The sequence below is a fragment of the Amborella trichopoda genome, chromosome 11, assembly GCF_054954075.1.
Source record: "Amborella trichopoda isolate Santa Cruz 75 chromosome 11, AtrichopodaSantaCruz75HAP2 v2.0, whole genome shotgun sequence".
In the NCBI taxonomy this organism is placed as follows: domain Eukaryota; kingdom Viridiplantae; phylum Streptophyta; class Magnoliopsida; order Amborellales; family Amborellaceae; genus Amborella; species Amborella trichopoda.
Genome location: NC_142346.1, coordinates 11521582 through 11593670, shown reverse-complemented (window position 1 = coordinate 11593670; position 72089 = coordinate 11521582). Strand labels below are relative to the sequence as shown.

The window sequence follows — 72089 nt, the reverse complement described above, 5'->3', positions numbered from 1 at the left end:
ATCCCGCAGGTTCCCAACAGAACGAACTCAAAAAGATGTGGAGGGGGGGGAGGGGAGGGGTGACATGAATGGAAAACCGAAGTTTCTTCGATGAACCCTGGAAGAACGTTGAGACTTCTTCAAGATGGAAGCTCGGCAAGAAACCAGAGAACTCTTCATGGACCCACGAAGCACGGGATGAAAGCTCCAAAGGTAAAAGAACAACTTTGAAATTTTTGAGTTCTCACGATCCCACAAGGAAATCCTTTTATCATATTCGGGTAAAACATAATAAAGAAAATGACCACCAAAAGGGCCACAGGTGGCAGAACTGTAAGGCCTGTCCCTTTTAAAAATGCTTTTTTAATTTGATTATTCCAACCGTCCATTTTCAAAACCTTTTTAGAAAGGACTTCCTCCATCACTATAAGAGGCTAAACTGTTAGTCGATCTGGCCTCGTTCTCAAAGCCAACTTCCTATAACTGTTATGAAGGCTTGAAACTAGTCAGACACTCCATGGTTGTATGAGTATAACTACCAACTACCATGTATCGGAGATGGGTGAACCTCGCCAATGATGATATTGGCTGGTCTGGGAGCGTTTTTCTCTCGACTGGATCCCTTGAGGCAAAATGAGGCAAGCTCATCCCTATGTGTGTGTACGATGACCCAATAGCTAAAAATTCGAGACAAAAACCCTACAATTAGCAGACTGAATGTGTAGGAATTCAGTTTGAAAAGCGTGTGCAAAGAAAATGTTCGACTATGCTTTGGTGAATAAAAGTGCACACTTACTGATGAGCAAGAACCCCCCAGCAGGGGCAAGTTGAACAAGGACCCTCCAACAGGGGCAATAAATTTTTTTTTATTTTTTTTTTTTCAAACTCCCCATAACAGGGGCAAGTTGGAAAAGACCTCCCAACAGGGGCAATTTTTTTTTTAAAAAAAAAAAAATTTTGGGCGACACGCATGACACAGGCTGTGTTGCTCACCACCAAAAAAAAAAAAACTTTTTTTTTTGGGCTACAAAAACTTTTTTTGGGTGACACTTTGCATGTTAACCAACACAAAAAAAAAACAATATTTTTTTTGAGTGACACTATGCATGTCACCCACCACCAAAAAAACAAAAACTTTTTTTGGGCAACATATCGCCCAGCCAAAAACACTTAACAACAATTTATTTTTTTTTATTTTTTTTTTATGGGCGACACGACACACCTAGTGTCACCCAGCCAAAAAAACAAATTTCTTTTTTCAGTTGGCGACACACCTGGTGTAGCCCAACAAAACACAATAAAATTTATGGGTGACACACCTTGTGTTGCCAGCCAAAACACACCTGTGAGGGCGACACCACTAATGTCGCCCAAATTTTCCTTTTGCGAAAATTCCCTTAGACAAATCCCAAGACATTTCATGATCCAAATTATGTTTTTTTATAAAATTTTCTTGTTGAGATCAACTGTTTTCAAAGGATTTTGAAATGAATTTTCTCATATGGCTTTCCAAACGCTCCTCGATGGCACAAGCCTAAACTGCCAACCAATTTTCCAAAAAAAAAGAAATTATAATAATAAAAAAGAAAATGCTCCTCGGTGGCACGAGCCTAAACAGCCAACCAAAGTCCAATCCAGAAAACATCAAACTCGTGCGACGTAAAAGAGCCGAGATAGGAAAAACGTCAAACTTGTGCGACGTAAAAGAGCCGAGACAGGGAAAGCGTCAAACTCGTGCGACGTAAAAGATCCGAATTAGGAAAAACGTCAAACTCGTGCAATGTAAAAGAGCCGAGACAAGAAAAACATCAAACTCGTGTAATATAAAAGAGCCGAAACAGGTACCGTCTAGCCCCGTATGGCATAAAAGGTGGGGTGTATCCTGTTCAATGTCAAACTCGTACGGCATAAAAGAGCCGAGGCAGGTAACATCTAGCCCCGTATGACGTAAAAGGTTTGGTGTATTCCGTCTATCCCCGTCTGACATAAAAGGTCGGGTGTATCCAGTTCAACGTCAAACTCGAGTGATGTAAAAGAGCCGAGGCAGGTAACGTCTAGCTCTATATGACGTAAAAGATCGGTGTATTCCGTCTAGCCCCGTATGACGTAAAAGGTCGGATGTATTTTGTCTAGCCCTGTATGATGTAAAAGGGTCATGTGTATTCTATCTAGCCCGTATGACGTAAACTGCTTAGAGGGCTCTATGGTTGCAGGAGTTAAAATTGCTAACCAACCTTATTTTTTGAAATATCTTTCTCTTTTTAAAATTTTCACTACATGTCTTGTGTTTTCAAAAACTTTAATTTCTTTATTAAAATCGTAACTTGTCCTTGCTCTGGGTTTTATTTTGCCCCTTGTTTTAAAAATTTCTTAAAAAGAATTTTAAAAATGAAGGAGCTTGAATACCCGTATATGATGATTACCACGTTGCTGCCTTGTCTCTCTCTTCGGAATCGGCTAGACAAGTCTCTTTCTATAGAGAACCTTTTCTTATAGACAACCTTGGGAAACCCTAAGGAAATCAAAGAAGATGCCAGGCTTAAAAAATTTAAATGTGTGAAACCCTTGAAGTTAAGTGGCATGGCCAGAAAATCCAACTCGAGTTTCAAGCTTGTGCAACTCACCGACATATCACACCGAAAACCCTAGGAGGAAAATGCTCTAGGTGGGTGAGCTTGGTGAGCGCAATAACTTGGAGGGAGTCGTTGGTGTGCCCTCTAATCACATGACGTGAGGAAGAAATTTTAAATGTCTATGTATCTTTGATGTTCACCTGCCCCTTGAAGGACAGGGAACACCAAAGTGCCTACTTCTTTGCCACTCATCTGTTCCTCGAAGGACAGGGAGTCTCAAAGAGGGGCAACTGTAGACACCCTATTTTCAATCTGGCAAATTCTATGGTTTCTTGAATCTTTAGGACCACATTATCCTAGTAAACCTCAATCCATAGTCCATACAGCCTACCTTATGACCTAGAACCATTATGCCCCCAAAACCCTGCAGATAACCTATTTTGACCCAGAATCCTCTAGATGCCCTATTTTACCAAAAAAATCATTAAAAATAGTAGAAGACTCCTTTTTAACCCAAACATTTTTCTAAGAGCTTCACAAGAGGCTGAGGAACATAGTTGAAGTGGAAATTTTCAATTTGGACTAAATTTGGTTTGGGCGACACGTGTGGTGCCGCCCAGACTTGAGCGACCTACTAATGTCGCCCAGGCGACACCACTTGTGTTGTCTAACCATTTTTGGACAACATTAGACATTTCTTTCTAGGGTCGATTTCTTGCCTTTTTTGTGATAGTTTTACCATGTTTGTTTGGGCGACACTAGGCATGTCGCTCAAATATGGATCCTAAAAATGGTATTTTCGGCTAGAGGATCTGTTGGTTATGGAAAGATGCCCTTCCCATCAGATCCTTAGCCTTTATAAACCCTTTTTTGTGGCCATTTGATGGAGGTCTTAGGAGGAAAAACTTGGAAAAACACCCTAGTTCTAAACCATCCTTAGGGCACAAAAATCATTTTCAATCAGAGATCTACTGGTCAACTTCTGAATCAGAGTGGCAAAGAGGACACTGGTCTAATACGAGTGAGCCCTCAAAGGCTCGGGACTCCTAGGTCTTCCGGCCCGATTTGGTATTGTCTTCTTCCCCTTTCTTTCTTCTTCTTCTTAATGTTTTGATTTTATTTTGATTAGTTTGCTTTGACCTCGTGTTTTAATGTCTTGGATCATGCTGGCTTTGTCACAGATCTGAGAGTGGGTCTGCTCGTTTCGGGGGAGATCTGGCCTCATATCTGAATTTGATTTGTCCCATTTTCTCTACCACATCATTTTATCAGTTTAATGTGTCAAGATCTGAGAGATCTTCGTCAGAAGATCTGTCTGATTTTCATCGTAAGAAAAGATAAATACCAATGATTATGGATAGACACCACCTGATCTTATCAAGAGATATGTATCCACATAGAAGCATATCCATACTGATATGTATCCGTATGATACATATCCTAATCTTATCAAGAGATATACTGATATGTATCTGTAACAATGTATATCCATATCCTAACAGTTTTTAATTTGTAATTTAGACGTGATGTTTTGCTTCTTCAAGAGACTAAATTACCTAGCCCCTTTATTAGTTTAATTATGGAACTGTGGGGCTCTAGATCAGTAATGTTTTGTGGGGCTAATGTTGTGGGCTCTTTTGGGGGATTATGGGCGGTTTGAGACCCTTCAGTTTTAGTTTGCTCTCAGATTTTTGTTAGATATCCTTTTTTGGGTATGGTGTTTGAAAGTCCCTTCTCGAACTATAAATGGCTCTTATTGAATGTGTATGGACCAAATGTGCTTTCCCTTAAGCCTGTTTTTCTTCTTGATTTATCTGAATGGGCGGTTGGAATTGCCGGTGAGTGGTGTGGTCTAACAATAGCCTTATGAATATGGTTATGAGTAAACTTGAATGCTTTCTGGTGTCTAATGGGTGTGCAAGCTAGTTTCCTCTTACCCATGTTTAATCGTTCTTGAAGCTCACTTCAAATTATGTCCCACTTTGCTTACAGTCTTGTAAAACTTTCCTAGGCCCTAGAACTTTTCGTCTAGAGGCTTCTTGGCTGCTTGAAATGGATGTTGTCCAGCTAATTAAGGATGTGGGCTAACATGCTTTGGGTCCTATGGATATAAAATCTATAAAATATTGGTTACGGTCAATCATAGATTGACCTCCTGGAAGAAGTCTAATAGATTTTTGTTAAAAAATAAATTAGATGAGGTTATATCCAATTTGAAGTTTCTTGAGGAGGAAATTCATGTTGAGGGTGTTATTTCATTAGAGAATCATGATTTGAAGTCTAAATTGGATAATGAGTTCCCTGAGTTGCTTAAACATGAAGAGATTTTAGAGACAGTGATCTAGAGTTAAGTGGTTGAAGGAAGGAGATTTAAATATCGCATATTTTCATGCTATTGCGAACTCTAGGAAACATCAAAATGATACCTCCGGTTTATCTTTTGGTAGGATTTGTTCAGGAGGGTGGTTTAGCCTCGGAAGAGGAATTTGTTAAACATTTTGATAGGGCTTTTTCTAGTGAATGTTTCAGGGGGATCTCTTTTCCAAGAGTGCTATTTAAGGCTCTTTCAGATGCTAGATCATTAGAATTGGAGATCCTATGTCTTTAGCTGAAGTGAAATGGTTGTTTTTGCTTTGGTTGGGGATAAGGCTCCTGGGCCTGACGGCTTTCCGTTGTTATTCTTTCACAAGTTTTGAGATGTAGTTCAAAGTGTTGTTCTCATTATGGTGCTAGAATTTTTTGAGAGAGGGCTTATTGATAAGACTATCAACTCTACTTTCATAGCCTTAATCCAAAAAAAAAGACTCAATTTTTGGAATATTGGACCTGAGGCTGATAATACTTTTAACGAGTCTGCATTTATTGAAGGAAGGATTATCACTGAGATTGGAGTGTGTTTTACCCGAGGTGATATATGAGCCTCAATTTGCATTTATTAAAGGAAGGATTATCATTGACAGTATTCTAATCACCCAGGAATGTTTACACTCCAGTGCTATTGGCTCTGTTCTAAGAGTTCTTATTAAACTTGATATGGAGAAAGAGTATGATCAGGTGGAATGGTGTATCTTGGCTGAGATTATGAAGTGCATAAATTTTGGAAGTAGATGGAGAAGGTGGATAAGGGGGTGCCTCTCTTCGGACCATTTTTCTGTCTTAGTAAATGGTAGTCCCAAAGGTTTCTTCATAGCTTCAAGGGGATTAACGCAAGGTGATATCTCCTTTTCAATTCACCTTGATGGCTGAAGGGTTTAGATTAATGTTACAAAGGGTGAACGAAGGGCACAATTCAATGGCTTTAAAGTGGCTGATGGAGGCCCAATTATCTCTCATCTATAGTTCATGGATGATACCCTGATTTTTTGTGATGCTAATTTACAATAGGTGCAAGCCTTGTCTTTGTTCCTAAGATGTTGTGAAGTCACTTTGGGTTTTAAAATGAATTTTGCAAAGACTACGTTGGTGGGTATAGGTTGTGATGAGCCTTTGGTTGATATGTTGGCGGATAAGGTAGAATGCTCTGTAGGACAATTTCCTATATCGTATCATGGGATTCCTCTATCTCTCTCTAGGCTTATTAGAGTGGTTTGGGGGGCTGTGTGACTTTAATTACGTCAACGTTATCTAATGTGCCAGTTTACCTTTTATCTCTTTTGTAGATGTCATCTATTGTGGCCAAAGAGATTGAGCCTCTTATGCAAAACTTGCTCTGGGGCTCTTTTGATGGTAATTATAAATATCACTTGGTTGGATGTGATAAGGTTTATGCACCTAAATCAGATGGCGAGTTTGGTATTCGTAAGATTAAGTTAGTTAATCAAGCACTACTAGCTAAATGGTGGTAGAGGTCAGTGGTGGAAGTGAATTACTTATGAAAAGAAGTGCTAGTGGCTAAATATGGGGTGGATCACTCAGGTTTTATTGGGAGAGGTAGAAGTAATATGAGTCAATCTCAACTTTAGAAATGTACTTATGCATACAAGGAAGTGGTGGTTAGAAATTTGAGATGGGAGAATGGCACAGGGTTTCAATTGATTTCTAGAATCACAAGTGGTTAGGGTCCAATATCCTTAAGGTTCAATATCAAGAACTCTATGATAATGCTATTAATCAGCCGATGAAGGTGGAGGATGCATATGCTTTATGCTCGAGGAGCATTAGTTGGGACATTCGTTTAATTTATACTAGGGTGCCCAACAGTGTTTTCTCTCAGTACTGTGCGTTAATGAGAGATTTGACCTTGGTGTATGAATCTCCTGATCATCAAGATGAGGTGGTCTGGGAGCTGATGAGTGATGGAGCTTTCTCGGTGAGATCAGCTTATCTCCTTCTATATCATGATAGAGTTAGATGGGAGCAACAAAATCTTAAGGTCATTTGGATTTGGCGCATTCCTCACAAGATCAAATTTTTCTTCTGGACGCTAACCCAAAACAAAGTGTTGATTGTTGATAATTTGAGGAAGAGGGGTAAGATTATAGTTAAATGTTGCATTCTTTGTAAAGAAGACGAACAATCTGGAGATCACCTTTTCCTTCAATGTATTTTTACACAGTCTTTTTGGAAGTGGGTGTTTGAGCTGATTGGATTTCCATTGCCCCTATCTGGACAACACACTCGTATTATAGACCACTTGTTTATTCCTTCCCTACCAAAGCTAGGTGTGCTGATTTGGGAGTTACTTAGAACCTCAATTTTATTGGAGGCTTGGCTTGAAAGGAATATAAGGATTTTTTATAGTAAGTGTTTGGAGGTCTCTCGTATTAATGAGAGGATTATGCATAATATTTGGTTGTGGTTGTCAATCACCAAAGAAGGTTGGGTATTGCTCGAACTGATCTACTTCGGAATCTTCAGATGCTGCTTAGGGAACACAGACCTGTTGTATGCATAACTTGGTTACCTCTTTGCCATGGCTGTATTAAGTTAAATTTTGTTGGTAGTTCACTTGGGAACCCAGGGCCAGCAAGATTGGGGGGTGTACTATTTGATTTTCATGGTATGGAGATTTTATTCAACTATGGACCATGTGAGGTGGATACAGCCAATATCGCTGAATTTTTAGCGGTATTACAAGGAATTCAAATATTGAAAGAGTGATATTTGAATATGGGATGGGTGGTGGAAAGGGAATCTGAGGAAGGATTGGTTGCAGGTCATGGATTGCTGCAAATATCAGATGGTTGATTTCACCCATGTTTATAGGGAGGCTCATGGGAGAGCTAATTCTTTGGTTAAGGATTGGGTGCACGCTAGTTGTTTGATTGTTTCGTTGTTATCATTGTAACTGAATTGATGTTTTTTGAATAAAAAGTTAAGTACTCTTGTCAAAAAATGGAAGAATATATCTTTGTAATTGGTTCAATGGGCTTCTTTTTATAGGTGTGGTTTGTATAAGGCGAAAAAGTTTGAGTTATCCAAGTAAGGTAATATACCTCTAAATTATACTAAAAGATGTAGTTTTGGTGGCAAAAGCTTTGTGATGGCCTGAAAAAATTTTCCATCGCTAATTATGAAATTTAAAATTCTAAAAATGCTGTAAATTGAGTAGATCTATAAGTACTTGAAAATCTTGAACATGCATGGTCTAGTTAATACATTATAAGATCCACTATTTTCAAGTCTTGAAATCAAATTTTTTCATATCCTCATATCTTGAGGCCAAGATGATTAATTGGAAGGTTTGCAGTGTTAGAACAATTTATTTGATGGGCTCTTGTGGTGTGCCATACTTCTACATTGTAAAGTTGACACCCTATAATACACTTTTTGCAATTTTTTTTTTTAATATATATTTTCCTTTCTTGTTGATAATTGTAAGGGAGTTGAAACCACAATGCCATTTACATCGTAGCGCAAAAGGGCACAGTTACTTTTAGCAAGAATCTGTCGCTAGAGGTGTATCACTAAGTCCAAGAAAATCTTTTTGGAAGCATGATCAATATTATACTTCTAATTGTCCAATTCTAACATGGGTGTGGTTTCTACAAGGTTGCAACCTTAAACAATCCATTTAAGGCACACCTCCAAATTTTATGATAACATGTAATTTTGTTGTAAAAAATTCTTAGGATTATCTGAAAATATATTTTTATATTTAATTATAAAATTTTAAACTCCAAAAATAGTTAAAATCAAGTAGATCTATGAACAAATGAAAATCTTGAAAATGGACCGTCTAGATAATGTGTTGAAGATGTGCACTATTTCTAGGACTCAAAATCTTTTTTTTTTTTCATATTCATACATCTCGATGTCAAGATGATCAATTAGAGGGTTTTTCAACATTAAAGCAACCTTTTCCAGTGAATTTTTTAGATGCATCTCTAATTCTAAATTTCAACGTTGCAACCTTATATAAACATTTTTCTTTCAACATTTAATAGGCGTAACCTTCTCCATACCTATCATAGTGCATAGTTATTGTAATCTTGTGATAAATGGGTGAGAATACAATAGTCCCATTGGCATTCAATTAATAAAGGAAAAAGTTTATGTCAGGTTGCAACCTTAAAATGTAGAATTAAAAGTCCACCTCAAAAATCCATCTAAAAGGATACAACCTTTATGTAAGGTTGCAACTTTTATATAAGGTTGCAACCTTAAAAGGATGTTTTAATGTTGAAAGACCCTCTAATTGATCATCTTGACATTGGTTATAAATGAAGTCTTGGTTGTGTCTTCTTCTGCCATGAGGATCTGGTTGTAGCCTGAGAAGCCGTCCATGAATGAAAACATCTCGTGCCCAGCAGTCTTGTCGACCAAATCATCTATGTTTGGTAATGGGAAATTGTCTTTAGGACATGCCTTAGTGAGGTCTCTATAGTCGACACACACATGGATCGTCCCATCTTTCTTGGGTACGACCACTATGTTGGTCAACCATTCTGAGTAATAGACAGGGGTAATTGATTAGGTGCCTCGATCGCCCTCCGGATCTGGATGATCTAACGACATATATCTCGAGTTTCTGGTGAACTTGGGATTTGAGATCGCTCTCTCAGAACCTTGCTTGAGAGCAAGGGCAAGTATACCAACCGATGAAAGAGGAATTGAAGGTGGGTTCGGGACTTACTCAGGCTGGCTCATGTAGACACCCTCTTAGATCATGAAGAAAGCCCCCAGCTGCTTTAGCTGGTTCGGAATCCTCTCCCTTGACCTGCAATCCACAACACTTCTATGGTTAATTTGTAATACAAGTGGGTCAAAGAGACCCACCCTTGTCTTAGGGCAACGTACGTTCATTCGAGAGGGTGATGAAGCGTAAGGTTAAATAAATATAGAAAAGAGAAGAAAACCTAAAGAAGATGGGAGACTAGCATGACAGCAGGGAAGTTATCGACTCGGAGTGGTAGCAAGACGGGCATGGTTCTCAAGACCAGGGCGACGACAATACTACTTGAAACCGAGATTGAGAAAGCAGTGCTAGGATAAGTCTACCCTCAGTCAAGTGAAAAGATAAAAGAGAGTGAAAAGAAGACATGAGACGATAGAGAGATGAGGTCCCAACAGCGCTAGGCATCGCCACTCACGATCGTGGAGTAGCAACGTCGTGGCCTTCGGGCGGCCCTTGAAGCTACTACTCATAGCTAAAGAGTGGGTAATGAACTACAGATGGTGGTAGGTATCACCATTAGCAACATAAGAAGATAACACGCCCCCTCGTGGGCGGCGTTAGTCTTTGATGAAGTATGCAATGATGGTCATTGATGAAGCGCGATACATTAATCCTCACGAGACGCACGATGATAGGTGTGGGACGCAGGAAGGACGGCAATGAACACCGAATACAAGAAATATGCTACACGGACGGCGATAGGCGCTGCCGAGGCCTCTAGCAGGTGGCAAGGGGTATCGCCGTCTACTATAGACACGCAATAGGGAAAGACCCCTGCAGGCAGCAACGAGTTTCGCCGTCTAGATTCTTCATTGAGACATCAAAGCTACGTCTGTGAACGGCGATGGGTAGCGCCGTCTATAGGCCTCACTAAAAAAAGGGTGAAGGAGACTCACACATGGCACTGTCATTGCCATGCGCGACCTATGTGACCTCAGGGGAGGCATGCACTGCACAGTCACTGCTGTGCATGACCCCTGCGAGGAACTCAGATGGAGAAGAGAGAGAAGAGAGGAAAGAATATAGAGGGAAGAGGAAGAGGAAAAGAAAAAGAAGAGAGAGAAGATTTACCTCGAACGTAGGGGTACCGGTCAAATGTTTCTCTCACCTCACTCTCTCTATCTCAAATGTGACCCAACAATGAAAAGAAGAGAAACTTGTATTAAGTAAAAACTCTCTCTTTTGTGAAAGGTTGAGTCCTCTGATGCGTACAACGCTGAGACGTATATATAGAATTTGCCCCAAACATGGGTGGTTGATCAAAAGCAACCCTAATTGCTGAAAATTAAGATTAATTTGAATTAAAAAAAATTAGAAAATAGGGTGTAAAATGACATATTTGGTAGATTTGCCCCTTTTTAACAACTCGTGGAATTTCAGAACAGTCCCTGTGTTGCCCTAGAACTTGCGTGATCTTGCATGGTCGATCCGGGGTCGTTCTAATTCCCGGTTGATCGTAAGATGATTGTTTTCTTGTAAAGCTCGGCATGGCGATTGATTTGATACCAACTTCGAGCCATGGATCATGTTTTAGTGCACGATTATGTGACTTGAAATTTGAATGGATCTTGAAACTTCAGATCGATAGTGTACTCATTCCTTCATGTTTTTTAGTGATATCTTCACTGAATTACACTGAGCTTGTCGTTACAATCACGGGGCAACAAACGCAGCTCGATTCTGTACCCGAACGAATATGTTGCAACTTTGGAATTTTTGTCGGAATCTGAAATTCTGGCGACAGAATTTTTGGTTGGTTCATTGGCTTTCTGTGCAGAATCTGACCATTCATCAAGTACGCGGTTCGGGTTAGTGATAGCCCGAGACCTTATGCACACGATGGAAATGGTCTCAGGAGGATTGGGCTCGCAAGCAGTGTGATCTGGCCATTCGAGCGAAGTACGATGCTGCTGAATTTCCTGCACTTTCTTCACAGATCAGAAACTTGTCTCTAGCTTTTCTTCGTGCTCGAGTGTCGTCACGGGACGTGCCATATATCGAATCGCTCATCTTGACTAGACGAACATGCTCACCAAATTTGAGCATGATCTGACTTGGGACGGGTGAGATATGAGCATCAAAATTCACTGGTCGTGACTGTCCCTTCCATGGCTTAGAGTTGCAGGGTGGCCGCATGGGAATAGTGTGCAGCCTCTCTTATTTTACTCATTTGCCTATAACTTCGTCCTGGAGTGTTTGTTCGGGCTAAAATTTGACCCCTAAGGGATTTCAATCGTATCAAATTCAATGGTGGTGGTTCTGCAACAATTTGAGGCATAAAAAATGTAGCGCTAGTTATATGGGTCATTTCAGGGTGCTAGAGGTCAATTCTGTTGGAATTGCTTCTCAGTCTGCACTTCCTTAGACATGTCGGACTACGGTGAAACTTGGCAGGAGACTTTTGAGAGACCTTAAGAAGATCTTAGCCATTTCTATGGCTATTATAAGACTGGCAAAATTTCTAATGTTTGCTAAGGCTTTATTGTGCGGGGGCCTTATGTTAATGAAAAATACCTTCCAACAGTAACGAATTTTGCCTTGAGTAGTTTATCGATTTCTTCTTTGATTTTGAGCTCAAGGTGAGTCTTTTGACGTTGGAGTTTCTACCTTACATGCTTTGCTCCTTCGTTGAATAATAGGTGATATTACACTAATGTGGGATCTAGCCCTGACATATTGTCGTATCACCAGGCGAAGACATTGCGGTATTCCTTGAGAAAAGAAATTATATTTTCCCGCTCCTCAGGAGATAGGGAGGTTCCAATCTTGGTTAACCTTGGGTCCTTCTCAGTTCCTAGGTTTATGTCGATCGTCTCTTCGATGATAGCCGTTGGGTCACTATCAAACCTCTTATTGAATTCCTCAACATGGTAAGTGAGCACCTCCGGTTGAGGGATTTCTTCAGACTCTTGGCTCGCTTGATCTTCGTCTTGATTGCCCAATTTGTCGTCTTGGGTATTGTGCACCGTCATTGGGCTATCTTGAGTGTTTGCCATATTTGAAAATCCCTTTTCCTTTTTATCAGCCTTATAATTTTCAACGGTTTTTGAAATAACATAAGAAGTGTCCCTTATGGGACTCGTGAGAGAAATCAAACGCACATGATGGTTAGATGGCCACTCTGCGCCTATCTGTTTTTGGCACCGAGACTTGAAGGTGCTGCTGGTATGCTTTTAGCGATTCTCGAGATAGGGGAGTGATCGACCAATTTCGTTCCTAGGTTTGTATTGGTGGATGAGTATGCTTGGCCGTGTTAGAGCCAATTGTGCATACCTTCAAATCCATGTCAACAAAAAGGTCTTCAATCCCTAGTTCTTTTATGTGTTGAGGTGTGGAAGAGGAATTCCTGATCGTTAAGGAATCAAGGATTACCTTTGGTCGTTTTGAAGGATAGGCATCAAGATGATATAGGCTTTGAATGCCTCAAAATACAAAGCCTAAATAGCTTAAAGGCTTCATCTGGCTTTGAAATAAGGTGAAAGAACATCCAAGACCTCTTCGATCCCCATTTCAGTTTTGGCTTGGGGTGATTCAGAAATTGCCTTCGTTACACCTTGCCCTTGACTCCCCAAGCCTTGGCTTGGTTGGAAGCCTTGGGAGAAGAGCATATGCCAAGCCTCGAGGGACCCGAAACCGTATCGATGTTGACATTGGATAATGTCATCCATTGATGTGGAAGTTTTTAAGATTTGGGGAACAGGGTCGCCGACCTAGAGGCGTAAGGTGGCGCAATAGGCTTGCTAGAAGGAAGCGAGTGAGATTTCTCCATGCTCGACCCCTACGATTAGCTTCCCGTTGCCTATACTAAGATTTAAAAAGGAAGGGGGTTCAACACATACCTTCGCGACGCCATTTTTAGTTAGAAATTTGAGGCATTGATGGAGTGTAGAGGCGACCACGAGGTTTTCATGCAGCCACAGTCTTCCTAGTAGCATGTTGAATGAAGGTTTTATGTCTAAGACATAAACCTTTATCACTTAGACGATAGGGGCGATCTTGAGTGCGAGAGGCAGTATGCCTTCAGCTTGTCTCTTGGTTTCGTTGTATACAGCGATAGTTAGTTGACATGGCTTGAAGTCATCTGGGCCTTTGCCTATCTGCTTCACTATTTTCACAGGGCATATGTTTAACGATGCCCCATTTTCAACAAACACTCTCCGTATCTCATATCCTTGCATGAAAATGATGATGTGCAGAGGTTGGACATGAAAGCGGTTGAAGCTGGATCGTCCGTGAACACGATTGGTGTTGGTGCTATCAGTTGGTTGATCATTCCACACAACTCGTCCGGCTGTGTGTTGCTCGAGATGTGTGTCTTGGCGAGGACCTTTTCGATCTAGGCTCTGTATGCTGGTGAATTGACAAGCAGCTCCAAGATGGAGATTTGGGCCTGGATCTTCCCGAGATGAGATGGTAGATCGTAGGTGGTTGCGGATCCTTGAATTTCTTTGTTCGGTTCATGATCTGCGACCCCTGCTGGTTGTTTGGCTTTTGAGGTGTTTCTCATTCTTTCATCGAGAATATTGGTCATCAATTGAATGGGTTTGAACACTCGGCCTCTTTGGGTTAGGGAATCACCCTCACCAGCCTGAAGCTCGATAGGGTCAGCCAGAGTAATGGGAGATTTCGGGGTGTTGGACTTGTGTGGGAGATGATGCATTTTCATTGATTCTGACCAAATAGATTTCTAGCATATCATCTTCGCCATATTGGTCCCATTTAGGAAGGTTATCGAGCTTCGGAGATGAAGGCTTTCCTCTTAGAAGGCCCAAAAGATATTCTTCGGACTCTTGAAAGTGATGATCATAAACAAATATGAATTGAGTGAGATCATCTTCTTCGTCTCTGCCAATAGAAGAGAGAGAAACAGAGAAGAAAGACAGAGAAAGAGAGAGGGAGTTGAGAACAGCGAGAGAGAGGGAGAACTGATGAGAGGTAGAGAGATTTGATATGAGAAAGAGAGGGAGAACAAAAGAGAGGGAACCCTTACCTTGAAAGGCAGGCCGTGAGATGGAAGGCCCGCAAAGATCCTGAAAAGAGGAGATGCAGAGAGAAAGAGCAGAGGAAAAAACCCAAAATTGAAGACAGAGAGAGAATGAACCATCTAGGATCCCTACACTCTCCAATCATATTAGTTAAATCTCCTTCCATGATCACAAGTGTGTTCAATACCAATTTTGCTAACCCCTCCCTTAGTGCCCGTAATTAAGCTTCATTAATGTTTCACATATGCATCTCCCACTAAAAGTCCATAAGATATTGCCAAGCTATCTCTCAACAAAGCCAATAAATAGCGAAACTTGACAACTATTTATTGGTTTTTCTTTTGTTTATTGACCACCAGATCTCTGAATGAAAAGGATTGTTGTTCCATAAGGATGATTTAGAACTAGGATTGTTGTGCCCTTAAAAGGTTTCTCAGGCTTAGGGTTAGGGTTTTCATATTATGGTTAAGGTAAGCTCACCAAGTTTTTCCTCTCAAAAGAAGTCTCTCTTTTGGTTGCGAAAAAGGGTTTATAAAACCCTTTGATTGATCATCTCAACATCGAGAAGTATGACCATGAAAAATAAAAAGATTTTAAGGCTCAAAAATATTACATTTTACAACATATTATCTACACCGTCTATTTATTAGTTTTTCTTTTGTTTATTGGTAAGAGAACAATACCAAATCGAACCGGATGGCTCGGGACTCCCGAGCGTTTGAGGGCTCGTCCATATCAGAACCGACATCCTCTTTGTCTATCTGATTCAAATGTTGACCAGACAATCTGTAGTTAAAAAGGGTTGTTGTGCCCTAAGGATGATTGAAGAACTAGGGTTTCTAGGTTAGAGCTTCAATGATTTAGGGTTTTTAGGCTTTGGGTTCATAGTTAAGGTTTTTCTCAGCTAATTCTTTTTTCTCAAGACCTTTATCAAATGGCCAAGAAAAAGGGTTTATAAAGGCCAAAGATCTGTTGGGAAGGGCATCTTTCCATAACCAACAGATCTTCCAGCTAAAAATTCCTTTTTTGGGTATCCGGATTTGGGCGACACCAAAGAAAAAATGGTAAAAACTTCTCAAAAAGGGCAAAACATTTACCCTAGAAGGAATTTCTTATTTGGGCCAAAGAGGGCTGGGCGACACCAGTGGTGTCGCCCAAATCAGGGTGACACCAATGGTGTCGCTTGAATCTGGGCGGCACCACTCGTGTAGCCCAGTCTAGGCTGGGAGACATTCTTAGTGTCGTCCAAACCAAAATTGGTCCAAATTGAACTTTTCTACTTTAAGTGTGTTCCTCTGCCTCTTGTGAAGCTCTCAAGGAAAATTTGGGCCAAAAAAGATTTTTCTACTTTTTTTAATAATTTGTTTCGTAAAACAGGGTGTCTGTAGGATTCTATGTCAAAATAGGGTTTCTGTAGAGTTCTGGGTAGACAAAATGGTTCTGGGTCATAGGGTATGCTGTTTGGGCTATGCATTTGGGTTTACTAGGGTAGTGTGGTCCTAAGGTTCAAGAAACCACAGAATTCGCCAGACTTAAAATGGGGTGTCTACAATAAACTGTTTATGACGAAAATTAGACATATCTTCCGATGAATATCTCTCGAATTTTGACATCGTAAACTAATAAAAATAATGTGATAGAAAAAGTGGGACAAATCAAATTCAGATACAAGGCCAAATTTGCCTGGAAACGAGCAGATCCACTCTCAGATTCGTGACAGAGGCAGCATGATCTAAGACATTAAAAACACGATTTTAAAGCACACTAATTAAAATAGATCAAAATAAAATCAAAATAATAGGAAGAAAAAGAAAGAACGGGGAAGAAAGCAATACCAAACCGGACCGGATGGCCTGGGATTCTCGAGCCTTTAAGGGCTCACCCCGTATCAGAATCGACTTCCTCTTTGCCTGTCTGATTCGGATGTTGATCAACAGATCTCTGATTAAAAAGGATTGTTTAAGGTTGTAACCTTATATAAATGAAATAATTACTTTATTGATTTTTCTTTTGTTTGTTTTTTCTTTTCTTTTTTGGGTGCGGTTTATATAAAACTTAGGCTTTAAACAATCAAATTAGAGCCTACCTTCAAATAGTGTCAAGAAATGTAGTTTTAATATTGGAAACCTTTGTGATAGTCTTAAAATATATTTTCATTTTGATTTAAAAATTTTAAAGCTTCAAAAATAGTGTAGATCAACAGATCCATAAAAACTTGACAATCTTGAAAATTGACGGTCCAAAAAGGATTGTTGACAATCTTGAAAATTGATGGTCAATCTTGAAAATTGACGGTCCAAAAGTCACCATTCTCATCACCATAGTTGTCAATCTTGAAAATTGGCAATCATAAAACTGGTATATGTGTAACTCATCGACATCTCATGCCGAAAACCCTAGGAGGAAAAATGCCCTAGGTGGGTGAGCTCGGTGAGCGCAATGACTAGGAGGCATTAGTTGGTGTGTCCTCTGACCACGTGACATCAGGATGAAATTTAAAATGTTTGCATTATCTTTGACATTCACCTGTCCCTCGAAGGATAGGGAACACCAAAGTGTCTACTTCTATGCCACTAACATACTCCTCGAAGGATAAGGAGTACCAAATAGAGGCAACTATAAACACCCCATTTTAAATCTGGCGATTTCTGTGGTTTCATGAACCCCTATGACCACACTATTCTGGTAAACCCAAATCAATAGCCCACACAGCCTACCCTATGACCCAGAACCATTCTGCCTACTTAGAACCCTGCAGAAACCCTGTTTTGACCCAGAATCCTGCAGACGCCCAATTTTACCAAAACAATCATTAAAAATAGTAGAAAAATCCTTTCTAACCTAAATTTTCTCTGAAAGCTTCACACGAGGCTGAGGAACACACCTAAAGTGGAAAAATTCAATTTGGACCAATTTTGGTTTGGACGACACTAGGAGTGTAGCGCAGCAAAGACTGGGCGACACGAGTGGTGTCGCTCAAACTTCGCTCGGGTGACAAGCCCTTTTTCGCCCAAATAGGAATTTTCCTTGGGGTTATGATTTCTTTCCCATTTCGAAGTTTTTTACCATATTTGTTTAGGCATACCATCAAACCCGAAACCTCAAAAAAGTTATTTTGGGCTGGAGGATCTGTTGGTTATGGAAAGATGCCCTTCTCAACAGATCCTTGGCCTTTATAAACCCTTTTTTGCAACCAAAAGAGAGACCTCTTTTGAGAGGAAAAAGTAGAGTGTATAACTACCCAAAGCTAGAAGATTTGCTAGGTGTGGATCATAGGATAGAGACCATGGATTATGGGGGTCTATGGTTTAGGGGTCTACTAAAATAGTGCAGTCCTATGGGTTTTCTAAGGTTAGAAAAATCATGAAATTTGTCAATTTTAAAATGGGTGTCTACAGACATCTTCCTCAATCTCCCTATTTTCTTGAATTATTGACTCAAGATATCGAAAGTGCATTCCTTTTAGTATTTATTGACCGTTAATCTTAACTACTATTTCGTATCTACTCCTATTATCAATAAACTTGCAATCTACGTATTCCATCTTAGTTCGGCTAATTTTAAAACCTGTATATTCTAGAATATCCCTCCAAAGTTCTAACATTGTGCTGATGCCACTTCGGGTCTCATTGATCAAAAGTATGTTGTCCATTAACAATATACACCATAGTACTTTTAGGTGCTTAGTTAAGTTGTCCATAACTAAGAGAAACAGGTATGGAGTAGGAACTCAATGCTTACCCCTGGTGTAGACCTATTGTTATTGAAAACTCACTCGTCTCTCTATTAGTTGTTTACGCACTAGTTAGTATTCTCTAGTACTTATCTCACACCAAGTCAATACGGAATCTAGAGACTCTTTTCTTTCCTAACGCATATCAAATATAATTTTGAGATACTCTTTCATAAACTTTCTTTATGTCAATAAAGACCATGTGGAGGTATTTTCTATTCGCCCTAAACTTCTCAATCAATTGTATGGGTATTGAATAGGGTCCTAATGTATTTATTCAAAATCATACGATCAAACCACTCACACTGTCAATACAAAATAAAATCTTTTTTTTATTTGTATTCTAACCTACTTTTATTATTCTAAAATATTTTTGTTGAATAATAGCATTTCTAAATAGCGAATGCTAAATACCAAAACCTAAAGGTGTCGAAAAAGAACATGCCATTAAACACTCTATAAAATGTGTTGTATATGCTTTTAGAAGTATTGACACACGTGTCCGTGTCCATCTAGCATAGACACATAGTTAGACCCTCAAACACATGTCCTTGGATTGGAGCGAGAGAGAGAGAGAGAGAGAGAGAGAGAGAGAGAGAGAGGATAAGTGGCATTTGGAACGAATAGTAATAGGAATCTAAACGATTGGCTTAATAGCATTTAGATTAATAGTATATTTCAATGTTCATTAAAACTACATATGAACAAGCTTAGAGAAAATTACACGGAATTACAAGATGGTGTGGCAAAGCAAAGAGAGGTAAGAGAAGAAATAATCCAAAATATACATCGCTTCAATTCAAAAGTACTCGTTCCTTTCCTTAAAACCGATCTTGCTGAATATAAGGTAAAGGAACAGACCAAGGTGCCAACAAATCAACCACAGCTTGCCAAACCAATAGAACCATGCACTCATTTAACACCAAGGTCCACCTGGGCCTTGTTAGGGTTGGGCTAGGGGTGTGGGGGCGGGGGGGTGTGGGGTGTTGGGATAGGGGATGAAAAGAAAAAAAAGGGTCGTGCTGGGCCCAATTGTGGTTGGCCCATGTCTAGCCTGCTACATTTTTTGGACTGGGCCCTAGATTTTAGGACAGGCTGACTGGGCTGGGTAGGCCGCCCAGCCCATTGCCACTACTATTATGCTCCAAATTAAAAGAGGAGAGTACCTCTGCTTGTTCAAGGGTGCATCAAATTATATAAATGCACATGCTTGTTTAGGTTCAAAATTCTGAATATTAGCAATGTGGACAATTGACTAATTTTTTTTTTGGAGGTATCTATATGAAATGAAAACTAAAAAGTGAACTTTCTAATATTACTTGAGATTTTTTAACTACATATATATTTCTTTAAGAAAGATTTTCAAAACCTAGCCACTGCATCTCACATTGGACGGCGAAGGATGAGTTCGGCCTTTGTATCAAACATAAGCACTCTTATAAGGGAAAAGTACATACATCTCCTTCATATAATTAAATCCCAAATAAACCCCTAGTTTCATTAAAAGCCCATAAACCCCCTCTAAATGAAAAGAAAATGATGTTTAAGCCCTTTCGTACCTGTTTAAGTTATAATATTTATCATTTGTCTTTTCTCTTATGACCTTGTTATCCAAACTTTGGAAAAGCCACCTCTCTCTCTGTCACACGTAGACCCCTTCCACACGCTATCTCTCTCTCAACCTCCCTTGAAAACATCTCTCTCTCTCTCTCTCTCTCTCTCTCTCTTTCTCTCTCTTACATTTGGTGAACATCATGAGTTGTTTAATTGTGGCATTCCAAATTCTATTTGGATGACAGGGTCACTAGAAAAAAAAAAGAAAAAGAATAAATATTGTAATATAACTAATGAAAAAAAAGTAGAGAATGCGTTTCATATTATTATTATTTTTAAATTGAAGGGGTCCATGTTCTATAGAGACGGGGTTTATTTAGATTTACAATGATATAAAGTGAGATATAATTTTTTCGTTATAAATTAAGAAAAGTTTATTCCTATTAGTTAATAAGATCACTATCACTATAGCCATCCACTTTTACTTTTTAGCACCACATATGATAATGTGCGCTGAATGGTTCGTTTTCATTGGTTACTCCTCAAAAAACTGAAAGGGTATTGTTTGTATAAGGCTGAGGCCCTAAACAATCAAAGTAAGGTGCACCTTCAAGTGGTATTGAAAGAAGTTATTTCGGTATTGAAAATCTTTGTAATGGCCTGAAAATTTATTTTCATCTCTAACTATAAGATTTAAAACTTCAAAAATAGTATAAGATCGGGCAGATCTTTAAACACTTGTAAATTTTGAATATTGATGGCGTAAAAAATGAATTACAAGGTGCACATTTTCTAAAACTTGAAATCCATTTTTTCTCATATCCATACATCTTGAGGTCAAGATGATCCATTTGAGGATTTTTGGGCATCAAAACATTTCTAGTGATTTTTTTAAGGTGCACCTTAATTTGATTCTTTGGGCCTCACCATTATATAAACTTTTTCCAAAAACTAATGCCGACTTAAGTTATACTCTAATTTACTTTATAGAGGAAAATGAGTAATTCAACATGTTTCCAAACAATGTAAGAGATTTGCATTATTATGTATCAAATTAATCATATGGGCTTGAGAGTATTGCTTCTTAGTTGTCCGAGGTGGATTTTTGGTAGTGGAAACTCAATTTTGTCTTGGCATCATAAGTGGGTGGAAGGGAAATCTTTAAAACACCAGTTTCCTAATCTATTTGAATTGTCAATCAATAAGTACTCGACAGTAGCTGAGATGGTGGATATGCGAGGTGGGGTAGCACAGATGAATGTACAGTTGTCTAGAAATAGGGTGCCAGATACTGTGGTTCAATAGTTTGCAGAAATTACGACTATTATCCAAAGAGGCATATCTCACAAACTATAGAGGATGAAATTATATGGGAGAAAAATAATGATGGCCAATTCAGTGTGCGATATGCATATGATCTATTATTTTATGATAGATTAAGTTGGAGATGGGAGTCATTGCGTAAAATTTGGAAATGGACGGTGCCATTGAAAGTGAGATGTTTCTTATGGATTCTTTTTCAAGGCAAAAGTTTAACCGTGGACAATCTCATCAAGGGGGCAAAAGTGGTGGTAAATGTGTCTATTATGTAAAGAAGACGTCAAAAGTGGTGATCATTTATTTTTACACTGCTATTTTACTCACAATACATGGTGTTGGATTTTTCAAATGCTTGAAATCTCGATGGTTACCCTGGAGAATCATACTCTGAAATTGGAATACTGGGATTTTGTAGGTCTCATGGGTATTAGAAAAACGATTTGGCTGATTGCAAGAGCTGCAGTTTTGTAGAAGATATGGAAAGAAAGAAATAATAGGGTATTTGAATGTAGATAATCCAAAGTTGGGGTAGTTAAGATGCGAATTGTACACACTATTTGGAGCTGGTTATTACAAGAGAGGGATTTGGTGTGACTGAGGCTGATATTAGTTTAGATATGTCAAATTTGATATGCCAGAGAACCACTAAGGCTAGACTAGTTCAAGTGTGGTATCCACCTCTACATGGATCTATTAAGTTGAATTTTGATGGAAGTTCACATGAGAATCCTGGGCCAGCTGGTTTTGGAGGGGTGATTATGAATTCGAATAGGGAAGTGCTTATTTGTTATGGTGTACCATGTGGAAGAACTTCGGCCAATTTGGCGGAGGTTGAAGCTGTTCTCCAAGATGTGCGTATTTTGATTCAGCATTTTAAAAATGTTCCGCGTATTATTAAGAGTGACTCTTTGAATACAATCAATTCTAATGAACTTTGGAGAGAGACTCCCTCAAATTTTTTAGAGATAAACTATATTAAAATTAAAGTTTTAGATAGTGAAAGTATCTTAAAATTTTAGACAGAGAAATCATATCGCATTTTTGAGAGAGAAATTACCTAAAAAATTTAGAAAGCGAACCTTTCTCAAAAATTTTAAAGAGAGAAATTATATCAAATTATAAATTGTAGATGAATAAAGTATCTTAACATTTTAGAGGGATAAAATATATCAAATTCTAGAGAGAGAAACTATTTCAAGAATTTTAGAAAGCAGAACCATTTCAAATTTGAATTTTTAGAGAGAAAGTATCTTAAAACTTTAGAGAGAGCAACTAATCAAATTTTAGATAAAGAAATTACATGAAAATTTTTAGAGAGAGAAATTACTTGAAATGTTTTAGAGAGATAAACTATCTCAAAATTTTTAGGGAGGGAAAGTATCTCAAATTTTAAGTTTTAGATAGAGAAAGTGTCTCAAAATTTAAGAGAGAAACTATATCAAATTTTAGATAGAGAAACTACCCAAAATATTTAGGGAGAGAAACTATCATAAAATTTTAGAGAGAAACTATCTCAAATTTCAAGTTTTATAGAGAAAACAAATTTTAAAATTTTATAGAGAGAAACTATATCAAATTTTGGGGAGAGAAATTATATGAAATATTTTAGAGAGAAAACCTATCTCAAATTTTAAGTTTTAGATAAACAAACTATCTCAACTTTCAAGTTTTTGAGAGAAAGTATAGTAAATTTTTAGATAGTGAAACTATATCAAATTTTAGATAAAGAAACTACCTAAACATTTTAGAAAGAGAAATTTGATATAGCTTCACTATCTAAAGTTTTAGAGAGAGAAAGTATCTTAAAATTTTAGAGAGAGAAAATACATAAATTTTTAGAAAGATAAACTATATCAAAAATTTTAAAAGGAAATTATCTCAAATTTTATGCTTTAGAGAGAAAGAGAGAGAGTATCTTAAAGATTTAGAGAGAGAAATTATATCAAATTTTAGAGAGAGAAACCACCTTATTTTTCTTAGAGAGTAACTATAATAAAAAATTTAGAGAGAGAAACTATACCAATTTTAAGTTTTAGAGGGAGAAACTACATCAAAATTTAGAGAGAGAAACAACCAAAAACGTTTTAGAAAGAGAATTATCTCAAACTTTTAGAGAAAGAAATTATATCAAATTTAATGTTTTAGAGAAAAAGTATCTTAAAACTTTAGATAGTGAAACTATATCAAGTTTTGGAGAGAGAAATTACTTAAAAAAATTTAGAAAAAGAAACTATCTTAAAGTTTTTGAGAAACTTTCTCAAATTTTAAGTTTTAGAAAGGGAAAGTATTTTAAAATTTAGTGAGAGGAACTATATCAAATTTTAGAGAGAGAAACTACCTTAAATTTTTTTGAAGGTGAAACCATCTCAAAAATTTTAGAGAGAGAAATTTTGAACTATATAAAATTTCAAACTTTTAGAGAGGTAAACTATCTCAAAATATTTGGAGAGAAACTATTTTCTCTCTAAAATTATTGAGATAGTTTCTCTCTCTAAAAGTTTTTAGGTAGTTTCTCTCTCTAAAAATTAAGTATAGTTTCTCTCTCTAAAATTTTGGTAAAATCTTTTATAATGGTAAATTTTTTTTATATGTATTGTTGGATACCAAATATGTGTAATGTAATTTTCACATGAAAATATTTTGCACAAAAATATTTCGTACCTACCAAATATGTCCTAAATAGTATAGGGAAAGGTTTCTATGCTTCCCCTACAGCATTGAAGTTCTATCCTCTCCCTACCATCCATCCATCCAATTTTGATCAAGAGAGCTACTCACCGTTTGATCTTAGATCTGACATCTCAAAGTATTTTATTTTTAGTTTTTTTTTATACAAATTGTATGAATATGAAATTTGGTACGTTCATTGGGGTGTACCTATAAAAAATATTAAAAATAATTTTTTGATAAAATATAATGATCAAAATACCCCTTGAATCTTTTAGGGGTATTTTGGTCATTTTATTTTATTGAAAATATTTGTTTACATTTTTTGCTAGTGTGAGTTTAATAGAGGAATGAATATCTAAAATTTGGTATCAAAATAGTATATGGAAAAAAATTTAAAAAAATAGTATAATGACGTGCCATTGTGAGTGGGGCAATCTTAGCTCTCCATTCAGAATGGATAGTTGGATAAGGGGGAGGATATAACTTCTATGCTGTATGGGAAGTATAGAAAGCTTGCCCAATAGTGTAAACCTAAGTTATGCAAATAGACGACCCAAATGAGGAATTTTGCATAACCTTGGTATTATACCCAAATGAGAGATTTTGCATAACCTGGGTATTATCTACAAGCTATCCAAACAGTAATTTCTCAATAACCAGGTTTTGGCATAACCAGGGTTTGCATAACTATGTTATAATCTAAAACATGGTTTTGTTTATCCTACTTCTCCACGAAATTACTGTAACAACTTTTGAAAAGTTGTTTTCTTTCCCTTTTGGCATTTTTTGATAAAATCAATCGATTTTTATTATTTTCATCATTTGTTGTTAGATTTATAGAGATTACTTCACATTAGCAAAGAAGGGAAAAGATCTCGTCAGCCCATGGGCTGATGGAATAGGATAAACCCAACAGCTCAAATTGAATCTGACCCAATCTGATAGTCACGATTACATTTCATATTTAAATTTTAATTTTTTTCTACAAATCTAAATCACATGAAATTTGAAACATATAATTTTCTCATCAAGGCATACCTAAAAAAAATATTAAAAACTTACTTGTAAAAAATAAATTGATCAAAATATCCCTAAAATTTTAGAGGTAGTTTGATCTATTTACTTTTTGTGAATTATTTTTTTGATATTTTTATTAGATTCGTCTATTTTTTTAAAATAGACTCTCCAAATTTCAGTGATTTGAATTTGTAGCAAAAAATTAAAATTAAAATATGAAATACAATTATGACAATTGAATCAGCCAATATTCAATCTGAGTCATTGGGCGATTACTGTAGCTGTCAACCAGCTAGCCAACCCAGACTCTCCCAAAAAAGAAATATCAAATCCATTTTTCTTACCATAATACCATCAACTGATTTATTTTTTTGATTCCGTCAACTAATTATGCACCCCTAAGAAACACTAATAAATCTAGTTTACAAGGGCATAATAATAGTTAGGGTTTGCTAATTGACGAGCAAAACCCCAGATCACTCTTTTCCGAAAACTTATCTTCACTGGATATCGCTTTTCTCTCGTAAGGAAATGATTTACATTGCTTCTATGACAAGCCATTTTATATTTGGTGAAAATACACTCCCAAAAGAGCAAAAAATCAATCAGAGGTTCTCAATATTTGCTAATGGGAGCCATCAGAGTTCATAATATGGTTCAAAATGCATATCACTAGATGAATTTTAATATTTTCTCTAGAAATTGAATCATATTGAAATTTTAGAAGTGTGTACTAAAAAATAGGACACACAATTAAAAAACATATAAAAAAAATTTCCCAAAATATAAAATGATCAAAATATACCCCTGAAAAATGACAGGCTTAATTTAGTCATTTTAAATTTTTTAAAATATTTTTTCATATATTTTTATATGTTGCAAAATAGTGTTACGTATGTACACCCAAATTTCATCTTAATCAGATTTATAAAAAAATTAAAACTAAAATTGTGATATATATTTTGAACCACATGATGAAGATTTGATGACTAGGATTCCACCTATATTACTATTCATATATATTTATAACATGAGCAGATTTGTGACTGGGTGTCGATCAACTGTTTCATCTCAGCTTTAGAGTTAGCCTCGGACTTTGGTTTGGATACCAAAATAAAGAGTAACAAAGCAGCTTCGGCTGGACAAAGCACGATCCTCGCAGCACTGCCTCTCTCTCTTTGTCTTGAGAAGATGTTAACTTGAGACAAACAGTTCAACAAATCATAATGACAAAAACAAATATGCAAATTGTCGTGTTTTATCTGCATAAACTAAATTCATGAAACCTCATGTAAATTCCCAAAGAAAATAAACTTTTAGATGATATATATCCATTATAAAGTAGAACTTCATATTCTTTAAGTATGACATCACCTTCATCTTTGTAGGGAAACCTTATTAGAAGTAAACAAAGTTGACACAAATAACACCAACTCATTATATAACAGGTACTATTTATTTATTTTATTTTCCTATTTATATAATTGTTTAAATAGAGCAAAAGTAAAGTTTCTACACAAATTACATTTAAATTTCAAATTACCACTTTTAAATAGGTTTGCTTCTAGGATTGAGATGTCCTTTGAAATTATCGTTAAAGGTTCCAATCAAGATTTTGTTTGGAAAACTCCTAAAAGTATTAAAAAAAGAAAAAACACAAATATAACAATTTCTGTATGTCATTTGAACTTCTCCTAAATCTTTACTTGCAAGGGATTGTTGTGTGAGTCTCTCCTATCTCTTACTTCTTATTAATTACTTCTTATTAATTAGAAAGGTACTTATATGTGACTTTTTCAAGTTATATGTATAATAATACCATTTTTTTTCCTTCTTAATTTTTGGATTTTGTTGTTATTATATATATAGATATATGTGTGTGTGTGAAAGACACGGAAATCTCAAACTAACTTATTGACTTTACTTTTTTATGTGTTAATAATTATTTATAAGCAGTACTAAAATTTATTTGTTTATAGGAGCATCTTAGAGTGTCAACAACTTGGAAGCTTAAGAGATTAGTAAGCAAAGGTACAAACTATATTAATTCGATTTGTTAAACTTTTTTGTGCCTACAAGATTTTGGTTATAGGCTACAATCTAAGAAATATGTTACATCAATTTTAAAACAATTATATTTCTACATTTTCATTCATCGTCTTCATCATCAAAAATTTTTATAGGAGCAGCCTCCAACATCAACGACTTGAGAGATATATTTTGAAGAAAATGTAAGAGGAATCTTTATCCAAATATATTATCTTTTATTATTATTATATATCATATTTTGTCTTATCTTACAAATACAGTCTCTAATCTTAAACTTGTTTCTTATATTTCACTTTGTCAGAAGACAATTAGGTTGATTCATTTTTGGAAAATTTTGTATTATACCAAGAATTACATCATAATTCTACATTATAGAAATGTTATATAAAAAATGATAAGTAGTTGTAGATATATATCTTCACTACAATGTCCATCATCATTGTTTATTTTACTCTCTCAGATCAGCTATTACAATGCTACTTACATTTTTCTCCAATAATTTTTTACTAATCAGTATCGTTTTTCTTTCAAGGAAAAGTAATGCTGCATATAGGGAAGCAACAACAATCACAAACATGAAAGCGATCTAGGGAATATCGTTATGCAGCATGAATGCGTGCCATAACTAGAACACAAAACAAACAAAAGATCAAACATGCCACAAAAGATGATACATTAGTTTTCGAAACTATGGAAAACTACATAGAGATACTTTCAAATAGCTCACACTATCACGCGATGAGACTACAATATAAGCCACCCGGCTTTTGTTGTTGCAAGGGACATATTCTACTATCATACATAGAGCCTCCATTAGAAATATGAGAATTATTTATAGGAAAGGCTGACATTGCAAAATATTCCAAGGACATACCCGAGGATATAATTCAACATTTCAGTTCACTATATTCTTAGTGCCTGAAACAATGGAAAATCATTATCACAAAAAAGGAGTTTACATATTTAAAATAAGAGGTCAGTTATACAACTATGCTCCACAATTGATTCCAGAAACTGATAAACTGAGATTTCTACAATTATATTATTATGATACAAAAAATGAGACAAGCAACAGACAACACCAAATAACCAATTTAGATCCAATAGTAGTTGAACACATTCAAACCACATTAAGAATATACAATCTTTTAGTGAAAGTGTTCCGAAGTCTTATTGAAATCGAGAACTTAGAAAAATACAAGATATTGTTGGAACAAAATAGCATTCGATATTGACAAGGCCCGACTCACCCTTGCCTAGTCAAACCCAGTAGGAAAGCACTAAAGATGCAAGCACCTAACGCTAACCCACAAGGGAAGCAAGCGAGGACTTTACTAAGCACTTAACTAAAAGCAATAGAAGTCGAGTTCTTCTTCTTATCCAGTACCAACGCAAAGCAAGTTAAGCCAGGGAGTTATTCTCTTGTATTCCTAACATAGATCAATGAGTTGTAAGGACCCGTCGTGCGTGACGAAAGAAGTCGTTGTGCATGGCAAAGGAAGCCACTGCTCATGACGAAGGAAGCCACTACGCATGACGAAGGAGCTGTTGTGCATGACGAGGATGCTGACGTGCACGTCACCACCGTGCGCGACACTGCTGTGTGCAACATTGCTGTGTGCGTCACCGTTGTGCACGACACCTCGGTGCGCTATGCCACCGTACGTGATGTCGCTGTACGCTATGCCCCCGTGCGTGTTATTGCCATGAGCATTGCTGCCAAGGAGGAAGCCTCCATGCATGTTACTGTCATGAGCGTTGCTGCCAAGGAGGAAGCGGCCGTGCGCGTTGCCGCCGGGAGTGAATATATAAGGCCGTCCAGGGAACTTCTATGAGTGCCATGTTACACATGTATGCCACACTGAATGCCATTGTATGACACTTGTGTGCCCCTTGCATGCCACCTGTCTGCTGCCTCCCCCTCTTTGTTTATAAGTACCTCCTTTCACACCCCTCTCAAGAGTTTTTCTCTCTCCCTCTCTCTCCCACGACCTCTATTTCAAAACACTTAGAACCTCAAGCTTGAAATAATTTTGGAAGCCTGGCTTGTGTGGGGGAAAACTTAGAGTCTTTGGTGCATGTAAGTGGATTTAAGATCCCATGCTTCATGCCTTGTTTGATGCATGTTCAACTTAATTGTTAAAGAATGAAAATTGAGTATGGATATGGATGTGATTGTGAAAATAGGCTCCTGAAATTTTGTTTAGTATGCACTTTGATTTTCCAGGATTGTGACTCTCCTTTGAGTAATTATTTAAGTACTGAAATTACCTCTATTGATTATGAAATTTTATGGGGAAGTACCTCTTTGAGTCTATTTTAAGGGAGAAAATACCCCATATAAATATATTTTTTATTAGAAAGTTATGAGTCATTTGCTAGAAAATGCTAGAATTGTCGAAAGAAATTTCATAAACTCTACATGTTTTTGTATTGAACAATTTAGAATCAAATCATGTCAAAATGAGCTCAAACTACATTTGAAAGAAAGATGAGTGAGTCTATTTTAAATATTTTAAGGGAATCAAAACTTAATTCCCTATGGTTTGGAAGTTATGCCCCTTTTTCTATGTAGATATTACTGTAGTGATAACAGGAAAACTTTAAGAGACTTTGCATGTTTTTGTATTGAATGGCATACTGACCAAATTATGTCAGAATAAGTTCAAACCAATTCTAAAAGAAATATGTACGAATCTATTTTGAAAATAGTCTGGGAAGCATGATCAAATTCTCCATGATTTAAAAATTATGTTGGTTTTTCTACTAAGATACTATAATTGAATTTCTACAGAATTTTCTAGAACTATCACATGTTTTGTATAACATTGTTTATTGACCAAAATGTCTTAGAATGTGACCAGACCACTTCTAAAAGAAAGATGAATGAGTCTATTTTAAAAATGATTTTGGAACCATGACCAAATTTCCTATGGAATGTAAGTCATGCCCATTTTTCGATAAGACTGTCACACTAGAATTTTTGCTCTGCTATGAAATAGTGAATGCCTATGAATTATTGAATGTGTATGGTTGAAATAAGACATGCCTATGAATTATTGAATGTGTGTGGTTGTAATAAGACATGCTTTAAACTATTGAATGTGCATAAAGACATGCCTATGAATTATTGAATGAGCATGATAAGACATGCTTTGAAATATTGAATGTGCATGGTTGTAATAAGACATGCTTATGTGATATGATATAATACAAAAGTTATGCCGGCAGTTGAGATATTTCCCTGACTCCCGATGATAGGAAGGGAGTTAGGATGTGAGTCATATGGGTAGGTCGTGGCCCCCAATATATGTATAAGTGGTACTACGGAATGGGTCATCCATTGGTGGTGTAACACCCTCCAGTTAGTGAGTAAATGCGGGTCGTGTCATGCAAAGCCATTGCCTATCAAAAGCCCCAAAGCGCGTCGGGGATTGTATGTGTGAGTGAAGACATTACGAAATGGGTCATCTATTAGTCATTATATTCCCTCCTGAGTAATTGTAGAAGTCTTAAGCAATGGGATTGGCTTGGTCAGATTGATAAAGCTTCTACTTCAGGAATATATGATATTAGGATTGTGTGCGATTATTATATGTTTCCTTGAATTATTCATGTATTATTTCAATAGAAAGGTTTGATAGACTGTTAACTAATATGATATCGGATATCTGATTTGTGCTTGCCCCATCATGAAAAACATTACTCACGACACATTGCTAATAAAAAGAACTATAATGCATGACCCCCATGTTATAAAACCTGCATAAATCTTGGGGACGATTATGAATAACTTTGTATAGGTAGGAATGCACGACGCTTTGATATACTTACTGGGCTTAATAGCTCATTCCTTTGACTCTCTCCATTGTAGACTGATAACTCACGATTTGAGGATGGACAGGTGGGTGATCGCGGTGATGGTTGGAGCCCCAAACTTGATGAGGAAGCTTCTGTTCGATTGTAGGTTTTAGATGGAAGTTTTGCCATATAGTTGTTTTGTTTCAATGTTATGTAATTTTGTTGGGCCTCTAGTGCCATAGACATATTTGTAATAATTTTGGCGCTCTTATATATATTTTGGTTTTAGTTTGCCCAACTTTTGATGGTTGTGCTTGGAGTTTTGTTTTCTTTCGTGGTTTGATTTGATTCCTTCTTTTCAAAAGCGTCGAGTGCACTCCCACCTGAGTGGCATTCGCTACCTTTGGTCACGGTCCCACACCCTGTTGCCCTTTAGTATGTATGACAGGGGGTACGAGGCGGGGCTGTGACAATTTATGGTATCAGAGCAGTCATGATGGGATTCTTGGTCTAGAGAGTCTTAGAAGTGTCCTTAGGGTGGTTTTGGATAGGTTAGTAACTGGATGTTCTTGTTATAGGTTGAGATGACGAGGACTCGTGCTAATAACGCGAGGTCGAGTACTTGGAAAAGAGAGGCCTTGAGGAATTCTTCAAGACGCTCGAGGCCATGACTCAAATGATGAAGGACTATATGCCGGTCCCAGCTGCTTATGCCCTAGATCAGTCGGATAGTGGTTTCATTGAGAGGTTCAAAAGACTTGTACCTCTAGCATTCTTGGGACATGGAGGAGTGGAAAAGGCTAAAAAATGGAGGAGGCAAGTAGAAAATATTTTCGAAGTATTGCACTGTTTTGATGAGCAGAAAGTGAGACTGAGGACCCTTATGATAGAAGGGGATGCCGAGCACTGGTGGGGTTCAGTGAGGCAATCCTAAGAGGAGATACGAACTGCGGCAACCTGAGAAAGTTTTCTAGTGGCATTTAATGAGAAGTACTTCCCTTATTTAGTCCGAGAAAGAAATGAAGTGGAATTTATTGAGTTGTAGCAGGGGGATTGTCAGTGGAGCAGTATGCTGCTAAATTTGCAGAGCTCTCCCGCTACGCGCCACATATCATCAATACAGAGTCGCGTAAGGCGAACATGTTTGAGAGGGGCCTCAGGCAAGATATCCGAAAGAGAATAATGTCAATCAATCTTAAGACATTCTCCCCATTAGTAGACTTAGCCATGAAGATTGAGAGAGATTGTGAAGAGTTCCGATTGAAGAAGGAAGGGAGAGTAAGGTCTGCTCTATTCAGGGGTTTTGGGAGGAAGACTCGGTCGCCTCCTAGAAGAGACTATAAGGGAAGTCCTACTCAGGGCAATGTGAAAATCCAAAAGACCTTTCCGGGTGATGTGAGGATTGAATAACCACTCCTTGACTGAGTTCTACAAGAAGTCGAGAACATATTATCGATGTGGCAAGCTTGGGCACCTGATCAAGAACTGCCTTATGATGAAGCCTGAAGATAGACTGAAAACTCAGGGTTGGGTGTTTGTGCTGACAGAACAGGAGGCAAAGGCTTACCTCAGTGATCTGAGGTAAGCTCTCTATTTATGGTAAAGAGGCTAGAATTTTAATTGACCCTGGATTCTCTCATTCTTTCGTTGCACCTCATTTTGCATGCCATCTAAATGTTGAACCTTCACTTCTTGACTGGACTTTAGTAGTGTGCACGCATATGGGGGATTCTATGGAAACTAACATGATATACAAACAATGTGGGGTTTTGCTTGAGGGGTGCGTCTTGCCCATAGACTTGATACTTCTAGATTTTCAGGACTTTGATATTATTTTGGGCATGGATTGGTTATCCACACTCCATGCCACTGTTGATGATAAGACTGTTACCCTTAGACACCATATACAACTTGAGTTGCACTTTGTTGGTATCAAGGAGGTTCCCCTTCTACATTTTATTTCGGCCCTTTGGGCTTACCATCTTTTGGTTAAAAGATGTGTTGGATACTTATCTTATGTGATAGAGAATCGGGACGTCTAGTCCAAGTTAGAAGAGATACCAGTGGTAAGAGAATACCCAAAGGTCTTTCCCGAGGAATTATCATCCTTGCCTCCAGTAAGGGAGATAAAGTTTGAGATAGATGTGGTCCCTGATACTTCTCCCATCTCTAAAGCCCCTTATAGGACGACCCCAACAGAATTGAAGGAGCTGAAGGAGCAATTGCAGGAATTGTTGGGAAATGGATTCATCCGACCCAGTGTGTCACCTTGGGGTGCGCCAGTTCTGTATGTAAAGAAGAAGGATGGATCCATGACACTTTGCATAGACTATAGGCAGTTGAATCAAGTAACAGTGAAGAACAAGTACCCCCTGCCTAAGATGATGACCTCTTTGACCTGCTTCAAGGGGCCCAAGGGTTCTCTAAGATTGATCTCCGATTAGGTTATCATCAACTGCAGGTTAAGGAGGGGGATGTTCCCAAGACTGCATTAAGAACCTGATATGGCCACTATGTTTAGTAATGCCGTTTGGAATGACTAATGCCCCAACTGTTTTCATGGATCTGATGAATATAATTTTCAATCCCTTTTTGGATGATTTTGTTGTGGTTTTTATCGATGATATTTTGTTGTCTTCGAAGAGCTTAGAAGAGCATGAGCAGCACTTGAGAGTGGTCCTTCAGGCTTTAAGGTCGAAAAAGTTATATGCCAAATTGACCAAGAGTGAGTTTTGGCTTCCTAGTGTGGCCTTCCAAGGGCACGTTATTTCTAAGGATGGGGTTGCGGTTGACCCTTTTAAGGTTGAAGCCCTGCTCAAGTGGGGAAGACCAACAAATGTGTCAGAGGTCCATAGTTTTCTGAGGTTAGTAGGTTATTATAGATGCTTTGTAGAAGGATTTTAAAAAATAGCGCTCCCTCTGAATGGTCTAATCCAGAAGAATGTATATTTGTATGGTCAGATGACTGTGAGAAAAGTTTTCAAGAGCTAAAGAAGAGACCGACTACGGCTCCGATACTGACCTTACTAGAGGAAATGAGGACTTTGCAGTTTACACCGATGCCTCTCATAAAGGGCTCGAATGTCTGCTTATGAAGCGAGTGAAGGTCATTGCATATGAACAGAATTAACCAACACATGATTTAGAGCTTGTGGCTATAGTATTCGCCTTGAAAATATGGAGACACTACCTCTATAGAGCCTAATTTAAGGTATTTACGGACCATAAGAGCCTCAAGTACTTGTTTTTCGAGAAGGAGTTGAACATGAGGTAAAGGAGATGGATGGACCTATTGAACGATTATGATTGTACCATCCAATATCACCCAGGTAAAACTAATGCAGTAGCAGATGCTTTAGGTAGGAAGCCCGTAATATCGGTAGCTCATCTAATGGTCTGATAGATGAAGTTGTTAGAGGATGTAGTTGGATGGCACCCAGCTCCACCCCTTGGTGGTATGGTAAGTATGACAACTTACATAAGGATAGAGCCACAACTTTTTCAATGGATCTTGTTGGGACAAAAGAAAGATCCCCAGCTCATGAAACTTTTCAAAGAAATGAAGCTGGGAAGAAAAGATAATTTCTCTATGAGCAGTGATGACTTGTTGAGATTCAAAATTCGGGCCTGTATCCCGAATAATAACGATGTGAAGAGAGCTATCTTGGAGGAAGCTCACCGCTCTCGTTATACTATACATCTAGGAGTACTAAAATCTATTAGGACCTGAAGAAAACGTTATAGTGAAACGAAATGAAAAAGGAAGTAGCATTGTTTATCTCTAAGTGCTTGACATGCCAACAAGTGAAAGTTGAGCATCAAAGACCCGCCGGATTGCTGCAGCCCTTACCCATGCTAGAATCGAAATGGGAGCACATTGCTATGGACTTTGTCTCTAGTTTGCCTAGAACGAGTTATGGGCATGATAGTATTTGGGTCGTTGTGGACCAGCTAACCAAAGCTACCCACTTCTTGTTGATCCGCATGACCTACACCTTGAAAAACCTGATCCAGCTATACATCAAGGAGATAGTCAGGTTGCATGGAATATCAGTCAGCATCATGTCCGATAGGGACACTAGATTTACCTCTAGGTTTTGGGCTAGTCTGCAATCAGCCTTGGGGACGAGGCTTACTTTTAGCACTGCCTTCCACCCCCAGACTGATGGACAATCAGAGAGGACCATTCAGACCTTAAAAGATATGTTAAGGGCTTGCGTCTTTGACTTTAAGGGACATTGGAATGATCATTGACCCCTGATTGAATTCGCCTATAAAAACAGCTTCCAAGACAGTATTCAGATTGCGCCTTTTGAGACCCTGTATCAAAGAAAATGCAAGTCACCCATTTGTTGGGATGAGATTGATGAAAGAAGGATTTTAGGACCAGAAATTGTCCAGATGACATCAGAAAAGATTTCTTTGATTCAAGATAGGCTCAGGACAGCTCCGAATCGGCAAAAGAGTTATACCCATAACCGAAGAAGAAACATCGAGTTTGAGGTCGATGATAAGGTTTTCTCGATGGTATTGCCAACTAAAGGCATTATGAGATTTGACAAGAAAGGGAGGTTGAGCCCGCGTTAAATTGGACCTTTTGAAATTGTGGAGAGTGTGAGAGGCGTGGCATAACAACTTGCCCTACCACCCAACTTGGCGAACGTCAAGAGTGTGTTTCATATACCTCTGTTAAGGAAGTACCAATCCAACCCGTCCCATACTCTGAGGTATGAACCAATTCTGATCACAAAAGATCTGACCTTCATCGAGCAGTGTGCAGGTATTGCGTAATAAGGGGATCCCTCTGGTCCATGTTTTATGGCAATACCATTCATGAGAAGAGTCGACCTGGGAGTGGGAAGTTGAGATTCAGGATAAGTACCCCCAATTGTTTGATTAGCAGGAGTATGATTTTGGGGAAAAAATCCTTCTTAAGGGGGGGATGATGTAAGAACCCTCCGTGCATGACGAAGGAACCCAACATGCATGACGAAGGAAGCTGCGGTGTGTGACAAAGGAGGTCACCGTGCGTGACGAGGATGCTATTGTGCGTGTCACCGCGGTGCGCGACACCACAGTGCACGTCACCGTCGTGCGTGATGCCGCCGTGCGCGACACCGCCGTGTATGTTGCCACCGTGCGTGTTACTGCCATGAGCATTGCTGCCAAGGAGTAAGTTGTCGTACGTGTTGCCACCATGCTTGTTACTGCCATGAGCATTGCCGTCAAGGAGGAAGTTTTTGCTCGCATTGCCGCCTAGAACAACACCATCGTGAGCGTTGCTGCCGAGAGTGAATGTATATGGCTGTCCAGGGAACTTCTATGAGTGCCATGTGGCACATGTATGTCACTTGTATGCCACTAAATGTATGCCACTGTATGACACTTGTGTGCCTCATGCATGCCACCTGCCTACTGCCTCCCCCTCTTTGCTTATAAGTACCTCCCTTCACACCCCACTCAAGAGTTTTTCTCTCTCACTCTCTCCCATGACCTCCCTTCAAAACGCTTAGAACCTCAAGCTTGAAACCATTTTGGAAGCTTGGCTTGTGTGGGGGAAACTTGGAGTCTTTGGTGCATGTAAGGCGATTTAAGATCCCATGTCTCATGCCTTGTTCGATGCACATGCAACTTAATTGTTTTAGAATGAAAATTGAGTAAGGATAAGTATATGATTGTGGAAATATGCTTTTGAAATTTAGTTAAGTATGCATTCCGTTTTTCTAGGATTGTGACTTTCCTTTGAGTAATTGTTTGAGTACTGAAATTACCTCCATTGATTATGAAATTTTGTGGGGAAGTACCTCTTTGAGTTTATTTTAAAAGGGAAAAGACCCCATATCAATATCTCTTTTATTGGAAAGTTATGAGTTATTTTCTAGAATATGCTCGAATTGTGAAAAGAAATTCCAGAAACTCCATATGTTTTTATATTGAACGGTTTACTAAACAAATCATGTCAGAATCTGCTCAAACCACTTTTGAATAAAATATGAGTGAGTCTACTTTAAATATAGTTTTGGAATGAAAAGAAATTCCATGTGGTCTAGAAATTATGACCCTTTTTCTATAAAGATGTCACTATAGTGATAACAGGAAATTTTCCAAAAACTTTACATGTTTTTCTATTGAATGGTTTACTAACCAAATTATGTCAAAATGAGTTAAAACCACTTTTGAAAGAATGATGTATGAATCTATTTTGAATATAGTCCAAGAAGCATGATCAAATTCCTCATGATTCGAAAATTATCTTCATTTATCTACAAGGATACCACACTAGAATTTGTGCTGAATTTTTCAGAACTATCACATGTTTTGTGTAGTATTGTTTACTGACCAAAATGTCTTAGAATGAGACCAAACCACTTCTAAAAGAAAGATGTATAAGTATATTTTTAAAATGGTTTTAGAATCATGATGAAATTTCCTATGGATTGAAAGTCATGCCCATTTTTCAGTAAGACTGTCACGTTGGAATTTCTGCTCTGCTATGAAATAGTGAATGCCTATGAATTATTGAATGTCCATGGTTGAAATAAGACTTGCCTATGAATTATTGAATGTGCATGGTTGTAATAAGACATGCTTTGAAATATTGAATGTGCGTGGTTATAATAAAACATGTATATGAATTATTGAATGTGCATGATAAGACATGCTTTGAAATATTGAATGTGCATGGTTGTAATAAGACATGCCTATGAATTATTGAATGTGCATGGGCGTAATAAGACATGCTTTGAAATATTGAATGTGCAGGGTTGAAATGAGACATGCTACAGATGTGATATGGGGCACTACGCAACAGGCCATCTGCTGGTAGTATAATGTGATATGATATGATACAAAAGTTATGCCGGCAATTGAGATCTTCCCTGATTCCCGATGATAGGAAGGGAGTTAGGATGTGAGTCATATGGGTAGGTCGCGCCACGCAATATATACATAAGTAGCACTACGCAATGGGTCATCAATTAGTGGTGTAATGCCCTCCAATTAGATAGTAAATGAGGGTTGCATCTTGCAAAGTCACCGCCTATTAAAAGCCCCGAAGTGCGCTGGGGATTGCGTATGTGTATGTGTGTGTGTGAAGACAATACGAAATGGGTCATCCATTTATCATTGTCTTCCCTCTTGAGTAATGGTCGAAGCATAAGTAATGAGATTAGCATGGCTACATTGATAGAGCTTCTACTTCGATAATATATGATATTAGGATTGCTTGCAGTTATTATCTGTTTGCTTGAATTATTGATCTATTATTTCAATAGAAAGGTTTGATAGAGTGTTAGCTCATGTGATATCTGGTATCGGATTTGTGCTTGCTCCATCATGAAAGAAATTATTCACGACACATTACTGATAAAAAGAACTGTTATGCATGACCCCCATGTTGTAAAACCTGCATAAATCTTGGGGACGATTATGAATAACTATGTATAGGCATGAATGCATGGCGCTTTGATCAACTTATTGGGCTTCATAGCTCATTCTTTTGACTTTCTCCATTGTAGAGTGATAACTCACGATTTGAGGACAGACGGGTGGATGATCCCTGTGACGGTTGGAGCCCCGAACTTGACGAGGAAGCTTTTGTTCGATTGTAGGTTTTAGATGGTAGTTTGGCCATATAGTTTTTTTGATTCAGTGTTATGTAATTTTGTTGGGCCTCTAGTGCCCTAGACATATTTGTAATAATTTTGGAGCTCTTGTAAATATTTTGATTTTAGTTTGCCTAGCTTTTGATGGTTGTGTTTGGAGTTTTGTTTTCCTTCGTGGTTTGCTTTGATTTCTTTTTTTTCAACAGCGTTGAGTGCACTCTCACCTGAGTGGCATTCACTACCTTTGATCGCAGTCCCACACCCTGTTGCCCTCTAGCATGTACAGTAGTAGGGGGCAGGAGGTGGGGCTGTGACACGAGTACACAACAAACGTACTGCATCATAAGTGGCAACAATTTGGATTACTGAAAATGAAGATGAAGAACTTGGAATACGAACTATGTCAGTCCAATCACGATCAAACATCTTAGAAACAATACCTGATTACTACAGATGCTATGATCCACTACAATATCCCTTACTATTCCCTTTTGGAGAATATGGATGGCAAAATAATAATTGAAGATATGAAATGATAAATTTGAGAAAAAACAATATGTTTCATTCAGAGAAAATTACTGTTACAAGTTATAAATTCGACATCAGGAAAGAAATTTGCTAATACATGCAGGAAGGTTGTTCCAATAATATATAATTAATATGTATGTGAAAATTGAAACAAGAAGATTGAGATATGTAGCAAACAATCAAGATAAACTTAGAGTGGAGATGTACAAAGGATTGCATGATGTTGTGCTACATGGTGAATTTCGAGCATGTAATATTGGTCGAAGAATTACTTTACCATCATATTTTATTGGAGGACCGAGAGACATGCAATCAAGATACCAAGATGCCATGGCTGTCATAAAAAATTTTAGAAAACCAAATTTATTTATAACAATGACATGTAACCCTCAATGGTGATAAACAAAACAACTACTGATTAAAATAATCCAACATTTAATCGACTTGACTTAAGCACAATAGTATTTAGAGCAAAATTTTTACTTGGAAGTAAACAAAATTCCTAGGTATACTCAAATCTTTTTAAGGGGTAATTTTTTATAAATATATAAGTAAACAAAATTCAGTGGAAAACTTGGAAGTTTCAAATAGAAAATGAGGCAAAAAAGGAAGGATATGGACCACCTATTTGCATCCATCTTTAAGATGGATGCTTTATGCCTCGGTTACCGTAAATATAGAAATGCAATCCTCATTAAACAATTTTCTAAAAGGAAATACACTGGTTTGGAACTTGAGTTCTTGAGAGGCATTTTGGGAGAAATAAAAAAATAAAAAAAATTTAAAAATACAAAAAAAAATACATGGAAGGAAAATAGGACATAGAGATAATTTTTTTTTAAGGAAAATGTTTCGATAGTGTTGCGGCCATATCAAAATATTTAAATCGATCATTTGAGCCTTGATCATTATGGTTGTGAAAAAATATTAAGATTTCATACCCTAAAAGTAGTACATATTGTAACACATTATCTAGATTGTCCGTTTCGCCTTAAAAATAAGTATTCACAAATGCGCAAGGCCTGTACTACTTTTCCTTATCAAAGGAATATACCTTATTTTCAACTATTTGATTTTTTAACTATGTTTCTACTCTTCCAATTCAAAATTATATATATTTTAATAGAAATTTTCAAATTAAATTTAAAAATATAGATAAAATATTAAATAGTTAAGCCAAAAGATTTCCTACTCCCTCAAGAGTATCTTGTCCATCTACTCCATGGAAAAATTTCATGCTAGGAACATTTTCTAAATCTTAAATTTTGTGGAGGTATACTCTAGAACCTAATGACCACCCTTAAAGAAAAAAAATAGTTATTCTACCCGAGGGAGTTGTTGTATAGTGTGCTGCCACATGAGAATGCCATAATCACTCTATATTTAAAACTAGCATTAATGCACTGTAAATCCTTTCACCGTGGTGGAACAAGAAAATGCCAAAAGATATTCTTCTATAGGATGTCTATTTACTCCCTCGGCTAATACCCCATTTACATTTAATTTTAGGATCTTAAATTTTGGAGATGTAACCTCTTCAGCTCATAGATTAATTTATTAAAAAGAAAAATTCCTAATTGTTCTATGTAAAAAAAAATCCCAAGCATGAATAGAGATCGTATAATTTTGGAGATATAACCTCTTCAGCTCATAGATTAACTTATTAAAAAGAAAAATTCCTAATTGTTCTATGCACTTGAAAAAAAATTATCCAATAAAGATCATATATTTTTAGATTTCAAATTTTTTTTAGAATAATCACCTTCTAATCTTGAGAACTTAAATTTCAAATTTCTTTTAGACTTATCATCTTCTAATCCTAATAAGCGGTTTCAAAGAGAGAGACCTGAAATCCCCATCCATTTAAGCCATGTGGGTCGGAGTTATCAGAGAGATTGAAACACATGGAATCTTCTGTGTAATTGTAGAAAATATTGGCAGCTTCATAAATTCCGATGAACAGTTCATCTCCCGCATCATCCACAGCCTTGCACATCTGTATTTTACACATAATCCTCAGCCTCTGCCCCCCTTTCCACAAAAATATCCCAAATATTCCCCACACTTATCATATCCATCTCATAGAGTAAATAATGTTTTTAAGTTTGGAAGAAGTTTATCTAGAGCCGAGGGTCTAAATAATCAAATTAGAGCCTACCACAAAAATTTCATTTGTGTTAATGTCTAAATATTCTCAAATTTATCATCTCGACGTCAAGATGTATGGGCATCAGGAAAAATGGATTTCGAGATTTAGAAATAGTGCATCTTGTAATGTATTTTTGAACCGTCAATTTTCAAAATTTTCAAGCTTTCATAGATCTGCTCGATCTACATAAACTTAAAATTTTATTATTAAAGATAAGAATATATTTTAAAGCTATCACAAAACTTTCCAGTATTGTAACAACATTTCTCGACACAGGTTGATTATTTAGAACTTCGGCTCCTTACAAACCGCACCCCTTTAAGTTTTTTTTTTTAATGGGCCGGTTTTGACTAACTGTGTTTTTTTCAATGGGCGGGTTTTTGACTAAATTGAACCCCCTAACAATTGGATAGCTGGTTCGATCATGATAACACCTTTTCATTGTTCATTGAACTAGGGTTCGAAAAAGACCTCGAACGAAAAGTCCGGAGAGAAAAAGTTGGGTAAAGTAACATACTTGTTTAATGGGAAAAGCAGGTAGGGGTGCAAGAAAGCTAGAGGGAACAGGATAGTCAGTCATGGCCGTGTATATGAACGCCCTTTCCAACCAATTTGTCAACGAATCTTCGCTAATCTAATTCCTGCAAATTCACAGAGAGAGAGAGAGAGAGAGTTTAGCCCAAAGCAACTAAATTTGGCAAATTTCGCTAAAGGTGTAGAAAAAGTAAAAATATTACGGGCAGATTCTGAAAGACTTTCTAAGCTCTTCAAGTCCCCCTGGCTGCTGTGCGGTTTCTTGAATTTTCTGCCATGAATTCTTTATCACCTTGTAACAGTTCTCGCTCTCGCTCTATTCAACAAACAGAAGAACCATAATTACAAATTAGAGCGACAGATCTAATAAGATTAGTAGAGGGAGGGGAACAAACTAAATGAATCCATATCAAAACAAGAGAGAGAGACCCTGAAATCTTCGGTGACGATGTTATTGAAGGAATAGGGAGAGGTAATGTCTGCGAAGTTTAGAATTGGAGCGGAAGATGCCAAAGCTCCAATGCAGACGTGTGGATATTTTAACCTGAACCATGTAGCCAACACTACAAAGGAAACCATGAAATAAACACATGCTTTTCTCTCTCTACCATAAATCTCTCATGACAACAGAATTCTGCCTCTCGCTCTCTCAAACTTACTTCCACCATAAGAACCACCCATGACCACAACTGGAGAGTCTTTGGCAGACAAATTCTTCTTGAGATCAATGATCAACATCGCGTAATCAGCCGACGCCTGAGCCGAACTCAGATACCCATGGGTGGTAACATTCTTATAAGCAATCTCCTCACTCCCATAAGGTATAGACTCCCCATAATATCTATGCTGAAAAACCCACACCAAAAGAGATGGAACGACACCAATTTCAAAAATCATATAGATAGATAGAGATCGATACGAGAGGGAGATAGAGAGAGAGAGAGGGATTTTGTTACCTCAATGAAAACTAAGAGGGCTTTGAAATAAGGGGCATTCTCAAACATGAAGCCTGTATTCTGTGCAAACCATTCGATGTCCCCTTCATTTCCTGTGTACACAAAGATTGGAGCCTTGTCTATGGGGCCACCCCAGTACTTAGAATTAATGAGATACCTCTGCTGAAAAGTTTCATTGCCCCATGGAACATAGTTGAAATGATCCAATGTCTGTGTAAAATACTTAATCTCATAATATACCTTCTCACTTGAATAGCTAATAGTTGGCCTCAAAAGTTCAGGTTTAATAAGAGAAGAAGGGAATGGAAGGGAGGGGATGGTCTTCCAATTGACCTATAATGGGAGGAGAGAGGGAGAGTGTTGATTGAGTTGGACAAAGAGAAGAGAGAGAAAATTAGTGCAGCTACTGTCATTGCTGAGGAAGCCATTTCAGCCCCCATAATTTGGTTTTTCAGGACTTGAAGAAATAAGTTGCAGAGGAAGCCATTTAGTACCCAGAATTGGATCTTTTCAAGACCTGCAGAAAGAAGCAGAGAGAGAGAGAGAGAAACAGAGGTGGATAACAGGACAAACCCTACTTCGAGAATTTCAATGCGAGTACAGAGACAAGGAAATGGTGGTCGATTGGGACCTTGGAAATTACTATATTGAGTAATCGAAGGGGACCTGTTCATGAGGCTTGACGTATTCAATTGGGTTTTCTGTTTTGTACGGACATTTCATTTTTTTTCTCTTCACCCCTATACTTTTCCTTTTCTATACTTTTGACAGATCCCTTTCTGCTTTCCAATGGGATTGTCCCCCCAATAAACTGTGAGCACATTTGAAGATAAGGACCACGGAATCTAATTACCGACATTCAAATTCTCATGGTACAATGCACTGTATGTTTGAGAGAGAGAGATATTGTGTGAGAGAGGGAGAGAGAGCCACATTCATCTGAACTATACGTTTATATGAACTCAAACAATAATATAAACACATAAAAATGGAGCAGCCAAGACTGCAACTGCAATTGCGCAGTGCCCTAAACAGGCAAATGTTAATAGTAACACAAATTTCAATGACACAAATTCATCAATAATTTAAGCCTTCCCCTGTATAGAACCACCTCATATTCAATTGGAAATGTTGGGTATGTAATTTACATCAAGTCTTTCCCAGTAATAGGACTACCTCATCTTCAACTGTAAATGCTGGGCATAAAATTTACATATAACAAACTTTGGGCTAGATAGAAAAGTTACAACAAAGAAGCCCCTAAGATCATGATGCCATTGTGAAGTGAAAGAAAGCTCATTAACCATAAGATGCAATGCATCTTCATTCATTAAAGTTGATAAAATGTACTAAAAGAAGTACAGGAAACAGAGAAACATAGAAGCTTTATACGTGCATCATTATTGTACATTAAGGATGCCAAAATATACTAAAAAGGGGCATTTTAGAAAACCAAATGCCACTATAACAACTTTTTTGGCCCTTCAGCATTGGTATTGGAAGCGAATGAGACAGGCACCAATGGGTGGTCCATCACAGTCAGGCTCATAACATCAGGCCTCGCAAAATGTCCAACCACATCAAAATAAAACTTGGCTCGCACAATTTCTCCAAAATCTACACCATTAGAATAAAAAACAGTTTGTCATTATGATAAAGTCCCAAAATAAAACTTGGCTCGCACAATTTCTCCAAAATCTACACCATTAGAATAAAAAGCAGTTTGTCATTATGATAAAGTCCCAAGAAATTTCCTTAACTAGAGATAAATAAAATGGAAGATACTAAAATGTCCAATTAATATGTGATGACACTGCCCATTGCGAAGAAATGATGGAATGGGACTGAAGAAGAGATGATCACCAGAAAAGAGGTCCCCAATGCTGCGTTCCACCACTCTCCACAACACCATCCATTCCGTGAATCCAATGGATGGTTTTTTCCATAGTCCACTGGACTGGCGTCCTCGTATAATTTAAAATTTAAAATCCAAGTCTCCATAAAGTGGTAAAAACATTACCGATGAGATGAGTAAATCTATAACAGAACAAAGACTCCAAAAAAACAAAGCTTTGATATCACAATTGCTTCCCATTATACCACATGTGCACAAATGCGGCAGTTGTTAGCGCTTTTATAAATGTTAAACTTCTACTTACTCTTCGATGTAGGACAATTGTCCCATTCCTTCCATTTCAAATTATCGCATATTCTCTCTCTCTCTCCCATCGCCACCCCTATGTTATTTTGTCCATTTTATGCTAACATAAACTGGCTAATCTCATCAATTGACGGTGGAAGTCACCATTTGTCTACTTTTGAAACGCCATTGCAGAGGAGTTGCTCCTCTTTGCCATTAGATACTAGGACTAATGGTAGATGGCCGGCCTTTGGATGCTTTCATTTCTAGAAATAAAATCAATGGTAGATTTCATATTTAGTCTAAATGGTATTTATAAGTAATATATTTTAACTTTTACAAATATTAACAAATAATTTATTGTTAATTTGTTATTATTATAGTAACTTATTTTATATAGCAATAAAAATTTGATATAATTTTGAAATGTATTAAGTTGTTATATAGAAATTCTTCAATCATGTTTATTATAAATAATAATTATACACCCAAATCTGGGATTATATTTATTAATTTATTTGCAATATAAATTATATAATGTATTTTTTTCCTTGTACTTGTAAACAATAGTTTTTAAAGGAAAATTGTTTCATGCGAGCTGGACCGCATTTCTACAATATGCGGTCCAGAGGTATAAAGCATCTATCTTAAAGATGGATGCAAATAGGTGGTCCATCTAAAAACAAGTGTAACTAACGGTCGAAATGTTTTCTTAATATAATTATTATTTCTAGTTTTCAATTTTTTTTTTGTCATATTCATCATCTCCATGTTAAAGATTATATATTCTCTAAAAATTATGATCAAATTTTATTTAAAAACTATATTTATTACCAAGCCTGCATTTCTACAATATACGGACTGGCCGCGTAGAAACCGTGTCCTTTTCTAAATTAGGTGATATTATAAGACATTTTAGATTTGTTCCAATTTGCATGTAAAATAATAATAAAATATAAACCAACAGTTTCAATTTTAGTATATAATATTATAGTTAGTTAGGTTGTGATAATTTTGGATGAGTAAAGCGAATTAATATATGTTTGATACTTTGATGCGATACGAATTTCACATTATATGGGAAATTATTTTTTTAATCATATAATGTGGAAGTGTTTTTTAATATTTTAAATTATTTTGATATAATATTAAAATACTACATTATAATTAATAATTATACAAACATCCAGACATGAAAACATCATTTCATTATTCACCTATTTTTATAAAGTAATGAAAGCGCATAATGAATCACTCCTAATTTATTTTAGAAACTAAAAGAACACTATTTTTAGAGATTTATAGATATTTTTTTTTAAACAATTTGGGACAAAAATTACAGATTCCGCCGATTCTCAGATCCGATCCACCGATTCTCTAATTCGACACAGCTATGGGTGTGACCGATTCGAGTCACTAATCCGTTTTTTTAAACCTTACATTATACTAAAACACAAATTCTCATAGGACCTTCATGTGAACTTAACTGCATAAGGTTGATAAATGTTAAGTTATTTTCAAATAATAAGGTTACTTACCATGTAAGCCATAGTTTCCATGTGATTTGCTGTTTTTCCAATCCAGATAGATCTTAATTTTCTCTGGTTCCCGAATATTAGTGAGCAACCTAGTTTTACTGGTGAATAAAAGAAAAGAAATAACCGTGCCTCCAAATCTAGAAATGAACAAATTATGATTGCCTTGTGGCTTTTTAGAATAATTCAGTTTTACAAAAGAAATCACTCGTAAAACATGAGGGGAAGAAAAGACTTCACATATTTCATCCAAAAGGAGGCCATGGCAGTTTTGCCAGTGAAACAGGATGAATCAGATTTTTCATTATGAAAATCAAGGCTACTTAAATTTTGTGAATATAACAAGTTTGCAATATTTTGAGCATTCCACCGCCATCGTATGGAAAATATAAATGGACTATGAATAATCATATTTTATTGGGACCATCACCATCTACCATCTACTATATAATGGATGGTGAGAGAGAGGGTGGGACCACCATTAGGATCTCATCTTCCTCTGTAGGGTCCAATATCTCTTTCCAACACCAGCCATCATGACACTGGATGGGGATGGTCCCAATGAACTATGGTTCTCCATTGTCAGTATACTTCCTCGTAAGTGTATCAAGGTTGTCATACCTAAATCAGCAGAGATCAGAGCCTCTGATTCATAATTGGGTCCAGCCAACACAGCACCCGATGGAGAAATAATCACACTGCCTCCTGAACAAACAACAGAGTCTGGTGAGAGTTCCTCCTCCATGTTCCCATAAACATAATCAGGTGGAGGGGGGTAATCGTTTCTTCGGCAGAATTGATTTGCAGAAAGAACAAAGCATCCCCCTTCAAGTGCAATGTGGGTCATGGATGACTGCCATGTTTCCCTTGCATCTGCCGTAGGTGCGCAATATATTTCAACTCCTGAATAAAATAATACATCATGAGAGAGGGAAAGAATGATAGAGAAATAAATTTGGGGAGTCAAAGGATAAAATTTCCAAAGTATAACTTATATCACACATTATTTCAGGATCAGTTCTCACTTGAAAAAACATAAAAAACCACGTTTTGCCACCATAGGGGTAAAAATAAATAAAATTTTCAGAGAAAACAAAATAGCAGTCATGAATTAGGGACCAGCTCTTGGGAGGAAAAACAAATGTGTTGCGGTGACCGTTGCAAAAAAATTTGATGAAGGGATCAAAGCCCATAAGTTTTCAGTAAAGTTCCATGGTGGTAGCTGAGGTTGTAGTAATACGGTAATAACTTAAAGAACAGCGCAGTCCCATGTTAACTTTTCAAATTTTAAATGAGTGACTCAAGGTCTTTTTAGCCCTTTTCCTGGTTTAAAACCTGCAAAATAAATGATTAATCCTTCAGCTTGAATAATTATATTGACTTACTCGGAAGTCATGATTTCACACAGGAAAAGCCGGGAAATGGGTTTGGGAATCCATAGATATAAGCCCTAGTTCCTTTTCACCCAATTTTAAGTAGTTTATAGTCTAGAAAGATCCCGTTACAGATATACCACTCAACCACATCCTCCAAAGCAGGGTTTTAATCTCTAAGGCCCAATGAAACTCTTGATGCAGCCTAGATAGGGCCAATTCCACGAACTTGCCAATTTTGGAAAAATATAGATGTGCCTTGCCAATGGTCAATCTGCCAAGTTGGTGGTATCCACAATGTCTACATTTTCAGTATTTGCCGCTTGCCAATCTTCTTTTCATCCCTGATCTTGATAAAAAAACGTAGAATTTAACAAACTAATTTGTAGGATCCCTCAATGGTTCTAGCACCTTATTCACATGATGTGTCAAATGAAAAAAACATATATAGGTAGAGATAGCACTCAAGATGAATTTAACATTTGAGAGCATCCCTATATAGCTAACACATTTGGTAAACACAAGCAAAGCGTGGTCCCATATTATAACAAATTCGGGAATGAATGACATACATCCCTCAAATTTAGAAAAAACTGTTGATATATCAAGTCAATCTAGTTGAAATGTGTGCAAGTATAGAGGAAAATAAAATCATTATTTTACTATTTTGAGAATGAGTACCACAATGCTTTTAAGCTATCTTGCTTGTGCACAAAAAAAGCATGAAAGACAACTAGCCTCTGAGCTAAGGCTTGGTAATCAACTTATATTTTTATCAGTCAAGAAATAAAGATAAAAGCGAATAGAACATCTCAACAAAAGTGATTTGACTCCATCTAGAGAAAAACAATGTCAAAGAAGTCACCATTCCTAAGCAAAAGATTAGAAGAGGGAAATTACCTTTACCATACATTGCAGTTCGTAAGAGAGGCATTCTGTTTTCCCAGCAAATGAGGGAGCCCAATTTTCCAATAGGAGTCTCAAAAACAGGAATCGTCGACCCATCTCCAAAGCCCCATATGACACGCTCTAGAGCTGTAGGCATGAGCTTACGATGTTTTCCCATGTATTGGCCTTGGGAATCAAAGAAAAGAACAGTGCAATAAAGTGTATATCCTTCCCTTTCAATCACACCCATTACAAGATAAATTTTATATTTACCAGCCATTCCTGCCAATCTCTCAACTTCAGGACCTAACGCATGAATTGCAAGTATTAGATAAAAGTTACAATGCAATATCACATAATGCAAAAGAGTTTGGCCTTTATTTGAACTGTAAATATTCATGCTAAAGTCCAATGAAAATAGAGAAGAAAAGGAACCAAAGAAATAAAATGGATATATCTGTTAACCATTTCATTTATTTCTTTGCAAGAAAACAATCGTACATCAAGAAAACTAAAAACCAAGTTGCACTGAGGAACACGATAGAGAAGATCTTCATGGGTGGAGGCCTACGATTATTTTGGTTCTTGTGAATGGAAAGAAATAGAAAATACCAATTTTCCCCCAAAGCACAAAAGCAGCGATGAAACTCCAAAGGGAAATTAAACAGACACATGCAGCAGCCAAACAAGTGGTTAAGCTTCAAATTTTGCAAATCACACCAGCTTATTTCCTAAACTATGATGAACCACATCAGCAAAATGCAGGTAATAGGTACAAAGTTTAGTTTACAAACAGAAATGGAGAATCTTTATAATTTGTCAGTTCACTCACTGACCGAGGTAAGCAAAAAAATTTGAATGAAGATATTATAAGATAAAAACAGAATCGGACAGAACTTGGCAACAAATAAGATCCACTAAGCTTATCTTTCCCAAGATGGAAGAATAGCAAAATGCAAAATAGAATATAAAGAAACAGCAAGACTAAGCATCAGGATACTTGCAAAGGTTTTGTAACTATTGTATAATAAACTGGCAAAAAAAGAATAATATTCCAGCCCAAACCAGTCATTAAAAGAGAACTGTACGATAAAAGTTTGCCAGAATTAAAACAAAAAAGAAAAGGGGGAAACCATCTGAGCAAACAATGCATCGAAGAAAAATTTATCAATAGAATGCGCAAGTAAAACAAGAAAGATTACAAAATTATTCCGATGGAATTCAAAAGTTCAAGAACACATTTCACTTTCCATATATAACCAGAAAAGCGAAAAAATAAAGGATGGAATGATTATATAATATGTATAAAGACAGAAAGCATGGACATTATAGCACGGTGATATGAGGCAAGCCACATCAAACCTTGATTTCATCATTTGATTTCTTTCTCTTCTAAATGTTACACTTGTATGTCTTTATCAAGTGAGGAAAAAAACAATGAAAGGTTTCTGATTTTGTCCTTCCCACAAAATCAATCCAAGAGAGAGAAAGACTAAAACAAAATCTATCGAAATTCCGAATTCACATCAAGATTAGAATATGAGGTAACTAAGAAAATATAATAAAATCGGATTAACATGTAATGAGATACTATTGACACAGATGAGAGCGGAAGGTATTTTAGGGGTATCTATAGTCAATATGGAACTACAAAACCAGGTTATATCAAATATGTTAATTAACTATTCTGAGTACACTTAGTCCTTGATCATCAGGTCAAGTTATTTCTGCTTCCAAGGCCCCCAAACAGATCTTGAGGAAGTTGGTAACAAAATCTAAACAAACATGATAACTATCCACAACATTCGAGAAATTCATGGAATTTTGGTGGTTTTATAAGACTAAGGATGCTAAAATCCTTCCACCATTAGTTCAGGCAATTTTTCAGGCATCGTTTTTGGCCATCATTTTTTTCTCATCTTTGGAAATGGAAGAAAAGCATCATGCGAATGGTGGCCAGTTAATAATTGATCAATGATGGAGTTGAAACCATGAGCGTCCCCTTTTACCAAAATTTCAAGAAAGAAAAGAGGAACCAATGAAAAAGATAGAACTCATACACAGTTGACAGTTAACCATCTTCTTCCTTCTCTCTCCTAGCCATCTCTTATTGCTTTTTTTTTTAAATTAGTCGCAAGTCTTAATTCCCAAGTTGTACAAAGTTGTAAATTGTAAAATATATAGCAACCTCGGGTTTTTTGAAAGTTCGCTGGTCATAAAAATTGGAGATCCACATGCCATTGTTTATGAACCTAAAAATGTGCCGGTAAAAGTCGTTTCCGAAGTAAAAGATACTCAATTCCGAGTTGGTGAATTGCGGTTCCAATTACTCATGGAACCATGACTTTTGGGCGTAGGCATCTGGATCCCAATAAATGGGCATGTAGTTTCCCCATTTCCTAGATCAAGATCCCTAAAACAAGGAAATGCTTGGAATTGATATCCAGTGTCTTGGAGAAAGAGATCGAGCTTCCGGGGCAGGAGTGACTCCCTACCATTCTATCCGGTCCCCACAGGTTCTAGCAGTTCCCTCTCGGTTCTAGCCGGTTCCCTCCCAATTCTAGCCTCAAAAGCACCTTCACACGTGTGTACGCGTCAGGCGTACGACACTCACCACTCCCACATGTGTGTACATGTGACACGAGCGATACACACTCCCACACGTGCCATACATGTGATACACACATGCACGTGTGCACGTGTACACCGGTTCTAGTCAGTTCAGGCCTCAAAAACACTTCCACACGTGTGTATGCGTCACACGTGCAACACACACCGCTCCCATAGGTACCACACGAGTGACGGGCTGGATAAGGCAAGTCTATACAACGTAATTTTCCCACCCTACTCATGGGCAGAAATTGAGACAACGAACAAGGTATTTTAGTTCTTTTCCCTAAGAAAGGGTGGAGAGGTTTGGGTGGGGCTATCCCTTTTTTTTTTCAATTCATTAATTCATATTCATATAATTTATTTTTTAGATTTTGGATATACTTTTAAATTTTTTTGCAACCTATTATGATTTGTATTCCTCTATTATTTCTACTTTCACATATTTTTGGATTTTCTTACCTTTTTCAAGCCAATAACATCAAAATTTTCCATATTTCATGTTTTATATACTCTCCTTTTTTTTTGTATGACTTTTTTGGATTTTTTCTAGTTTTTGTTTCAAGGTTTCTTCCTTTTTTTGGGAATTCGAGGGCTTCGAGCTAGACTCGAGTGAGTCGCCTTGGACTCGTGGTAGTCACTTGGCTCGGCAGAGGCTCAAGTATCTTGTCATAGCCATGTTTTAAAATATTGATGCCTATCCATCAAAAAAGGAAGCAATAATTTCATATTAATAAAAAAAGGCAATAACTTTTCAAATTCCTATTTCATCAACTTAAAGATTAAGCTTTAGATATAATTGCATATTAATAAAAAGAAGGCAATAACTTTTCAAATTCCTATTTCATCAACTTAAAGATTAAGCTTTAGATATAATTGCATATTAATAAAAAGAAGGCACTAACTTTTCAAATTCCTATTTCATCAACTTAAAGATTAAGCTTTAGATATAATGTCCAAGAATCTGCATTTAGTACACCAAATGGGTCCAACATACGTCATAAATGGTTATGAGATTTTGACTTGCCATCATTTTAAAATGTGTATAAAAGAGAGAAAAATCTTTTCTATCTTTATTTAATTTTCTATCTAACCTTCAAATTTTTTATGGAAGTTTCATTTTTCAGATAAGCTAAATACTCATATCAAAATTCATCTTTTTGGTAAGAATAATCAGCATATAAAAGCCCTATCTATATTCCCATGTCTTATTTTTCTCACTACTTTTTTTTTCTTTGTGAAAATATTATTGTTGAAATTAACATAACAAACTAAATGGATTTCAAGATTCACTGCAATAAAATAAACAAAACTGACATGGCAAGATGGGAAGATAAATGTCGATTTTGAAATGCCCATTCTATAGATCGCCTTAGGTTGTGAGATCAATTACAAAATTGTCTACCCCTTCGCTACGCTTTTGCAGTATTCTATAATATATTGGGGCACAAAGTGACACTTGTGTAAGGACGAAGAAAAGGGTGTCTTCTAACATTGGATTTGCAAAAGTACCTGTTGGAAAAAAAAATACGGTCCAATGACCAAAGCGGAAGCAAAATAAAACTATCGAAAACCGGGTATCATACCTGAGTGCTTGCACAACAATTTTGATGAACGAATGTGAAGATAAACGATCAAATCACGTAGGCACGTTCAACAACTACTAGAGTTGCCGAAATTTGTTCCACACCGCAAATCCCGAGCGAGGTGGAAGCTCACAAACACTCTCACAAAATGCGATAGAAGTTGTCCTCTCACACACAACTCTATCTCTCAGAGCTGGTTCTTTCCTTAGAACTCAAATGGGAAAGGGATTTTACTTACTCTCTCTCAGACTTTTTCTCTCATAATAGGAGCTCTCACACCTTTCTCGTGTGTGAGTTGTAATGTGTAGAGACTTCCAGCCTGCCCCCTTTTATAATGAGAGAAAGAGCCCTCTCATTCATCTTGGAGTAACCTCCTCATGAATGGGCACCTTTATGGTGGATGATGCATGTCATTCATGGGACGGTAACCCCCTCATGAAGAGGTGCAACCTCTCCTCACCTCCTTTCATGTACTAACGTAAGTCAAACATAAAGCTGGTGTGGTCCACTTGGGTGCTTGTCCCGTATGTGAGATGGGTTACATGCTCAAAGAAGAGTTGTTGTTCATTATCATGCATCATGAGTATTCTTTCATACAAAGGGAAAATGCGGTGTACGACTACTGGAACAAACACTCTGTTAGAGAGAACCATGCCAAGTTTCCAACCAACTGGCATGGAACACCTCATCTCTCGAATACCTGCAAAACAAAAACTGCTCCACCTACCTTAGACCCGATTTGACCACACCGAACTAAGTTTTCAACTAATCCATCATGAACCCAGCTCAGAAGATTACTTAGCCCATTCTTACACAATTACTTTCAATGCGCGCGTAATGTGTACTGCTTTTTTGTGATACCAAAATAGAGTGTGATATCAAATGGTCTTCCGTTACAACATACAATATTCTACTATGACCACAACCATTGTCTCAACAATGTTCCAGACGAGTCTCATACTTGACCCTAATGAGTACATGTCAAAGTGAATGATCGAAGTAAAGTTTCCTAATGCCGTTTAGAGTGTATGAGGGCATCACGGGTCACCTACTTATTAGCCTCGTACAATGGAAAAAAGGAACATGATCATCTCTTTCCACACAAGTAGGTGTTTTGGTCACTAATATAACACTTGTAGTATGAATCACACGTTATGGTGGATCACATCAAATGTGCGTTGGAATCCACACCCTACAGGTTATAGTCTTTTCGCAGCCATGCAACCGGTCGTCATCTAGTGCTTTATAATCACATCCATGCGTCAACTTGAACATCCTTGATGTTCATCCCTGTTACTTGCATGCTACATGATCTTCGGAACGTCAATTTAAATATATCATGTCAATTCTTTTACGGAATCTCATCTCAAAACCTTGGTCGCGGCGATAAATACACCATGCGTATATCTCATCCTCCAATATCCCAGATATTGAGCGTAGCTCGTGCTAGTAGTGAGCTTTAGTCTACCGACAAATTAAATGATAACCTTTGCTGTGTGTGAATTAAAGTACACAAACAATCCATCATAACACAAAATAACATCCATATTTCTTATAATAGAGTACTAAGATCCTCTAAACTGATAGGATCTTGAGGCCCATAGTTCTTACATGAATCTGATATGCGGCCCTGACAATTACCTTTGTCAAGAGATCCACCACCATTTCAATTGTAGGAATATGAGTGAACACCACCTGTTTATGTGCAATAATGTCTTGGATATAGTGATATCTAATATCAATATGTTTTGACTTTCCATAGTACTTTGGGTCTTTTGCAAAAGCAAGCGCTGCTGTATTATCACAAAATACAGTGACAAGCTCATTACCAGTCACGACAACACCCAAGTTCCTTGGGAATCTTCTCAACTATACGGCTTCTTGTACTGCTCCACTACAAGCAATGTATTCAAACTCCATAGTGGAGAGAGCGACACGGGACTACTTCTTGCTACACCATGAGACTGTACCGCCTCTTAGCAAGAAGACAAAACCTGAAGTCGATTTACGCTCATCTAGGTCTGCTGTTAAATCGGCATCACTATATCCCCGTAATCGCAAATCGGCTCCTTGGAAACATAGCATTTGACTCAAGGTTCCCCGAAGGTATCGAAAAATCCTCTTCATTGCTTGTCAATGACCTTGTCCTGGATTACTTTGATATCGGTTAACGAGACCCACTACATAGGTAATATTTGGACGCGTACAGAGTATCGCGTACATCAAACTTCCAACTGCACTTGCATATGGAACGCGGGACATTTTGTTCCTCTCAACTTCTATCTTCAGACACATGTCATGACTTATAGTATGCCCTTTCTCAACTGGAGTATCTATGGGTTTCGAGTCTTGCATACAAAATCGCTCAAGAATCCTTTGGATATATGTTTCTTGTGACATAGTAAGAAACTTTTGAGAGCCATTTCGATATATCTTAACACTGAGTATGTAACTCGCCTCACCCATGTCTTTCATCTCAAACTTGGAGGACAACCACTCCTTCGTGGCAACAAGTTGCTCCAGTTCATTCCCAGTTAATAAAATATCGTCAACATACAAAGACAGTATCTGGATGCTTTTTTTATACTTCTTAATATATAAACAATGGTCTTCTTGAAGCATTTCAAAACCATAAGTCATTATAGCCTTGTGGAATTTGACATACCACAGTCTTGATGACTGTTTGAGACTATATACGGACTTCTTGAGCTTGCACACTTTGTGCTCAAGGCCAGAGGCTACAAAACCTTTAGGTTGCTCCATGTAGATCTCTTCCATCAAGTCACCATTCAGAAAAGCAATCTTCACATCCATTTGGAAGAGTTCCAGGTCCATATATGTGACGATTGTTAGGATTAAGCGAATCGAGGTCATTCTCACTACCGGGGAGAATGTCGCATCGTGGTCTACTCCCTCAATTTGGGTGAACCCTTTCGCCACTAAGCGGGCTTTATACTTATCTATAGTTCTATCTGCCTTCCTCTTGATTTTCAAGACTCACTTGTTTCCAATTGATCTTCTATTAGGCGGCAAATCTACAAGTTCCCAGACTTGATTCTGCTCCCTCGAACTAAGCTCTTACATTGATCAGATAAGTATTCTCGCTCTCGAAGACCCTTAATTCTTCTGTCCAACTGATTTTCAACCTCTAGCATAAAACAATGAAAGCAATCTATTGCTTGCGATTTATACGTGATTAGGTATATATACCCATAGCGAGAATAATCATCGATAAGTGTGATAAAATAACGGGAACCATCACGGACCAGTAAATGGACCACAAATGTCGGAATGAATTATATCTAGAAGACCGGTTGCTTTCTTTACTTTAGGAAATGGCTTTCTAGTTGATTTTCCAGCTATACATGGTTCACAGATAGGCAGGTCTATTTGGATAGAAGCAACAATCCTTCTTTGGCTAATCGGATCATCCTATCTTTTCCTATATGGGCAAGCCTGGCATGCCACATTATGGAGTTGTGTGTAATGGAAGAGGTGGAAAAGGATGATGATATCATATAGGTAGAAGAAGTGAAAAATTAACATCAACATTATCCAAAATAAACAAGTCATTCATAATCTTACCATAAGTGAAAACCATCTGGAAATATAAAGGTAGCATAATTAAATATGAAACTGATAAAGCAACCGTCTCGAACTAGCCATAGAACTGAAAGCAAACTTTTTTCTCATTCCGGGAGCATAGAGGACGTTATGGAGAAGAAGGGTCCGGCCACTTCGGAATCGGAATTGATAAGTTTCAACGCCTAACACATCCTCTGATGCACAATTCCCCATGAAGATCTTTTGACTTCCAATCAACAAAGTTTGGAGTTCAATGAACCCTTCTAGATCCCTTGCTATATGCCTTGTTGCTCCTGAATCCACAGTCCACCCAGAAAATTGTGAATGAGCAACGAGCACCTGAGTGCAAACATTTGTAAAGCTAGGAAAATCAGTTCGTACCTTTCTAGGTTCAAGACATTCGCGTGCATAGTGGCCCTTCTTCTCGCAATTGTAGCAAGTTATTTCAAATTTGTACCTTGTGCGCCTCCCACGTCAATGCCTGGCCTTTTTATTTTCCTCAACCTCTTGCTTAGGCTGCTCCATCCTTTAAGGTGCCCAATTCCTAAACTTACCTCAAGGTTTACGGCCTCGAGGCTTGCTTGATTGGGCAACTAGAGCAATTCCAACTCCAAAAGATGAGCGGAACTCAACTTCTTTCTCAAGGTGATGAGGAAGTTAGAAAAAATTTGTTACATCTTCATTTTGCAGCATCAATGACTTTATGTTTTCCCAAGATTTTAGAAGAGACCTAAGCAATCTGAGCATCTGTTGCTCGTGACTGAGTTTGTTTCCTGCTGCTTTTAAGTCACGTATCATTTGAGACATTTTTTGGACATGGTCTGCCATCGACACATTTGGAGGCATTTTGTATATCTCAAAAGCCATAGATAAGGCTCGTAACCGAGTAGCGAAATTTCCAACATATTTATGCTAAAGCGCATCCCACATGGCCTTTGCTGTGGTGCATCCCTCAAATTTACGAATGAGGTCATCAACCATAGCACTTAGCAAAGTAAAGCAGTGCCACGGTTAGCATTGTCCATGCCTCATACTCACGGACAAGTTCTTCAACGGCACCTTGTTCAAGTTTTTTCTTAATGGTAGTTAGGTGTTCTAGTGTACTTTGCTCATTTAGAAGGTATTGCATTTTCCTATGCCATACAGGAAAATTGCTCCCACTCAACTTTTCACCTTAAGTGAGATCCACGATCACATTTTTAGAAGTCATTCTAAGTGAAAACAACAAAAATTCACCAATTAAAATTCTAAAAAACTGCACTCCCATAAAAACAATTCCCTTTTATGTGGCCTTAAAATGCTCAAAAAATGAGTAGGGCCCACCATGCACGCCTTAGCATATGAGGCCTATCAATATTAGTTAGTCATGATTCTCATGGTCTAAGATGCCTCAACTTGCATAGCCCATGCATAAGGCCAACACGACTATGTGGTTAGTACATAAGGTTACATTGTGCACATTCCTCTAGTCTTAATATAACCATCATGTGTACTTTGAACATCATAGGCCAACCATAGCCAAGCCTTCAAGAGTAAGGTGGGAACGATAATGGAGGCACAATCGGGAACCCAGTTCCACGATGGCTCTGATACCAATGTTAAAAAAAAAAATACAGTCCAACGGTTGAAGCGGAAGCAAAATAAAACTATCGAAAACCGGGTATCATACCTGAGTGCTCGCACGACAATTTTTATGAACGAATGTGAAGATAAACGATCAACTCACGTAGGCACGTCGGACAGCTACTAGAGCTGTCGAAATCTATTCCACAACGCAAATCCCGAGCGAGGTGGAAGCTCGCGAATACTCTCACAAAATGCGATAGGAGCTGTCCTAGCTCGACTCTCTCAGAGCTGGTTTTATCCTTAAAACTCTAATGGGAGAGGGATTTTTCTCACTCTCTAGCACACTTTATCTCTCACAATAACTCGAATGGGAGAGGGATTTTTCTCACTCTCTCGCACACTTTATCTCTCACAATAAGAGCTCTCACACGTCTCACACCTTTCTCGTATGTGAGTTGTAGTGGGTAGAGCCCTCCACCTGTCCCTCTTTTATAATGAAAAAGTGCCCTCTCATTCATGTGGGAGTAACCTCCTCATGAATGGGCACCCTTATGGTGCATAATGTGTGTCATTCATGAGAGGGTAACCCCGTCATGAAGAGGCGCAACCTCTCCTCAGCGCCCTTCATGTAGTAACGTAAGTCAAACATGAAAGGGGTGTGGTCCACTTGGGTGTACCCTCATACTAGGGATACACCCTTATGTCTACAGTAGCTAATATTTTTGGCCCAACAAGGGTTTCATACATTTAGAGAGAACGAAGGAAAAGGCAAAGGAGATCACAGTTATGTCTTGTAGCTGAAGAAATCTAGACTTGTTGGTTTGATTAGGGTTTTTGATTAATCCATCATGGATATGGAGCGAGAATAATAAAACTACTAACCAGAGTTCGAAAACACCGAAAAAATTATTGAAGAATTATCGAAGTACAAGGCTATCTTGATACTTGGAAAAGTAAGAAGATTTGTAGAGGAACTCACTGAGGTCCTTCTCTCTGACAAATTTCAGGAAATTTATGATCATGTTTTACTATCAAAAATTTTGTTGACCAAGAAGCTTTGGAACATCTTGCAAAATCTCTAGGGTGGCCGCCTACAGAAGAAGTACGAGAAGTCAGGAAGAAGAAAGAGAAAGAAGTAATAGAAACCATCGATCCAGACAAGAAAATGATAATAGAAAAAAGTGACAACTCCAATCCTATTGAACTTTCAACTGAAATTTCTAATGAAATGTGCACAAAGGCACAAGAAGAATTCCTTGTAGAAACCTAGTGACATTTTCAAAATGAAATGTATTATCAAGGAAAAAGAGTTACTTGGAGAGAAGGGCATCCAAAGACACATCTCCATCAAGGAGAATGAGTAATTATTAATGACGACAGGGTTAATTCTTAGCTTCTATACCGAAGATAGCAAAAAAAGAATCCCCAATTTGCTATCATGTTTCCTTAAAAATTACCAAAGCCGCTCTTTGTGACATGCAATAACGTATTGCCAGAAATTTATCAAGGAACGTTATATTACGTATTCATTATTAACCATGGAGAAAGAAGAGTGCTCCGGTTTCCAAACTCTTGAGGCCTATTCTCTAAAGAAAATAGTATTTCAAAAGCCAGGGCAGAAGGATTCTTCAATATCTATAAAATAGAAGAGTATTTTGACAATGACAAAAAATTTTCCATCAAGAGAGAATGACAATTATTATACCTAAGGGATGGGTTAATTTTATCCCAAAATAATGGGATAATATGCTCGAAAGTTCAGTAGTATATCTTAATACTATTGAAATGGCTCAAGTGAAAGAAAATCTCGAAACTACAAGACTTCTCAATCAAGTAATGAAAGGACGAAGAACAAATGAAGGAAGAGATGATGATGGAGGATATTTTTGTGAAAGCCTAGATGATGTGGGATTGTCCACTCTTGACAATATGATAAAAGACTTAAAAGAAAGATGTTGTACGAAAAAAGACGTCGGTGGAAAACGAAAGATATTTTACTAAAAGCAATGTCGGTGCAATGACGATATTGTACGAAGCCCACTTTATGTTTTCCTTCTACTCCAAGCAAGAATCAAACTTGCTTTGCTTCTAAGCAAAATAACTGGTGTCGATAGATGAGGTCTATGTAAAGGATGATAGAAATCAATTGAAGGCATTGGAAGTCAAAGTGTGAATCTAAGAAAATTTTGTAAAATAGTTCTGCATCTATAAGTCCTAGTCTGAGTTATCTATCTGTAAATAGAAAAATATGAGTTAGACCTATATGTGACTTACTTATGTACCAATAAGTTTTCTTGAGTAATGAAATACTTGTGAGCATTTCTATCATTTGTTTCTTTCCTAAACCTTGTATAAGGCCTTTCTATTGGGTTTTTGTGGCCATTAACGGCCTTATGAGAGCTGGTATATAAACATTTTACATAGTAGAACATAAGCTCTGTAGGAGTGTGGTCCTTAATGGACCATACTAGGCAAATGCTATTTGCCAATACTCTGACTTGGCTTGACGTGCTAGGCAAGACGAGTTGGAAAACCCATATTACCTAGGTATGGAATTAAATCGATGACCGCTTTATGGGTTATCCCTTGATAAGATCAGAGTTGCCCGGATGAGTGAGCCGAGAGACTATGTGACCTTTATGTGTGATGGTTGGCCTTTAGAGACGAGGGCCAAAGCCTCATCATTGAATCATCACATGACATGTACATATGATATCCGTATTTGGAAAGCGAATGACCTTTCAGGGTGAAGCATGTACATGTGTGAGAGATAACCCCTATGCACCATAGAGTTGTGGTTGCATCAGGTCTAGGTGACCTTGGTTCATCTCTAGGTGAGAACTTGTGGTCCATAGACAGGGATTGTGTCCCCTTACCTATTGGCTAACTATGGTGGCCCAATCAGGAAATCCTGCAGTGGTTTGTGGATCAGTAGAAAGTGGAGTGCTTCAACGATTTTATAATTCCTAGACCTATACGGATCTGATTCCCATCAAAATTATTTAGTTTTAATTATTTTGATGATATATGATTTTTAAATTGATTATTTGAATTTTTGTGAATGTCTGGATATTTTATTTTTACAAATTGGATTTATAAATCCAAAGATATTCAATTTTTAGCATTTTAATATTCAAAGGAAAATAAAATTTATTTCCAATTAACGAAAAAGCATTTTTATTAATTTATAAATCACTAAACTCATGGGGGCCCACAAAGAGCTATGGGCCCACCATATTATAACACATGGGAGAATTGAGTGGGGCCCACATAAGGCCACCCAGGGTGGCACACGCCACTTAAGGAAACTTTGGTTACCAAATTTGGTTCAAGCCATCTAGGCTAGGTAATCAAGTTAATGTGATTTAGAAAGTTTTGTGATTTGAAGTTTTTACTATTCAAAGATGGAATGAATAAGAGAGATTATTCATAAAATAAGAAAGTATGATATTATTTTCTATATGGCAATATTTGATGAGATTAGGTTTAGGAAGCTGGAGGATAAAGTTCTAACACCTTTCTTTGAATCATGATGGTTAATCTAAGGATTGGATGACTCAGATCTCTCACTCCACAAGTCTCCTATGATCAATTGTCGAGATTAAATCTACATAAGGATGGCAAAGCCTAAGGAAACCTGTTACACCCCAAGATTTATAACACTGGAATCCCTGAGATGTAACAGTCTATCTTTAACAAAACAAAATTTTTCTACTTCACCATTTATTGCACTAAAATAGATTTTTCCATTTCTAAGAGTTTGTACAAAGTCTACTCATAACTAGTATTAACACGAAGGTTTAGATATACATCTATTGATAGGACAAAATTTACAATAGTGAATTTGAACAAAAGTCACAAAGAGAAAATTTCATTATAACTATGACTTCTTCCAAAATTGGTCTTGTTGTGCCTTCAACTAGGGAGGCTGCAATTACCCTGAAATTTTGTTATGATAGTTTGATGAGTTTGGCTACTCAGTAAGTGATCATCATAGTCCTCAAAAATAATCATAGTCGGAAGATGTAAGCATTTTCAAAAAGGGAGGTCTATTAGAAACAATGCGAGTCAAAAAGCATTTATGGATAACAATTTCACTTTCAGAAATGCACAATTAAACATAATTCAAATAATTGAAACGCATATAAATATTTTAACAGCAATGCATAACTCAAAGGATTTCACAAAATACGCTACTGGCGTCCCAAGTAGGTCACCTATATACCCCACCAGCGTCCTGGATGGGTCCAAACAATCCCTGTAGGTCCAAACATACCTCACCGGCGTCCCGGATGAGTCCAAATAGTCCCTACCGGCATAACCAGATAGGTCCAAACAATCCTTGCAAGTCCAAAGATACCTCACCGGAGCCCCAATGAGTCCAAATAGTCTCTAGCGGTCTAAGCGAATAGATCCAAACAATCTCTGCAGGTCCAAACGTACCTCACCGGTGTACCGGATGAGTCCAAATAGTCTCTAGCGGCGTCTCGGATAGGTCACACACATACTTAACTTATCTCAAAAACCCTTTAACATTAGAAAGCATCAACATCCTATATTCAAGGTATCATTGAAATCATTAACAGAAATTCACTTGAAGAAATTTAAACAATTACTTTCATTGAAATATTTGTAAGTAACCAATCAAACAATTTGGATAAAAATTGCAGAAAGGTAGCAGATCGAATAGGTACATTTGAAATGGAATCCAATTAGCAGTCGATCATCAATTTAAGAGCTTTTATAGAAATCCAAGGTTAAACACATAAATATCACAATTTTATGGAATGTAATTTCATAATTAATTATTTTACAGGAATAGGTAAAACTTATAGTATCTAAAATTCATAGACAAACAAAAATACAATTAAATGCAGAAATGCGTAAATCTCACATTATCGGTAGTATTATAATTAATTGCAAAAATATCAATTTTCACATAATGATTTTACCAAAAATGACATCACTTACACATAAATTTTACGGTGTCTAAAAGTAATAATAATAGGCAGAAATTTTATTTTTAATAATTTACAATGTCTAAATTTCTAATAAACAAAAATAATAATTTTAACAGAAAAAAAATGATACCATATGCGCATAAAATTACAGTATAAAATTGGCGAGCAGACTATTTTTTCAGGATAATGAGATCATTTACCTATAATAATTGAGAGTGAACTTTCGGTAAAATTCGGCTAGAGAGAAGGAGTTCATTGCGTTCTTTAATTCACAAAGAGGGCTCAGCGTTATTGAGAGGGAGGGGCGTAAGAGAGAGTGTTTTTGCAGAGAGAGAATCGAACTTGTTCTCCTTTTTTTAAACACAAAAGAAATATTATTATAATATATCATGAACCCACCTTATACATAAGTTGTTTAGAACGTGTTACATTAACACTTAAATCCCACATCCCTAGAGGATGTGGCACAAAAACAAAAGGTGAAGGTAAAAAGAGCAAAAAAACATGATGGTCCCTAGCCCATGAAAAATCTATAAATAGGGATTCCCTCTCCCCATATTTTCTACACACCTCTCTTTTCTCTCTACTCTCTCCCTATATAGGGGCACGCCCCACCTAGGTTTTTTCTCTCTCCTCTCTCATCTTGAGTTCTCTTTCTTGGTCATGTCTCTTAGTTAATAATAAAGGAAAGGGGACACGCCCCTACTAAACTATCAAGAGGGGGGCACGCCCATTCATGAGAGACAAGGAATTGAGGCCTTAGGTTATGTTGTTCCATGCTCTCTTCTTGGTAGGGTTTGGCCTTAAGCTTTCCCATACTTGGTCGATCCTTAGGTTATGTTGTTTCATGCTCTCTTGTTGGTAGGGTTTGGCCATAAGCTTTCCCATATTTGGTAGATCCGAGAAAGACCATTGATCCCATGCACCATTGGAGGAGACCCAGTGTGGGGCGTACTAAGCCTGGTTGAGATAATCCTCGGGATCTTTTACTTTGTGGTTTGCAGTATTTTCTTTCTTGTGCCTTTCTTATTTCCATAGCATTGTATTACTTTTTGTTTATTCAATAAAAGGAGGTGTAAGTAGTGGTAGCAAGAGCAATCCACTTTTATTTATTAATTTATTTCAAGTGAGTTTTATTGTATTTAGACCATTGTAAGTGTTCTAGTCGATGAGAAAAAGAAAAAATACACCCTATATACACCGCGCTAGATCACAGTGTCCAACTTTTAGTTTCTTATTTATATATTAAAACATATTCCCTGTGAATCTCAAAACACTAAAGAGTGTGCCATTAAAAGTTCTTGTTTTGCCGAAACAAAGGAAGTGAGAGAGGCATTTGTTTAGATCCTTTGGGTTTGGTAACTGCTAGCTGGGCGTGAGAAGGTTCGTTTTTAGGTGGAGCCACAGCAGGCGAAGCATTGTGGACATAACCTCAAGGAACAATTTTTTAATTTTTTATTATCTAGTACCGGTAGTTAGCTCATTTTTTCTCTTTTTGGTTTACAAATAGATAACTCAAACTAGGACTTATAGACGCATAGCTATTTTACAAGACTCTCTTAGACTCACACTCCGACTTCCAATGCCTTCAATTGATTTCTATCATCCTCTATATAAGCCTAATCTATCGGCACCAGTTACTTAGCTTGGAAGCAAAGCAAGTGTAATTGTTGCTTGGAGTAGAAAGAAAGCATAAAGTGGGCTTAGTACAACATCATCATTGCACCGACATTGCTTTTTGTAAAGTATTTTTCTGTTTTCATCGATGTCTATTTTCCTACAACATCTTCCCTTTAATCTTCCATCATGTTGTCTAGATGGGACAATCCCACGTCATCTAGGCTTTCATAAAAATCTTCTCCATCACCATCTCTTCATCAAGTTATTCTTCATCCTTTCATTTCTTGATTGGGAAGTTTTGTGGTTTCAGGACTTCCTTTTACTTGAGCTATTTCTATAGTATTAAGATATACTACTGAACTTTCGATATTATCTCATTCTTTTGGGATTAGATTAACTTATCCCTTGGGTATAATAATTGTTACTCTCTCTTGATGGTAAATTTTCTGGTCAATGTCAAAATCATCTTCTATTATTTTATAGATATTGGAAAATCCTTCTGCCTTAGCTTTTGAAATACTCTTTTCTCTATAGAATAGGCCTCGAGAATTTGGAAATGTGGGTATTCTTATTTCTCCATGGTTAATAATGAATAAATGATGAGTTGCGTTATACATTTCTTGATAAATTTCTAGCAATGTATTACTGCAGGTCACAAAGAGTGGCTTTGGTAATTTTTTAAGGAAACTTGATAGCATATTGGGGATTCCTTTTCTTCGATATTTGATATTAAAGCTAATAATTAACCTTGTCGTCATTAATAATTCATCGTCTTCTCTCCAAATAAGTCTTTTTCCTTGATAATACATTTCATTTTGAAAATGTCACCAGATTTTTACAAGGAATTCCTCTTGTGCCTTTTGCTTATTTCTTTAGAAATTTTAGCTGGAAGTTTAATAGGATTGGAGCTTTCTTGAGTAAAGAATTGGACAACATATATATGTGTGTATGTATGTGTATTAGCTTGCCCACCCAAAAGAAAGATTATCTATCGTTCATGAAACTCAACTGAAAGGAGTGAACTAAAGCAAATAGAGGTAGATGTTTAGGCCATCTCTAACCCAAAAACTAAACCACCAAAAGTAAACAAGCAAGAGGGTCATTAATCAAGGGTAACTTCTAACGTTACAATGATTAAAACATTAAAATACACAAAAATCTTGGGACATATTATAACCTAACAACTTCACATTTTTCAACAAAATACCAACTGCATGCAACATATGCTGCATTAGAAATGAAAAAGTAGAAACTTCGAAGTCCATGGGCCTCTATTCCAAGTTATGCTCTAAGCCATGGGTTGTAAATTTGGAAATTTGTTATATATACAAGTCAACCAACCTGGAAAACATATATAACTTATCCAATTAAAGGTGAAATTTCTGATGAGATACCATTGAAGATAGGAAGAGAAAGAGAGATTTGACAATGACACAGAGATACAATTGATGTAAAGGGACTAAAGGAGTTTACCTGGTACACCAACGGCTGATGCATGATATTTTCGAAACTCCTCATTTCCCTTTGCTGTTCGGCAGGCAATGGCCCCTCCAAAGTTAGAACCACGGGGATAGCCACCAATGAAAGCCTCAGGAAAAACAACCAGCTGTGCCCCATAAGTAGCAGCATCTGCAATCAATCTCTCAGCTTTATCTACAAAAGTCAAAAGAAAACCAAATCATTTCATTTGGCAGTTAAGAAAAAGATAAAGCAGACAAACAAAATGCAAAGGTGCATAGCTTAGGGTATATGAGTCAATGATCAAAAAAATTTGAACCTTAATCACAAATTCGTGTAGCCCACAAACTGTGGAATTTAGACCCATAAAAATTGTAAAATATAAAAAATAAAAAATAAAATTAAAATGAGTCAAAAAATGGAAGACCATATTCAAAATTTCACAGAGAAGACACCCAAATGAAGTGCCCATTACCCTTCCAAACCTAACAACCAACAAATGTGATAAATAATCAATATGCTAACCAGTAAAAAGGGAAATGGGGAAGGCCTGTAGTAGGATAGACTTGAAAAACAAAACAAAAGATAACTGAAGAAACACAAGATAGTGCAAAGCAATATGCAAATGAAAAATCACATTCTCAACCACGCTGAAGCTAGCATCATCCCCAATTGAAAAATAAATAAATAAATAAAATTATGCTTAGAAAACTAAAATCAGAACACAGTAAGTGAAGCTACAACTATCCAAAATAAGTTAATGCAATAATAAAAGAACGTATAGCACACAAATCAAAGAAACAGAATAAGGAATAATGGGAATATGTACCAAGTGTAGCAGGAGTGTCATAGAAGACAGTGGAAGCTTGGACGACAGTGGCACGCACTGACTGAGTATCAGAACCCATATCCATCTCAGCTACCACAGGATCAGCAGCAGGCACCAACGCCATTCTCAAATTTAAAGAGAGAGAGATAGAGAGAGAGAGAGAGAGAGAGAGAGAGAGAGAGAGAGAGTTAAAGATTAAGTGGTTTGATTTAATTGGTATATTGAATTGCAAAACATTTGGTCTTATAGTGGATACAACCGTAGACATGATAGATGTACGAGTTAATTTTTTAATTTATAAGAAGTCATTCTACTGGTAAATTTCTTTTTTTTTTATAGTCAATATGTTTGTTTTTGTTTTATTGATATAAAAATATTGAAACAGCAAGAAATCCATTGTAGCATCTTTGAATACTGACAAAGCATTGCATTTGTTTGGGTGAATTTGTCAAATATTAGGAATTTGGAGCTATAGAAGTTGATTCAGCTAATTTGGTCATTAAGTTTCATTGACTTATTCTGATTCAGCTAATTTGGTCATTAAGTTTCATTGACTTGTTCTGATTCAGCTAATTTGGTCATTAAGTTTCATTGACTTATTATGATATTAACAAGTTGATTCACCTAATTTGGTCTCTATTTTGATATTGACAAATCAGTCCATATTTAGCATTACGTGCAATGTTGTCTTTCTCTTTCTCATCATTTTAGGTTATGTGAAAGAGAAACTCTCTGTTGTGAAAAGGTTATGATGATGATGAAAGAGATACTCTTTATCGTTTTGTAAAGCGATAACCAATAATCTTCTAAATCTTTGGGTTATCCCTAATATTGTGGTCAATATCATTCAAATGGTTATTGCAACAAATATAAAGTTAAACCCATTCAAAATATTGTTGTAACAACACATCCCAAGTATATTTAAAAGTATATATATCTTGTGTTATAAATATACAATCTCATCTCACATGAAAGTTCAAGAAAGTGAGATAGAGACTTCTTTAAAATATATGGGTTGTTCTATTGTGGTATCAAAACAGAGTCTATCCTCTCAGCCTACCATCTTGAAGATGTTCCTTAACCCAAGTTCTTCTCTCTGCGTACAAATCCCTCTCTTCATTACTAGTTAAGCCATATATTTTTATTTTTTTTAAATACGTCTCTCTCTCTAGCCTGATCATATTATATCTATTATTCTACCTAACTCCACCTAAACCCTCTCTCTCTTTAACATCCAGCAGCTTCTTTGTGCCCACCTATCCTCCCCATATATATATTTTTACCCTTTTCCTTAAAGTCAACAATGACCACACCTACTAGCAATGCACCTACACGTGTTGACGATAAACCCAACCCTCCCATTAATAACCTCCATTACTTTCTTCCCCACAAACTCACAACTACCAATTACTTGCTTTGAAAATCTCAACTCATGCCCATTCTTCGATGGTATGATCTTCTTGACTATGTGGATGGCTCCCTCCATTGCCGTGCTGAATTTCTTCCAGCTGAAAATAATGAGGAGCCTAAGATCAGCCATGCGTTTCTCAATTGGAAGTGACAAGACCAGCTGTTACTTAGCTGAATTATCTCCCTCATAGAGGGCGTCCATGCCCAGATCATGGGTCTTACCACCTCCCAAAATGTATGGACTACACTATAACTCTCGTTTTCGAATCACTCATGAGCATGTATAATGTAAGTGTGATTCCAATTGTAAACTACCAAGAAGGGATCCTTGAACATTGCTGATTATTTTCAATAAGCAAAAAACATAACTTATCATCTCGTTGCAGTAGGAAAGCTTGTGTTTGAGGATGACTTGATACCTCACATTCTTAGTGGACTCCCTTTGAGTATAATTCATTTCAGATGTCTATGACTACAAAGTTTGATCCAATTAACCTCAATGATCTCTATGATATGTTGCTAAACCAAGATATTCAACTCTCCGACCAACATGGCTATTTGGACATTGGCTCTCCATCGGCCAATCTTGCAACCACACCAAACTACAACTCAAGAACGGGGTGTGGCAGTCAGTTTCCAAATCGTGGACACGGTGGCCGTGGCCATGGTCGTGGTCGTGGTCATGGTCGTGGTCAAGGCGATGGTCAACAGCAAAATAATAACTCCCACTTTGGAAATCAACAAGGTAATCGTCCCTGCATATCTTGCCAAGTATGCAATCGTGTGGGCAGTCAGTCCTCCAATGTCGGCACTGCTTTAACCATGCATTTCAACCTGATTCGGGTGTAAACCTAAACGCTTTTCATGAGGACCATTCTAGCATTCCAGCATCCAGGCTCAGGAGCTTCTAACAACATTATTGCTGATCTCTCCAATCTTTCTCTCCACTCAAAATATACAGCGCCAAAATAGATAAAGATTGGCAATGGTACAAGTTTGAGCATAAAAAATATTGGTTCCTCAAAACTCATTACAAATAATGCTACATTTGCTTTCAAAATATTCTACATATTCCTTCCATTGGCCACAATTTATTGTCAGTTAATTATTTTACGAAGGATAATGATGTTGGGTTTGAAATTCACCCTTCTCATTTTGTTGTAAAGGATCGATCAATGGGGAGAGCTCTATTGCACAGGCCGACTAAGGATGGTTTATACCAACTGGAAGTAGCAAAGAAGAGGAATAATAAGAGTACGGGTTCAACATTCTTTGGAGAAAAAGTTGCAATAACGGAATGGAAAAATCGACTGCGCCATCCAGCAATGCTTGTAATAAGGCTCTCCATGTTTATGAGGCATGTCAGAAAGGGAAAAGTCATAAACCCCTTTTTTTGCACTCATCCACTATTTGTACTAAGCCATTGGGTTTAATATTTTCTGATGTATGGGGACCTGCACCAGTTGCATATAAAGAAGGCTACCGTTATTATGTTCATCTCTTGGATGGCTTTAGTCGATTTACATGGATATTTTATCTTCTTTAAAAATAAGATGTTTACGACACTTTTCTAAAATTTAAGGTTTTGGTTGAAAATTTATTTGAAAAACGTATCAAATGTTTACAAACAGATTGGGGTGGAGAATATCATCATCTATCTCCATATTTAGCTTCTTGTGGGATAGAGCATTTTCAATCTTACCCACATACTCATGAGCAGAATAGTTCTGCTGAACGAAAACATATGCATATTGTCAAAATAGGCATGTCCTTACTTGTCCATGAGTCAATACCATTTAGTTACTGGAATCGTGCCTTTGAATGTGCGGTTTTTTTAATAAATAGACTCCCTTCTCCCTTTATTGGAAATGAAACACCCATTGACAAGTTCTTTAAGATCCACCAGATTATTCATTTCTACAAGTGTTTGGTTGTGCATGCTACCCCTATCTACGGGTGTTTGGTTGTGCCCGTGAGGGAGATGATGAGAGAGAGAGGGGTGACAAAGATCCCTAGCTATAGTTGGATATAATGTGTGTTTCATGATATATTGTGAGGTTGATCCAAAGAAGAGAGAGGAGTAAAAAAACATGTGGTGGCTTTGAATGTATAGTAGGATTGATTGTTGAGAGAGAGAGAGAGAGAGAGATCTTGGGGTGCCGTTGAATGTAAATTATGGTTAATGAGAGAGAGAGAGAGAGAGATTTGCACTTCTATAGTGGCGCAGAGTACGCCGGAAGCACTTAGAGTAGTAAGTTTGGACTTGGATTTAGATGGTGGGCCATATTTAAGATGGTACAGGCTTGCCAGTATCTGAGCCATCCATTCAAACTTCATAAAATGGATGGCCTATATTAAACTAGGGGACACTATCTCACCAATTAGGTGAAGGTAAACTTGATCTGGACCACTCATCCTCTTGTGAATGAAAAAGATCTTCTGTATATGTTCAACCTCTTCACCCCTTGATTAAGAGAACAATGGAAGGCTTCTTGGGTAGCCCTTTTTTTTTTCCCCCTAACAGTTAATTGTAATTGTCCGATACCAATGAGAGAGAATTAATTCTTAAGCTCTAGTTGCATCTTCCATTTCTTCATGATAAATTCAGTTTCTTTAATAACAGAATTGTGGATAACACACTTATTACTCACCCTTGTCATGGTCATTGTATTTCTATTTGAATATAAACTTGGTTCTTTCATTTGCTATAAAAAACTTGGTTTTTTCATTTACTATAAAAATTACAGATTAGATAGTTTGTAAAGGCCAGTCCTCAAGTAAAATTGAACTATAGTGAAAAGGGGCCTCTTACCACCATTTCAGTATTGAGGATTGATGTCTTGTATTATGAGGAAATAGATTTGCCACGGTGGAGTCAAGAGACGACTCCGGATAGCCGTTAAAAGCCCGAAGGGCTTGTATCTGTACATGGGATATTTCGGTAATTTGTACCATCTACTTGTGACTATATATATTGTTGTGATGAGGGTTCTTTTAGGGTTAAGGAAAAACAGATATTTCTTTGTAATATGGAAGCAGAGAGAGGTGTGAGAAAGAGAGTTATTGCAACCCTATTCTCTATTGCTAGTAAAGAAGCACTCATCTCCCCATGGACGTAGGCATGTTGAGAAACCACGTATATCTTTGCGTTGTGGTTGATTGTCTCTTTCTTTTGATATTTATTTCTTCTTTTTTGCTTTGTGGATTGTTATTTTGTTTCTACATTCGGTATGGTTAACACCTCCTTAAGACAGACCATCTGATTCCGTATTAGCTTCCCATGATGATGATTGATCCCACTCAGTAGCAAGCCTCCTTGGAGTTGAAGCCTCTCGGGTACACCATTTGGATCACATTTCAAAAAGTCACCCTTAGTTTATTTATCCCCTTAAAGTTTCTATTCTAAGTGGGTCTTAATCCTTGTATAATAGCTCTAGCTTAAGCCTAATTAGAAGTTGTTTTGCTAGGAGCCGAGTAGTTGTAAGTGAGATGAATGTAACCCCTTGAGTCCCTTTTCCTCCTGTGCACATTTAAGTTCCATTTAAAATTTAGTCTGTTAGTTCTTTCTATTGGTGGACTCCCATCCCCTTGCCCTATGGACTCCGTATGCTCGCCCTAATCTTTCTTTGGGTATTCATTTTGCAACCTATTTAAACTTGATAACAGTTTCGTTGAAATCTGTCTTAAAAAGCAGATTAGGGTGTCGAGTTGCTTATCTACTAATTGTGATATAATCAGTTGGTTTATCAAGCCAAAAGAAAAAAACACAAAAGAGAAAAGTACCATTATATATGATACACCAAAACTAAAAGGGTGCAGTTTGTATAGAGCCAAGGCTATAAACAATAAAGTTAGAGCATACCTTCAAATAGTGTTGAGAAATATGGTTTCAATACTGGAAATTTTTGTGATTACCTTGAATTATATTTCCACCTTTAGTTATAAATTTAAACGCTTCA

The 72089-nt window shown here is 37.2% G+C and overlaps 2 protein-coding genes, 1 long non-coding RNA gene and 1 other non-coding gene across 11 annotated transcripts; 1 reads left to right on the top strand and 3 right to left on the bottom strand.

Annotated features, from left to right (window-relative positions):
- Positions 1-39038: 39038 nt before the first annotated feature.
- LOC18426974 (uncharacterized) lies at positions 39039-42997 on the bottom strand. The gene is given in 8 exon segments (XM_088850585.1): positions 39039-39264; positions 40777-40926; positions 41597-41720; positions 41817-41929; positions 42043-42176; positions 42273-42459; positions 42570-42902; positions 42977-42997. Coding segments are annotated over 8 exon segments (1110 nt in total). The 3' UTR covers positions 39039-39216.
- A 670-nt stretch (positions 42998-43667) lies between these two features.
- LOC18426973 (bifunctional nitrilase/nitrile hydratase NIT4A) lies at positions 43668-67170 on the bottom strand. Of its 7 annotated transcripts, none has more exons than XM_088852532.1 (6): positions 66721-67161; positions 65907-66086; positions 48779-48811; positions 48518-48691; positions 46866-47147; positions 43668-44186 (listed from the first exon to the last, which is right to left on the bottom strand). In XM_088852532.1, the coding sequence occupies exons 1-6, from the start codon at positions 66986-66988 to the stop codon at positions 44032-44034; spliced, it is 1092 nt and encodes a 363-aa protein (XP_088708658.1). In that variant the 5' UTR covers positions 66989-67161; the 3' UTR covers positions 43668-44031. The 7 variants fall into 7 exon arrangements, with proteins under 7 accessions (XP_088708658.1, XP_006836095.2, XP_088708659.1 ...); XM_088852534.1 differs by having other exon boundaries at positions 43869-44267; XM_006836032.3 differs by having other exon boundaries at positions 48518-48811; positions 66721-67170.
- Positions 56225-57212, bottom strand: LOC148779747 (uncharacterized). The gene is made up of 2 exons (XR_016045011.1): positions 56668-57212; positions 56225-56579 (listed from the first exon to the last, which is right to left on the bottom strand). It is a non-coding gene; the product is annotated as an uncharacterized LOC148779747 (long non-coding RNA).
- A 940-nt stretch (positions 67171-68110) lies between the features above and the next one.
- LOC110008341 (uncharacterized) lies at positions 68111-69627 on the top strand. 2 transcript variants are annotated; one of them, XR_016045009.1, is made up of 2 exons: positions 68111-68875; positions 69297-69627. It is a non-coding gene; the product is annotated as an uncharacterized LOC110008341 (transcript). The 2 variants fall into 2 exon arrangements; XR_016045008.1 differs by having other exon boundaries at positions 68111-69118.
- Positions 69628-72089: the final 2462 nt, after the last annotated feature.

Bases quoted from the DNA above. Each gene is read 5' to 3' on its own strand.
- LOC18426973 (XM_006836032.3), bottom strand. From the start codon at position 66,988: ATGTCTACGGTTGTATCCACTATAAGACCAAATGTTTTGCAATTCAAT. The intron at 48,812-65,906 runs GTAAACTCCTTT...TTCATGCGTTAG, and splicing joins ATCAGCCGTTGGTGTACCAG to GTCCTGAAGTTGAGAGATTG. The intron at 44,187-46,865 runs GTATGACAACCT...CTAATGGTGTAG, and splicing joins TCTGATCTCTGCTGATTTAG to ATTTTGGAGAAATTGTGCGA.